Below are 63,825 nucleotides of genomic sequence, written 5' to 3' on the forward strand. Positions count from 1 at the left end.
TAGACCAAATATGTTTTTGGTCATTGAGTTTTTTCTATATACATAAAGTTGAGTATATAGATTAAAGTTTAATATTTTTAATGTTAAGTGATTCAAAATTTTATTAGTTAGAGTTTAGCCACAGCATCTCTAATTAATTGAAATTTTATTTTGGAATCACATGTGGAAACTAGACATTATTTGTGATTAGTCGTATGTAATATAATGAGATTTACCCACATGAATCTTATTGTACGTATTTGTATGACTAATTAGGATGATATATTGAATCTTGTTTCTTAATCTACCCACAGGAGTTAAGAGATGTATATGGTTTGATAGTATTGTCATAAAGTTAAATTTTTATGTATCTAATTGAGTAAAACTTTAGCCCACAGACAAGTTTCATGTCTCTAGATTCATATTTGAGCATGGTTTACATTGGTAAAACATGATTAAGTTTAAAGTCTCAACTTTGGTAATAAGCATGTTATTTATTATATTTGCAGCAATTTTACCTGGGAGTTCTACTGATGTTAAATTTGACATTCCTGAATTGAACGGTGATAACTATAAGGTCTGAAAAGAGAGAATGCTACTGCAGTTGGGATGGTTAGATATTGATTATGCTATTCGGAAAGACGAACCACCTAAAGTAACTAAAGAAAGCACTAAAGAAGCAATTGATCTTTATGAAAAGTGGGAAAAATCTAATCGTCTCTTTATTATGTTCATAAAGACCAGAATGTGTGCTAGTATTCGTGGTTCTGTCGATCAGCATACTAAAGTTAAAGATCTAATTAAGGCCATCGATGAACAGTTTGCAACTTATGATAAAGCTCTTGCTAGTACCTTAATAATGCAGTTTTCATCTTTGAGGCTCACCGAGACTAAAGGTGTGCGTGATTATATCATGCGCATGAGGGATATTGCAGCCCAACTTAAGACTTTGGAAGTTACCATGTCTGACTCTTTCCTTGTGCACTTCATTTTATGCACTCTTCCTTCAAAATATGTTCCTTTTAAGATCTCTTACAACACACATAAGGATAAATGGTCAATTAATGAACTTATGGCCATGTGTGTTCAAAAGGAGGGCAGATTGTTGATGGAGGAAGGTGAGAAGGTGAACCTTACTGTTGCTTTTTCTTCAAAGAGGCAAAAGGGTCACACTAAAGATAAGGAAAAGGGAAAGATTTCAGCTGAGCCAACCATTAAGAAGGAGTCTACATGTTTCTTCTGTAAAAAGAAGGGACACATGAAGATAGACTGCATTAAGTTTAAGGCTTGGCTAAAGAAGAAAGGTAATTTTCATGCGTTTGTTTGTTATGAATCTAATATGGTTAATGTTAATCATAATACATGGTGGATTGATTCTGGAACTACAATCCATGTTTCGAATACCTTGCAGGGTATGACAAACCTAAGGAAACCAGTGGGCAGTGAACTTTCAATCTATTCAGGAAACCAGATTAGTTCACATGTAGAGGCCATTGGGACATGCAGCTTAATATTAAGTAGTGGTTTTATTTTGCATTTGGAAAAGACATTTTATGTTCCGAATTTCTCTAGAAATTTGATTTCAGTATCAAGACTTGTACCTTTGGGTTTTACAGACTCTGGATTCAGTATTCTCAGAAATTCTGAAATTATTGGTTATGGTATTTTGTCTGATAATTTATATCGTCTTGAACTGCAAAATAATATCACTCATAATTCTATGCATGTCAATGCTGGCTTAAAACATTGTATTATGAATGAGAATTCGAATTCCTCTATTTTGTGGCACCGGAGATTGGGACATATCTCCATTGAGAGGGTAAAAATATTAGTAAAGGATGGAGTACTTGATACTTTAGACTTTACTGATTTTGACACTTGTGTTAGTTGCATTAAGGGTAAGCAAACTAACATGTCTAAGAAAGGTGCAAAGAGGAGTTCTAGCTTATTAGAAATAATACATACGGATATTTGTTGTCCGGACATGAACGCTAATGATCCAAAATATTTTATCACCTTTATTGATGATTACTCACGTTATATGTATCTTTACTTACTTTGTTCTAAGGATGAAGCTTTTGATGCCTTTAAATTGTTTAAGGCTGAAGTAGAGAACCTATGCGGTAAGCGCATTAAGATTGTGAGATCTGATAGAGGTGGTGAATACTATGGTAGATACACTGAGAACGGACAAGCACCTGGTCCATTTGCTAAATTTCTTCAAGAGCATGGGATTGTTGCCCAATACACTATGACTAGTTCTCCATATCAGAATGGTGTAGCAGAAAGAAGAAATATGACATTAATTGAGATGGTGCGTTGTATGAGAAGTAGTGTTAAACTTCCTTCATTTTTTGTGGGTTGATACTCTTAAGACGGCAGCGTATATATTAAATCGGGTTCCTTCCAAGGCTGTGTCTAAGACACCTTTTGAGTTATTTAAAGGATGGAAACCGAGTTTGAGGCATATACGCATTTGGGGATGCCCGTCGGAGGTGAGAGTGTATAATCCACAAGAAAAGAAACTTGATCCAAGGACTACTAGTAGGTATTTCATTGGATATGCCGAAAAGTCTAAGGGTTATAGATTCTATTGTTTGTCTCATAGTACAAGGATTGTGGAATCAAGAAATGCTAAATTTCGTGAGAATGACTTGATCAGTGGGAGTGACCTAATTCAGGACTCTGTCCTGGAGAGGGATCATCATGAAGTTCCACCTTCTGATTCAAGTGACAGATTGGTTGTCATTCACACTCCTCAAGTTCAATCGAGTGTTACCCAACCAGTGATAGAAATTCCACAAAATGTCGATCAAAATATGGTAGATCATAATGAGGAAGAGGTTCACCATGAGGATGAACAAGTTCCATTAAGAAGATCTATTCGTGAAAGGAGATCGGCTATTCCTGATGACTATGAAGTATATCTACAAGAATTAGATTATAATATTGGAGCTGATAATGATCCTATGTCATTTTCACAAGCCGTAAGTTCTACAGATTCTAACTTATGAATGAATGCTATGAAAGATGAGATGAATTCTATGACATCTAATGGAGTTTGGGATCTCGTTGTATTGCCTGATGGTGTAAAACCCATTGGGTGCAAGTGCGTCTATAAGACTAAAAGAGATTCACTTGACAACATCGAGAGACATAAGGCAAGACTCGTTGCTAAAGGATTCACTCAAAGGGAAGGAATTGACTACACAGAGACTTTTTCTCCTGTATCAAAGAAAGCTTCTTTTCGAATTGTCATGGCGTTAGTAGCTCATTTTGATTACGAGTTACATCAGATGGATGTGAAAACAGCATTTCTCAATGGTGATTTAGAGGAAGAGGTTTATATGAAACAACCTGAAGGATTCTTCTCTAGAAATGGTGAGCATTTGGTTTTTAAGCTAAATAAGTCCATATACGGTTTAAAACAAGCTTCCCGCCAATGGTATAAGAAATTCCATGAAGTTATTTCTTCATTCGGTTTCGAAGAAAATATAATGGATCAATGTATATATCTTAAGGTCAGTGGGAGTAAATTTTGTTTTCTAGTGTTGTATGTGGATGATATTTTATTAGCAACCAATGATAAAGGGTTGCTACATGAGGTGAAACAATTTCTTTCAAGTAATTTTGATATGAAAGATATGGGCGAGGCATCTTATGTCATTGGTATTAAGATCCATAGAGATAGATCTAGAGGCATTTTGGGGTTGTCTCAAGAGGCCTATATCAATAAAGTACTTGAAAGATTTAAGTTGAAAGATTGTTCACCAAGTGTAGTACCAATTGTGAAAGGTGACCAGTTCTGCTTGGACCAGTGCCCCAGGAATGACATTGAAAAAGAACAAATGAAGAATATTCCATATGCTTCAGCTGTTGGTAGCATTATGTATGCTCAGATCTGTACTAGACCCGACATTGCATATGCGGTTGGAGTGTTAGGAAGATATCAGAGTAACCCAGGACTTGATCACTGGAAGGCTGCAAAGAAAGTGTTGAGATACCTTCAAGGTACTAAGGATTACATGCTTATGTTTAGACGGACTGAGAATCTTGAAGTAGTAGGTTATTCCGACTATGCTGGTTGCATAGATTCACGTAAATCCACATCAGGATATGTGTTTATGCTAGCTGATGGAGTTGTGTCATGGAGGAGTGTTAAGCAACCTTGACGGCTACTTCTACTATGGAGGCTGAGTTCGTATCTTGTTTTGAGGCTACCTCACATGGTGTTTGGTTGAAAAGTTTCATATCTGGGCTTAGAGTTATTGACTCTATTTGTAGGCCGCTAAGAATGTATTGTGATAATTCAAATTCTTTGTGTTTATGGCTAAGAATAATAAAAGTGGAAGTCGAAGTAAACACATCGACATAAAGTATCTAGCCATAAAGGAGCGTGTTCAGAAAAAGAAAGTGATCATTGAACACATTAGCACAGAGTTGATGATTGCAGATCCCTTGACTAAAGGCATGCCAATTAAGACTTTCAAGGATCATGTAGTGAGAATGGGACTTGGTTCCATCATGTAGTACATTCATTAAGTTTTTGTAAGAAACTTTTATTAAGTTGGATATTTTCTCTTTTGAATTCATATGCGCATATTTATTAAAGTTATGTTGAGAAATATCATTTTGTTTGAACCTCGAGTAAACATGGGGTTTACTCATTAAGTTAAATGTGTGTGGTGTGAGTGACTTGATATATTGTGATACATGGAAGATTAATTCTTGCTCTAAGAGAATTCGTCGCCATGATCCATATGTTGTGTCTCTTGTTAAATGGACCAAGTGGGAGAATGTAAGATATTTCCATAAATCAAATAAGTATTATACTAATATTTAATTAAGTTATTTTATGGAAATTAAGTTGGTCCATTGTATGGTGGAATTTACCTAGGATTTTGTTTCCACTATTGTCTCCCATAAGTTACCACTCACAATTTAGGAAACTGTTCAGTTGACTCTTTAATGGCAAGAGTCTATATAAGGGGAACATATTTATTATGATTAAGGTTCACCAAGCCTACCTCATTAAGAAAATACACCATCTAAATTGTGAGGCTGAGGGTTTGGAAATCAAGTCAGATCTGGGGATTTATAATTTTGGGTTATTCTTTAAGACGGATCAATTATTTCAAGCAATGGCTGGAGGTAAGTAATCAATCTCTTTTATCGCTTCCGCATTCAATTTATACATGTTCATTATGAGACTAGAACATGTTAATTTAGACTATAGAAACTTACAATCTATTGATAGTCTAAACACTGGATTCTTTTTCTACCTTTATTGGTGAATAAGTGAAAATGTAGAATCCATATAAAAGTTAAATTAATATGGGAAGAAACTATATAAAAATAAAAAATGGAATATACATACGGTAAATTGCGATTATTAAGGGCAATGTATATTTTCAACCAAGTATTTGTAGTTTTAAGTTTAAGTAGCAGTTTTGTCTCTGACATAAATTAAAACAAGTCTCGTTCATTTGACATATTACATGCCTTGAGGAAGAATTGCTCTAATCGACGGTTTTAAGTATACCCGTTGCAGGGCCAACTTGTTAACAATAATTTGTTTTATCTAAACTGGACATTTAAACAGAATTCAAAATTAATTATATTTTACCTGATACAACACAACTGGTGAGGAAAATGAGAGCCACTGGACCATGTAGTCGACCTGTACGATAAATAATGCAAAATTACAATCTTATTCATAACAACAATAATAATATCTCATGGTAAATGAAATTCCGGCCAATGGTAAGGTAAGAATCGAATGTACACTACTCTAACTTTGTATTAAAGCACCAAAGGTAGCTTATGGATCATTGTTACTTTGTTGGGTAAGAAAGGTCGGCCGACACTTTAGTGAGCAATTTTTTTTATATTGTCATATTTCACATTCAAAGATTGGTGTTTCGTTATCACAAGGACAAGACCTTAAGATCAGAAACAAATTAATGGTACCGAATAGAACTTCTAAACTCACACAATGTGAACCCTCACAGCCGCACATCTCCTCCATCAAACAACAGCCACATAGAATCCACGGACACTGTAATTCCCGCCCTATTAAGGACCCGTTGACCGACCCTTGACCTCGTGAGACCTTTAGTAGGGGATAAAGAGAGAGTTAGACTGTATTAGAAGCCGTAAACTTGACCTAGTAAGGGTCACTCGGCCGAGTGTCAGTAGCACTCGACCGAGTGCAGTGTACTCGGCCGAGTATGTTCAGTACTCGACCGAGTGGTCTAGCGTCAGCGCATTATAATGTTACGTGGAAGATGCGAATCAAATCATTTTCATTTCTTCTAAAACCTAAAATCAAAAAATCTCTCTCTCTCTCTCTCTCTCTCTCTCTCTCTCTCTTTTTCCCCCTTCCCATCTTATCACCTATAAACCATCCACCTAAAAGACCATCATTGTAACATATCGCTTGCTGGATTGTGTTGGTATTGGATCTGCTAGTGAGCGGTATGGAAGTAAGATAAAGTTGGCGGCACTGGTGTTGTTGGTGTTTGATAGTATTATGGAGTTAAGTGGGCTATTCTATGATTGATGCTATGTTGTCAGCTACGTTGTTGATGTATGCGTTGTTGGGTGAGTTAGTGTCAAAGTTGGAGGATAAAAGTTGAGTGGTATTGGTTGGTGGAGTGGTATGTGTGCATGATATATAGGTATGGTGTGAATTTCGGGGACAAAGTTCATTTTAAGGGAGGGAAGACTGTAATGTTACGGTTTTCTGGTCTCATCTTACTCGGTCGAGTAAGTTGTCGAGTGCTTTTAAACAGACTACTGTTTTGGGTGCACTCGGCCGAGTTTTGAGGAACTCGGTCGAGTAGGTCGTACTCGGCCGAGTATTTCAAGTACTCGACCGAGTACCTGGTCTGACAGGTTAGTTTTCCGCGGTGTTGATTAAAATAATTGGAGAAGTATATAATAGGCGTTTTAACAGTTTCTAATAATTTCTTAATCACTTTTCTCAAACATAAACTACGTGCACTGCCTCTGTAATCATTCTAATCATCTCCAAGGCAAAGGATGTTAGATCTTGAGTTTTAACATCTTATTCCATGTCAATCGCAGTAGTAAGTGTCTTATCCTTGTTGATTTATTGTTATTTTTATAGTTAAGTAAACTCTAATTTGGGAAAATTGGGGGGAATTGGTAATTTGACATACTATATCGGTTAATTGAGGGGTAGTTTGTAATTGTATGTGATTATTACTTGTAGGTGACGGATCCATGGAGGTTTGCTATTGCTCTTACTTGTGTGTGTGTGTGTGTGTGTGTGTGTGTGTGTGTGTGTGTGTGTGTGTGTGTGTGTGTGTGTGTGTGTGTGTGTGTGTGTGTGTGTGTGTGTGTGTGTGTGTGCTTGGATTCCGAAAAGGCAGGGTTTTCCTACTCAATTGATTGCATAATTGGTTATAAGACGGCATTTGTATTGATTGATTGGTATTATTATTATTATGATTGTGGTTAATTGTGATATCTCTGGTTATTGGTTACTGTTAGTGAAGCCATTTTCGGGAGATGGTCTTCACACCCAAGTTCGCCCCTTGTGGCTCCCGTCAAAAGGGGGATGTGAACATTAATAATCTAGGTTCGCTCGTTGCGATAAACGGGGTTTAGGTGGTACGGCGGCGGTCCCAACTAGCGGTGAGGGTTACCTGGCAGGGCTACACGCTTCGTTGTGTAGTCGGTTACTGGTTACTATTGGAGTTTGGAGGATGGTTACTACAGTTTAGTTCGGATTGTGTATTGAATTATGTAGCTGTGATTTATTATTTTGGTTATGCAGTTGACTGACCCCGTTATTGTTTTCAAAACTACGGTGATCCATTCGGGGATGGTGAGCAGTTGGTTTACCGGTATTGGATGTGGATGTAGCTCGCAGGATATGGACGGGGCAGAGTCATCACATGTTCTTTAGCTAGCTTCTGTTGTGGTCTTAAACATTAGCTTTTATGTTTGTTCTTTTCGGAGCTGTAAACAGTTTTGGTTTGGTTTTCAGTTTGAGTTTGGTTAAACAGTTTGTACTTTTAATAAACGTTCTATTATGGTCCATTTGATATACTTTATCTCGGACAACCGAGATGGTGACACCTCGACATACTAAGGTGGTCCTTGGTAAGGCATCTTGGTGTGTAGGGGTGTTACAATTATGGGAGCAGGATATGCGAGTCGGGACGTGACCCAGTCGTCGGCCAATCGAGTGAGGTATATCGTCGTCACCACCTGCGGTTTTGGTTGTGTTTATAGTGGGTCGTAATAGGTATATACAGTTGTCAGTAGGTATCAGTGATGGAATCTCTTGTACGTATGTGATGATTGGTGTTGCACGATAATCTCTAAAGGTAGGGTTTCTCTACTTAGTCTTCTATATGGTTAATTGTGAGTGGTTTGGTGATTTGTGATTGACATTGATATAGTATCTTAGTTATGTTGTTGGTATCGTATTATTGTTGGTATTGTTAGGATGATTGTGAAGCCATTGTCGGGATCTGGTCTTCATCCTCATGTTCGGCCTTTGTGGCTCCCGTCCCAAGGGGGATGTGCACATTAATGATCTGGGTTCGCTCGTTGCGATGAGCGGCACTTTAGGTGGCACGACTGCGGTCTACTGCTGGCAGTGTGGATTACCTACTGTGATTGGTAACCTGGCAGAACTACTGAGTACGGGGATTAGTCGTGTCCGGTCTGCGGTTCAGATACTTGTGTTGGAGTGAAGATTGATGATTGTTACAAGATTTGTTTGTATTGGATGGATTGTTTACTATAGTGTATTACTGATGGTATAGTTGACAGACCATGTGTGTGTTTGTGTGTCTTATGTTTCTTCTTGTTGTGTGTCTGCGGTGATCCATTTGATATTGCTGGAAAATGCTGAGCATATAGTCTTATCATGTGTGTTGATAGCTGGGAGCTTCGCTGGTGCTCATGGAGGGAGAGAGTCGCCATTGTAATCACCTAGTTCTGACAGTTCACTTTAGTTCTTTTGTACCTTCCGTCATAGTAGTTAGTTATGGTTTGGACCTTGTAACGGTTTAACGAGTTTACTTTTAATAAAGCTTTAATTGTTATTTTATTTCCGATTTGATATACTTTACCTCGGGCAACCGAGATGATGACACCCTTATTTACTAGGGAATGTCTTGTTAAGGTTCCTTCGTAAGTGGGGAGTTACAAAGTGGTATCAGAGCGACTATTTTTGAACCTGAAACCAATGAATTCAATGAATGTAGGGTGTCAATTAAAATGAACCTGGTGTATGTATGTTGGGAGCCCTCTTTATGTTGATTTTGGGTGAGAAGGCGCCCTCATTCCAGAATCCCGGCCCTAACATGCTTAAGCCAGAAACTTTGTGGTGGGTAAAAGAGTCTGGAATAATATGTATGCTAGTGTGTTATAGACAGTCCATCTGTGGTAGTCATATGCGTAGATTAGTTAGTAGCCGATATGGGTATGTGGTATACGTGATACTTATCTTAGTCGTTATATGTGTGGCTTGAAACGTGGAATTGGACAAACATGAATATGTGAAAGGCATGTGAATGAGTATGTGAATACGCTTATGACTGTCGTGATTGAATGTGTACGTGAACAGTTGAGTAAAGATGTGGGCATTGTGTGTATATGGGAAGCAGGTAGGTGTGAAATTTGAGTATCAATGTTGCAAGATGTAAGTATGTGCGTTAAGATGAATTACATGGTGTGTGTACACGAGATGGTAGCATGTACTAGTTGAGTTGCATTGCGTTAGTAATGTGTGTAGTAATATGTGAATGGTTAGTAGATGAATTGTTAGTAATACTAATAGAATCTGATTTGTGACGAGTTCTAAGTGTATCTTAGACTCCGAACGACATTTCTTGTGTTGCAGGAGCAACAATGCTATTGTGAAATGATTTTCATTCAATCAATTTGGGAACTCGGCCGTGTTCAAAGGGGTACTCGACCGAGTTCATTGTACTCGACCGAGGGCCCAATAGGCAAAAGCAGGTACAATATGTCAAATGGAGCACTCGACCGAGTGCACCATAACACTCGACCGAGAAGAGGAAACTCGATCGAGTACACACGATACTCAATCGAGTGCCCTATTTTAACCTGTTTAACGAATTAATTTCCGGAAACCCTATAACTCTATTTCACTCCTTATTTTCGACACATCTTCATTGTTATTCACTCAAACACTCTTAAAAGCTTTCTCTCCCAACACACTTGGTGATTTTGTGTACATTGCCTCCTCAATTTCTCCCTTTGTTCTCCCTTGATTTCAACTCACCTCCAATTCCAAGGTAATGTGTTTTAATCCTATTAATTCATAAAAATATTGAAGGTATAATGTTTGATAAAAAAAAACTAAAATTTTGATTTTAATCCATAGATACCTATGCTAGATGTTGATAATTTGGTAGTATTTTCTTCAATGATGGTTTTGAATGTATAAAAGATGGTTTTAAGCCCCAAAATTACCTATGTATGCACCGAAAATTTCAAGGGTTTTCCCCAAAGCTTTGATTCTTATTGCCACGCAAATTCATCTTAGAATGATTATCGAAATTCAATTGATGTTGGTTCTACACTACCTATTATCCGTTTTGCGTATTTGATAAAAAAACCCACTTGTTGAGACCCAATTTGATTAGCTAGTGTTGATGATGCCTTAAGATAAATTAATCTCATTGTGTATTTAATCGTGTGTCTCTTAAGTTTTAATCTTATAGCTCAAGATCTCTAATCGTCAATGAAGATTGCACAAGGATGATCAAAAATGAAGAATGTCATAGGTTGAGTCATGGCATTGTAAGATATCATTAAACTCGGTTTATTGTCTAATTGCAAAAACAGCAGTGCAGTCCACAATGACTTATGAAGGCTCGTCTTCGAAAGAAACATTTCGAAAATGTTTAAACTCTTGTAAATGACTTTCCAAACTTTCAACAAACCTTTTGAGCTTCCGAAAATCTGGTTTAATCTTTTAAATTGAGAAGAAAGCTATTGAAGTCTAGGAAACGAAGTTGCTTGTAAAAAAAGACACTTACAAAAAATGGGTTGTTTACTTTTACATATTTGGCAAAATTTATGATTTCCATGAACACCACCAAATAAGCTCTTTCTTGAACAAAAACTTAACCCATGTTTGTTAGTGTGTGGGCAGTAAGTTTGCTTTGACTAAGTAAGCTAGATTACTTAAGCAAGAAATCCGTTTCTTGCATAAGGGTCTTGTTTTGCTTGCTCAAGAAACCGTCATTTTTCAAGTGTTGTCCAAGGTTTAATTGTTTACATAATTTCTACACTTGGACTATAATTTTGTGAGATGTTTATAATGTGTGAAGTATACACTACTTGGACATTATAAATATCTTGCTTAATTCATTTTAACAAGTGTGCAACAACGAGTTTAAAACCGAAAAAGACTTAACCTTTATTTTAATCGAGTAAATTAACTTTGCAAAATTGTTTATCACTTAAACATTATTAAGTCACATTTTGTAAGTTTGTTTTTCTTTTGAGTCTTTTTAACGAGTATGTTGTGTTGCACTTAGTCATTCAAATCTATTTCGATGATCTCGTGTTAAGAACTTAAACGTTATCTCCACGTTTATATTGTGAACAACATTGAGATTCATGTGTCTTGTAACAACCGAGTAGAACCAAAACAAAGTCTTAGGACAGAGTTATCTTAAGCAAGAAGTCTTATTACGGAGTATCTTTAAGCAAGAAGTCTTCGAAGCGGAGTAGCTTTTGAGCATGAAGTTTTTCGGCAGAGTAACCCAAAGCAAAAGTCTTATTGCGGAGTAGCTTTAAGCAAGAGTCTTGGAAGCGGAGTAGCTTTTAAGCAATAGCAACCGGAATAGGTTGGGGAGTTTTTTTATTATTCGGGGTGGTCTTAGTTTTTATGAGTTTACTTCCAAGACGTTTAATAAAATAGCGTTGGACGTAGGTCGCGAAGTAGTGACTGAACCAGTTTTAAAAATATTGTTTGTTTTTGTCTATTTACGTTTTGATTCCGCTGTACTTTAACTCTCAACATTATTTCAAAATCCACTGTGGATTACACTGTGACTTATACTTGCTGAATTGTCGTTGCATACTTCTAACTCTATAGTTCTAAGTATCAACCTATCCTTTCATCTAAGTGTAGTCTAAAGTGTTTAAGAGTTTTAAAAGAAACTTTCACTAAGCTTAAATTTTTAAATAGACACCTAATTCACCCGCCCCCCCTATAAGGTGCTCCCGCGCTTGCCTCTTCACCGCTTTAAATCTGTCTTAAACCCGTCTTTTGGAACTCGGGAAAAATTTCTAAAATTTGCTTCAATACTCCTTAAAATCCGGAAATTCTTGTTGAAACAGTATTCTTGCAGGATGTTGAGAATCCAGAAGACTACCAAAAAGAGGACCTGTGCCGCCACTGTAATACTCCACTAAACCGAAGACGTTATTTGGGTGGGATAACTCCTTGAAGAGGTCCATTGATAGGCTTAAAATCTGATTAGTGCTTAAAGGGATTGAATGTACTACTCATATCAACAAAATGCACTTTCTTTTATGGTCATCTATGCAAAAGAACTCCACGGTTAAGCCTGTTTGGCTAGGAGTAGTCTTAGGATGGGTGACATCATGGGAAAGTTCCCTGGATGCGCATGAGTGAGAACAAAATGCGCTATAAAGGATTCGTGTTGATCTATGTGCCTTGTACATAGCCTGGTGAGCTATCATAAGTAACCTCTCCCAACCCGGTTTGGGCCGAGGTGTTGCAGCCACCTTGTCCGAGCAAGGCCAGTCAAGCCAAGGACTGACCGTTTCTCAAGTGGACGAGTATCCTTCAGTGATATTCGCGGACTTTGATCAGCGTGCGGCCTTTTTTGCGTTGATGGCACACACCTTGAAACCTACCTGGTGCGTGGATGTAGGTATTTTGGAGGAGTTGGAGATTGAGGCGGATGTCCGACACATGTTTGAAGTGTTGGGTATGGAAGGTTTGTACCGACTTCGTAATAAGTCATATGCTTTTCTGACCTTAAAATTTATGAGTTCGTATAAGTATGACACTGCTGGGAAAACCTTTAGTTTTCGTCTTATGAACACCAATTTTGAGTTGACCCTGGATGAGTTGGCTGACCACTTGAACTTGAAAAAGGCTGAGGAGGGGTACTTGGAGGATGTGGAAACCAAGAGTATGGTTGCCCATTTCCTTCCTTTGTTCACGGGCCAACTTGTACCTAGTGTGAGTGATATGCTCATCAATGATGTACAACATGTGTCCCTTCGTGTCTTTCTAAGGATGATGACTTGTCTCTTGTACGGGAGGAGTAATGTGAGTAATTTGAACTCACATGAGGTGATATTGTTAGTATCCTACCTAAACCCGACCTGGGGGAGGTGTTTCTACTTCAACACTCCAGCCCTAGTATGTGTTAGTCTAGCTCACATGGCCCAATCCAGACGCTGTCATGTTAGTTATGGTGCCATAGTGACCCGTTTGGCTTAGACGCTAGCCAACGTTGATCCCGCTACCGACCTTCGGGCCTTGTTTGATGGAACCCCTACCATTAACAAGGACTGCTTGCTTCGTACCAAGTGGATGAGAAAGTTGGATGATGGGGCGCTAGCATTGAGGGTGAGGGGAACTAGATGGATGAGGTTACCTGATATGGCTAATCTTTCGGTGACCGATCACTTAGCGGAGTTTGACCCGAAAAGTGGGAATCCCGAGCTTCCACCCCAGACTTACCTCATTCCTGAGCACATCCTTGAGGACATACCCGAGCCAGTGTTGCCTGACCGCCGGAAGAGAGTGACTTGGCCTCCTCGTGAGACTAGGGGAGCTAAGGTGACTAGAGAGGTAGAGACCGAGGCACTTTGTGTTCCTCCATACCAGTACCAGTACCCGGCCTACCCGATCGTCCATGACCCTATGATGCAAGTAATCCAACTCACAGAGAGGTTGTCGAACGCCTTGGTCTTAAGGAACATGAATTAGATGACGCGCCTCCAGAATGTGGGAACTAATCTTGCTCAGGCGGTATGGTGGAGAGGAGTAGGCGATGATAGTGGGGTCTTCCATACCTATGGAGTGGATAGGGCGACGTGGGGAACTCCGACTAGTTATGAGTATGATTGCCTAGCAGGACCTTGGGGTGCTAACTATGGAAGCCAGCTTGACTAGGAGGGTAGATGGATGGATGGTGGAGCCTTCGTGGAAGAAGGTGATGGAGCAGGGACGTTTGGTGCAGATGATGAGGAGCGGATGGATGAAGACATAGGTGAAGAGCCATGAGTTGTTGCTTCATCATGTTATGTTATTTTATTTTAACTTAATGAGGATTTATTTGGTTGTTTTTAAACTTGTGTTACTTATTTGATCGGTTTGTAATAGACCATAAGGCCAAGATTTATTTAATTTTAAATAATTTAGACTTGTGTGTATTTGAGATGGTAGAACTATCTGTTTTTGATAGTAAGGTGTTAAGTAATACAGGTACACGAGAAATTCGGGCACGTAAATTGCCTTAGGTTGCATTCTGCTTGTAGAGTACTAAACCGAGTACTGCAGTTCACTCGGCCGAGAACCATGCACTCGAACGAGCATCGCTAGTACTCGACCGAGTGCCTGGAAGACAGTAGCAAATGTGTCTCTGCTAGTCGTGATACTCGACCGAGTACCGACTTTACTTGACCGAGTATTGCCATTCGGCCGAGTACTGTAATACCCGCCCTTTTAGGGACCCGTTGACCGACCTTTAGGAGCAGGTGAAGGTTCTTGGGAATGCGTGCCAGAGATGACTAGTGTCTTGTTAGGATATGAGGATGGGTGGTACTCGATAGAGTAGAGGTTACTCGATCGAGTAGCTTGGATACTCGATCGAGTAGAGGCCACTCGATCGAGTAGCGTCTTTCCAGCGAGGGTTTATAATCGTGTTTTGTTAAAACCGCAAATCATTTCCGCCTCCTTCCTTCAGACCTAGTTGTCGCCTCCCTCCTTTCCCTTCACCAAATACCTTCCATGGGAGCCTTTAAGGATGCTAGTACCTTGAGGATGGTTTTCTTGAGTCGGGTAGCGGTCGTAACGCCGTTGTGAGATGCGTAGGTATGTCATCATCGTCATCTTTGTCTTGTTATTCTTTGTATGGTGGTAGTGGTAGTAATAGGCTTGTATACTGTTTGTTTAGGGATTGCTTGCTTGGTTGATATCGTATGGTTGATCGAGGAATCGCTGCATTTGGCTAAAGGTAGGTTTGCCTACTCATTTTCTGTAGGTTGTCTAGGGTGTCGGTTGTATTGTTGTTGTGACCGTGTGGCTGATTGTGTATGGTAATCGGTTGGTGTGTGCTGTTTCATTGGTTGTTGTTGTGGTGCAGCACTCTGTGATTGTTTGTCTTTGGTTCTCGAGGTGCGTCCTCGGCTGAGTGGAGTCACTTGCGGGAGTGGCTTCACGCCCTAGTTTCGCCCTCCGTGGAACCCGCCACGGGAGGGGATGTGCACATTAATGGGACAGGGTTATCGTTCGGTATGATGAGCGGGGCTTAGGTAAGAACGGCTGCGGTCTCCCACTGGCAGGGCTGGTCCAGTGGACAGTCGGTGACGGAGATTGGTTGGAGTGGTTGTGACTGTGTATGTGTGTTTGGTTGTGTGTGTAATATGTTGGTACCGATTGTTGTGTCATGCCTCAGTTACTGACCTTGTGTGGTTTGTCTTGTTTATTTTGTTGTGTCTGCCGTGATCCCTTATGGTGAGCAGTCCGTCTTAGCAGGTGTGGTCTTGGATGGTAGCTGGAGTCCTGGCGGGGATGAGTCTTCACGAGTAATGACAGTAGTGGCATATAGCTTGACGAGTTGTATCTTTCCTTTTAGTAGTTTGGTTGTAACACTTGTAAAATAACTGTAAATGTTCTTTTATTGACCTTTGATGATTACTTTCTTCGGGCAACCGAGATGGTGATGCTCTTATATGCTAGGGAAGGTCTTGTTAAGACTCCTTGGTATATGGGGGTGTCACTACCCTTGACACTCGACCGAGTGTATTACTATGTGGCTCACGTTACCTTGTTTATAGTGGACTCTTTTTGGGACTTTTATGTCCTGATTCGGTGATTGAGATACGTTGCGCGTGTGAGCAGTCATGAGGTGTGGATGAGATAGTGATGGCACGATGGGTTGTCTTGACTTTGTTGTGCAAGCATTTGTATACGAATATAATAGATTGATATCACGTGTCACATTATACTTGCACTTGTACCCATCAATTGTGGTCTAAACCGGTGGATGTTCAATTCCAATTCGATTGACTTAATAGGTGTTGTGTTGTTAATTACTCCGTGTTCCGCTGTTACTATTGTCCCTTATTGTTAATCGACTTTTCTTTGATATTAAAGATGTCCCCTTGTTAAATTATTAGCAGACATGTGACTGGTTAGAGTGGTCAACTTGCATGGAACTTTCACTTTTAAATCATTTTAATTGTTGTCTTGCTATATTCCGTCTTAGAGGTGAAGTTCAGGGACGAAGCTTCTTTTAAAGGAGGGTAGATAACATCGCGGCAATAATTTTCTTATAAGTTGGTAATTTTGGTTAATGTGTTAATTGTTTTACTAAATGTGAATATTGTTTTGGTTAAAGTAACTAAATGTTTTATTTAGTGTTACTAATTTTTGTAGTTAGGAGATGATTGTAGGTAATGGTGCGAGGTATTTTGTGACGTAAGTGTTGTTCACATGGTGAATAAGAGGTTGGAATTGGCGTATTGTTGGAGTTATGATATGTTGGAATTGATGCATTAATCGTGTGGTAGTGTGTTATAAACTTGGTCGCGGCTTTTTGAGTCGCACTTGGTGTCGCGCGTCTTTTAGAGTTATTCTTTTCTTTTCTGTTGGACGTGTGGGGCAAACTTCGAGAACGAAATTCCATTTTAAGGGAAGAAGACATTAATACCTGTCCTATTAGGGATCCGTTGACCGACCCTTGACCTCGTAAGACCATTGGTTGGGGGTAAAGAGGGGGTTAGACTGTATTAGAGGCGGTGAACTCCACCTAGTAAGGGTCACTCGGCCGAGTGTCAGTGGCTCTCGATCGAGTGCAGCGTACTCGGTCGAGTATATTCAGTACTCGACCGAGTGGCCTAGTGTCAGCGCGTTATAATGTTACGCGGAGGATGTGAATCAAATCATTCTCATTTCTTTCTAAAACCTAAAATCAGAATCTCTCTCTCTCTCTCTCTCTCTCTCTCTCTCTCTTCCTCTCCCCACCTTATCACCTCTAAACCCTACATCTATAAGACCATCATGGGAGGAGGATATTCCAGTCGGGACGTGACCCAGTCGTCGGCCAATAAAGTCAGGTAAGTGGTCGTCACCACATGCGGTTTTGGTTGTGTTTATAGTGGGTCGTAATAGGGTTATACCGTTGTCTGTAGGTATCTGTGATGGCATCTCTTGTACGTATGTGGTGATTGGTGTTGGGCGACAATCGCTAAAGGTAATGTTTCTTTACTTGGTCTTCTATATGGTTAATTGTGAATGGTGTGGTGATTTGTGATTGACATTGATATAATATCTTAGTTATGTTGTTGGTATCGTACTATTATTGGTACTGTTAGAATAATTGTGAAGTCATTTTCAGGAGATGGTCTTCACCCTCATGTTCGCCCCTTGTGGCTCACGTCACAAGGTGGATGTGCACATTAATGATCTGGGTTCACTCGTTACGATGAGCGGCGCTTTAGGTGGCACGACTGTGGTCTACCACTGGCGTGTGGATTACCTGTTGCGATGGGTAACCTTACAGAAGTACTCACTGCGGGGACTAGTCGTGTCCGGGCTGAGGTTCAGACACTTGTGTTGGAGTGGAGATTGATGATTGTTACAGGATGTGTTTGTATTGGATGGATTGTTTACTATAGTGTATTACTGATGGTATAGTTGACTGACCATGTGTGTCTGTGTCTTGTGTTTCTTCTTGTTGTGTGTCTGCGGTGATCCATTTGATATTGCCGGTAAATGGTGAGCAGATAGTCTTATCAGGTGTGTTGATTGCTGGGAGCTTAGCTGGTATTCATGGAGGGAGCGAGTCGCCGTTGTAATCACCTAGTTCAGACAGTTCACTTTAATTCTTTTGTACTTTCCGTTGTAGTAGTTAGTTATGGTTAGGACCTTGTAACGGTTTAACGAATTTACTTTTAATAATGCTTTAATTGTTCTTTATTGACAATTTAATATACTTTACCTCGGGCAATCGAGATGGTGACGCCCTTATTTACTAGGAAAGGTCTTGTTAAGGCTCATTAATAAGTGGGGGTGTTATAGGCACACTTGACTAAACCTTTCCCTCCGGCGCTTTGGGTAAGGGTAAAAATATGTCTTTAGTTACCCTAAATGCCTTGAAATATGGAGAGATACCTTTATATGGTACGGAGTATATTGCGACCTAAAATTTCATAAATAATTGTTAAGTTAATATCTTTTTCCTATAATTAATACTGGGGATTGTTAAATGGCGCCCATAGTTTTACTCATACCGTCCCTAATAAATTACTATATTGCCCTTAATTTATTAAAACTCTTTTATACACTACGTCCTTGTTTTTTTCTCATTTTCGAATTTCGATTTCAAAATTTAATAAACCCGCTTCAAAAATTAACAAAATCAAAACCGCTTAAAAAAAATAAAAACACCACATATCACTTTTCGTTTTTTTACATATTTTAGTAACGTTAATTTTCATATATTAATAAACGATAATTAATAACCAAAAACGATTAAATTAAAAACAAAATTGACGATTAGAAAAGCACAGAATTCAAACGGCCATAACTTTATGCTCGGGTGTCCGATTTTAACGATTTTTTTTCAAATCGCATACTTTTCGAGACGAACACAATGGTAAAAAAAATTGGAAAGTGGTCCATTCGTGTGAAAAACACGAATTGGCCTGGGCCTATTCATGTGATTTACACAAATCAGCCTAGGTTAGTTCATCATTCGTGTGATTTACATGAACTGGCCTAGGCTGATTTGTCTAAATCACATGAACAGGCCCAGGCCAATTCGTGTTTTTCAGATGAATGGGCCACTTTCCATTTTTTGACCATTGTGTTCGTCTCGAGAAGTTACGCGATTTGAAAAAAAAAATTCGTCAAAATCGGACACCCGAGCATAAAGTTATGGCCGATTAAAGTTTTTCGCTCTTAATAGTCAATTTTTATCTAATTTAAATAATCATTATTTATCGTTTATGTTATCAATCATCGTCTAACATAGGCAAAAAGTTCATTAATTCGTTAGTTCAATATTATTTTTTTGTTAATTCATCGGTAATTAATACGATAATTCATATCTAATTTTGATAATGTTGTTCGGCATTCCAAAAGCGCTTCCCTTTTCCGTGTTGTTATAACATAACCGCTTCCCTCGCCTTGATCATAACTATCATACTCATTGTAATATCGTTAATGTTGTTCGGCATTCCATTCATTTTCGAATTGCTTTCCGTCGTAATTGTACGAATTTTCATTAGTATACGATTCACACATGTATCGTAAAAATGGGTTATCGTCACCCATTTTCGACTTATCAAAAAAAATGTAAAGATTATTTTTTAGAGAGAGAAGGGCAAAGTTGTCAAGTTGGAAATGAAACTAGGGACGACATGAGTAAAATAGGGGTGACATTTAGCAATTTTAATACTACATAAGGATACTCCAATATAATGTTGTTATTAATATAGTTGGTATTCTTTGTATAATGTTCTAGTTAATATCTTTTTCCTATTATTTAGCCATGTATTTCGGCTGCTACGTTACTCTAGGTTAGATTATTTATCCCATGTAATTAGTGTATAAATAAAGTCCCTTAATTCTTTGTATAATGTTCTAGTTAATATCTTTTTCCTATTATTTAGCCATGTATTTCGGCTGCTACGTTACTCTAGGTTAGATTATTTATCCCATGTAATTAGTGTATAAATAAAGTCCCTTAATATAATTTAATATTTCCCATAAATCTCTTTACACCGGCCTTATTTGGTAAATAACGGATTAATTTCAGTATAAGCATATTATAAATGGCAGATTTTATCAAAAGTTTGACTAGCATATTACAATTAGCCTAATTAATTTGAGTGTTTGGTAAATTGACAAATTACGACCTTATTTGGTAAACAGTAGATTAATTTCAACATAAGAAAATTATAAGGGCCGATTTTATCAAAAGGTTTGACTAACATATTACAATTAGCAGAATTAATTTGAGTGTTTGATAATTGGTAGATTAAGATTAGTAGATTGTTAGTTTTCTTAAGTAAACTTTCCTATTTTACAAAATGTTAACCAATATGCTTGGCAGCATATTGACCTCAAATATGTTGTTTTCCAAACACTAAAATTAGCATATTAATTGGTCAAACATGCTAAAACCCTTAAATATGCTAAAAATCGGACAATATGTCATTTACCAAACACCCCTATCTATCTAACTAAGTCGTAATTTGCTTAAGCCAATGCACCCCCTACAACGAGATTCATTGTCTTTGCTCGCTTTAGAATAACTTCCCCGGAATTTATCAAATCGTGAATTCGGATCTTAGCCGACAGATCGAAGTTTAAGGTTTACGTTGCATCACTGTCTGTCAGTCAATATTTTATCCTAATTTCAATGTCACTATGTATCTAATAGCCTAATATCTCATAAGTGTTCTAAAAAATATAGTACTCCATAATTCACATCATATTTCCTACCATGTAGAACTCAAGTTATGAATTTTTAAAGTGGGGCTTTTCAGAATGTTAGAATCCCGAATTCCTGATATAAAGGGCGGACTGAGGATTTAAAGAGGTGTACATAAGATTATACAGCCTATACTTTAAAATATGAATTATGGTTATAATATTTTTTTCAAGTTCAAATAGTTATATATATACTCCTCTGTAAGTCGTTTCGTTTGTTGTCTTTTCCATTTTTTGGGTGTCCGATCGTTTGTTGTCCTTTCTATTTTAAGAATGAACTTGATGAGTAATTTGATAATTCTCATTCAATTTGTTCCACTTGTCACTTAGTTATTGGCCTTTTTTCTCATTCCTTGGTCTTTGTACCAAAACAAAATGACAACAATTGACCGGGAGGGAGGGAGTATATCTTAATAATTTTCTACTTCAAACCATTTTAATCGTGTATTTATGTTGTCAAATTCGTAATTAGCACATTTATTAAATGTAGACATAGACTTACGCAGGAGTGAGAAGGATACAAATATAAGTACATACTTGACTTTCGGTAGAAGCACATAAAATCCGAATGATCAGACGACCCACAAGTGCCACCCCAATTCATACAATTGATACATTCTGATGAATAATCATATCTGACCTCAAACCCCTGCTTTAAGACTTCTGTAAATGAATTCAATCTTCCTTGATTATAAAGATCCAACTGATCCTTAAGAACTGGGAACTCAAATGAGCTACAAGATTCATATTCTCTTATAGCTGACATGTTATGGAGGTAATAAGCTTGATAATTATGGGTTGGAAATCCGAAGCATGGAAATGGGTTATGAAGATTACCCATGGATAAGTGTTTTGGGCAATTATAGACAAAGGTAGTGCTCTCATCATTTGAGGTGATGTTGAACAAGTCACTATACTCCTTACTGAAGTTTGAGCAGGTAATGTTATCATACCCACGGAGCTTAAGGATAATGTTCGGGTAATTAATTTTCATGCTAAGAAGATCATAGGGAGCGTATTTTTCTTGAGCGATAATTAGGTGGGCTAGGTCTCCTTTTTCACTGAGAAGGCATTGGAGCTGCAAGGACGGGTGGCCACAATATTTCGGCCTGTCACCTCCCCAAAATGGGTACCCAACATCTGAACTATTTTTTCCACATGAAAAAAATGAAGAAGAACATGTCTCATACCTTTCACCAACACTACTTGATGCAGGCAATACAAGAAAAATGATGAAGATAGCAAAGAAATTAGTAAGAGGTAACATTTGAAAAACCCAGAATATAGTATAATAATAATAATAATAAAAAAAAAAGGGGGGGGGGGGGGGTGTTTACTTCTGGAATTTCAGATGATGTTATTTTTGTATTGTTGTATTGTATAATCAGGAAGCATTCTCATGTTCTCCTCCGTATAGCATATACGGAGTATTTCTTACTTCTTAGATTGTTGAACGAGTCTTAGTTGACTCCCTTAGAATTGCTTGGAGTCTTTGGAAGACTTCATGAAAGTGACACTGCTATTCCAAAGACTTCATGAAAGTCGATTTAAACCTTATCACCTATAGTGCATAACTTGTCGGACACTCGGACCATTGATTAGATGTTGTTAAGTTTCATTGTGATCATAAATGCATACACTTGCGTGTATTAGGGAGTTAATAACAAAAAAATATCGTGTAGGAGTTTTGTCATGCCGTATCATATCGGACTATCGGAGAAAGTGTTGTATTAGCGCAATAACGCTTAACTAAACACGGTAACACAGAATTAACCCAACCAATCTGAAGCTTGTTTATCTTGGACACGATTCATTAACAATAAAGACTCGACAATGACACCGAAAACATACCTGAACCGAAAATGGTCCGACCTGAATACAAACATAACCGAAGTAGCATATGTCCTCATAAAAATGACCTTACCAATCCCAGGGACCTGATACTCTAAAGCACTTGCTTATAACAGTGCAACAGGAGAACGGATACATGAAACTTCATCCGATGATCACCGAACGTAATCTAAAACAATAACATGGAGTTCGGGGAAGGCTAATAATTATATAAAGTAAACTTGCTTGAGACAGCCGTACATACGAAATCATCCATCAACCATACAAATAAACGAGAAATACAATTATACAAAGTGCAAGAAATATCCGTAAGCTTTTGGCGCTCAAGGGTAACGCTAAGGTAAGCAGTTTTCATGTTACCAATATTGTAAGGCGCGTTTTCTTCTCGGCTGATAACCAGATTAATGCGGTCTCCTATTTCACTCTTGAGGCATTGGACCTGCAAGGATACATAGCTACAACATTGTGGCCTTCCATCTCTCGAAATGGGTACGCAATATTTGATAAATTATTTCAACAAGAAAATAATTGAGAAGATCATATCATGCACATGTCATCATTGCTGGCTGACGAAAGTAACACGGGAAAGAATGAAAGCAAACATGCAGAAAATCCAGCAAAAGGCTAATCAGTTCGTGGAAATTTCTGATTGTGGGACATGGAAAGGTGTTGAGTTTATGGATTCAAGTACCTAAGAGGGGGAGGGGGTGAATTAGGTACTATTTAAAAAATTTTAACTTCAACTTTATTAATTTAAAGTGAGTTGTAGGATGAAAAGAGACATGAGAATACTTCGAATAATATAGAGAGATTAAACGAGTATTAAAATGAATGTTTGCTGAAATATGGAGGTAACAATTGTTCTGACTGTAGCTATTTGTCTCGATTTATGGATGAAAGATGATCTGCAGATCAAATGTGAGATGTGGAATCATTATTTGAAAGTTAAGCAAAGCAAGTGCAAACGAAATAAAGAGCAGCGGAATAAAACAAAGAAAATCAAACACAAGATTTTTAAATTGGTTCGGCAAGAACTCAAGTGCCTACGTCCAATCTACTTTTTATTGATTAATTTTAGTGATCTACTCCGACTACTAAAAACCCGTACAATAAAAAGACAACAACCTACTCCGATTGTGACACAAGTTCAAGAACTACTCCGTTCTAGAACAAGTCAACTCGCAACCTACTCCGGTTGCCAAAGAGTTGAAGACTACTCCGTCCTAAACTCTACACACAAACTTAGAATGTTATAAGGATCAAGTTTCCACTAGCTTATTCTTAGAAAGAATTGAGATGGACAACTTTTACAAGATCAACAATTCATAAGTGAGAGAGTCTAGTATATTGAAGTAACAGTAGCCATGATTGTAACACTTGAAGACTTTTAAAAATTTTGCAAAGTAAAGACTCGGTTTTTTAAGCTTTGAAAACAATTTGCAAACTTGGATGAAATCTCAGAAAAAGTCTTGAGGTTTTGAGGGGATGAGGCACGCCTTTTATAGAGAGGATAAGCAAGGTGGGTTGTTAGGGTTTTAAGGGTCAAAGAACATCACATATGATGAGTCTTAACAACTTCCCAAACTTGCACAAAAGAGGGTTCTAATTCAAAAGGCATAGGAGAGAAAGAGTGTTTGAAATTATCCAAAAGAGATCATAAGTTTTCAGAAAACAAAGGATGGAAAACAAGTCACATGATGACAAGCTTTCACAAAAATGGCAAAAAGCAATCCTTATTTTATGAAAGACCAAAGAGTCAAATTTGCACAAAGGGGAAACAATTTGAAATGATAATTATTCAAACCACTTTCTCTAGAAGGCCAAATCCTTGCAAAAATCTGAAGGTTATCTTTCAAAATATAAGACACGTAAATGACCTTTGAAAGATAAAAAGAAGTTCAAGTGTTACGAATTGAGGCAACGGTCCATGTCTCACATTACTTGTGAAAGTAATGATGGTCTTGATTTATTTCTATTACTTTAAAATACTTTACTTTCTAACTTGTACATTAGATAACGCCTAGGACTCAATACAATTGGGTGATCAACAATTCAACACTTCTTAATCCAAGCTTGATTTAGCCAAAAATCCTGAAAAGGTAAACTAAGATAGCACACATTAAATGGGCATGTTATCATCAATCAAAGGAACCCAACAAATTCCCCCTTTGATGATAACAAGCCCTAAAACGAATGTAAGCAATGTAAACAACTTATTTCAAGATTTAATCAAGCAAGATCATATGAGAGAAGGAACTATATTACTTTATGGAGTAAGAACTTAAATCAAACTTACCATGACAAATTTACATTGCCCCAAAGTAAGAGTAAAAGTTGTGAAGGTTAGGCCTAGTTATGAGTTAACCAATATGCAAAGAGATTAAGAGCATGAGTTTACCTTTTCCCCCTCTTGACATCATCAAAAAGGGCAGGGATGTCAAAAGCATTCAAGAGCAAGCACGCATAAGAAAACACAAAAAGACACACATAAATGTGACAAGATAACAAGGTCAACACAAACATACGGTTGAAACAAAGTCTAACCATAGTTCACCACGGCTAAAAGTAGTTTAACATACACCACCAAGCAAAATATTACGAGTGAAAAAAGTTTTGAAAAGGGCGCAACAAGGTGGGACAAAAGCAAGGTAAGGATAATAGGCAAGAGTGTGAAACGGATAAGAGAGGTCAAGGAGAGGAGGCTTGGTCACCATCTGACTCTTCACCCAAGGGGTCTTCATCCAACGGGTCATCTACATCATCATCACCGTGCTCCTTGGTTGAGACAAGAGTGGAGATGATATCCACTTCTCCACGGATCATATCCACGGTGGAGGCAAGAGCCGAGATAGCCGCATCCTTTTGAAGCGCATCTTGCTTCACCCAAGCACTCAAATCCGCAATAGCTTGACACACTTCACTCAAACTACCCATCCCAACTTGACTAGAAGACCCAACCTCCGGATCCGTCTTGATTTTCACAGAAATTAATGCATCATTTTCCACCTTAATCAACATTTTTCCCATTTGCCCGTCACTCATTGTGTCACACATATCCAAAGACCCCATGCTAGAGCTCACTAACACCCCGTGTGCCTTAAGCACGATTGACAACCACATTCCATAGGGGAGATGAAGCACACTAGAGGAGGGTTTGCGGAGTTTGGTCGAGATAAGATCAAAACGCTTAAACATTAACCCAATCAAATTAACCTTTTTATGAGTGGCAATATTATATATGAGGTATTGTTGGGCTATGGGCAATTTTCCCCGGTCACTCAAAGGGTAAAGTGAACGACAAAGCATGTTAAAGACTAACCGGAGATGAGGGGGTATGGAAGTATTGCTGACAGGACCACAAGTTACGGCTTTTGGACAAACAACTTTGGCAACGGCTAGGGGTGAGGCATAAGGTAAGGCAACCCAAGTTTCAGCAGGGAGATTATAGTAACCTCCGGTTGGGACATTAAGAGCAGTAGCGAAATCAGATTGAAATAGTTTCAGCGGCTTACCATTAACTTTAGCCGTGAGGAAATCACCCGATTTATCCACTCGGGCCGTTGCAAAGAACTGAACCACTTCACTGACAAACACGGGTTCACGAAGCTCTAATAGATTTTCCCACCCTTAAGCCATAATCATATCCCGTACATTGTGAAAAGCGGGAGACTCAAACCAGGACTGTTTATAGACCCTAGGAGAGTGAATAGCTTTGGGTGACATCAATCGTTCACAATTTTTGTAGATAGAGGTGGGAAGATCGAAGCTTTCAAGTTGTTCCCAAACACGAGCCATATCCCATTTGGAGGTGAGGGACACGGAATCTGATGGTGAAAGGTATATCAATTTTTTCTTTGAAGGTTTAGATTTTTTGGAACGGGGTTCAACAGATGGTTCAACAGGAGGGTCAATTGTTCCGGTTTCAATTTCACTTTGTTCGACACTTTCAGAAATAGGAGGTAAGGATGATGAAGCAGCTGTTTCTTTTCTTTTGTTAGCTTTCTTTGCCGGAATCGGAACGGAATCGGCAGACTTAGTCGGATCCACACTTATATCACACGGAGTTTCTTCATTTTCATCAATATCCACAGTGACGGTCTCGGTGGAGGAGCTTGAGACAGTAGTACCCTTCTTACGACCACCTCGAGTTCGACGCCCAACCATGGTGGAGATTGGAACGTCGTCAGATGGGACCGAGGTTGGAGGAATAGTGGCGAGAGGGGTTGGGTGAGGGTTTACAGGTTCTGGGTTAGGGGTTGGTGATGGATTTGTGGATGAGTTTTGATGGCGAGGAAAGACATAGGAGTCCTTTTGAGATGGCATTGTTTGTGAGGTGGGTGGTTGGTCTGATGTGATGGATAGGGTAGTCATTTTTACGGTTTTGATGGGTATAGTGGTATTAAAGGAAGTTTTGATCATGGTGGGTAAAGGAGGGTTTAACGGGTAGGTGAGATGGAGGTAGTTTGGAAGGTGAAAGGATATGTGGGTTGTGGGAATTTTGGACGGGGTTAAAGGAATAAGTGGCCCAAAACAATAAATGAGGCAAGTGGAGGTAGTTGGCCCAAATTAATTTGATCACTCGAAATTAGAAGCAAAATAGCATAATATAAACGTAAATTTAGATATGAGGTTGAGTGATTATCGACTCACGAGTATGGTGTCAATTTTTGGTCTAAAAATGATATGGATGCACTTAGAACACTTAATAACATATGTCCATTTTAGTTTATCAATTAGAGAAATTAGCAAGACTCACACTAGAAATCACAAGCAATTTATTAACCCAGTTTCTAGTCTAAATTTCTCAAAATGTTCTCTGGCAAGTGGCTTAGTAAAAATGTCGGCAATTTGATTTTCGGTTTTGCAAAAAATAAGTCTAACATGTCCTTTCTCCACATGATCACGAATGAAATGATGACGAATATCGATATGTTTGGTTTTAGAGTGTTGAATAGGATTTTTGGAAATATTTATTGCACTCGTATTATCACACATTATGGGAACGGAGTCAAAAATAATACCAAAATCCAAGAGTTGTTGTCTTACCCAAAGGAGTTGAGAACAACAATGTGCGGCACTAACATACTCACTTTCGGCCGTTGAAAGAGCTACCGTGTTTTGTTTCTTTGAGCCCCATGAAATCAAGCAAGGACCCAAGAATGTTGCAATTCCGGAAGTGCTCTTTCTATCTACCGTGCACCCCGCATAGTCCGCATCCGAAAAGCCTATGAGATCAAAAGGACAATGTAAGGGATACCATAGGTAGAGATCTTGTGTTCCAATCAAATACCGAAGAATTCGTTTAACGGCTTTAAAATGGGATTCTTTCGGATTTGCTTGGAACCTAGCACATAAACAAACACTAAAGAGAATGTCGGGACGACTTGCGGTCAAGTAGAGAAGTGAGCCTATCATACCTCTATATACCTTTTCACTAATATTCTTACCGAGTTCATCTTTGTCCATTTTGGACCCGGCTACCATAGGTGTATCATGAGACTTACCATTAGTCATCCCAAATTTCTTAAGCATTTCCTTAATGTACTTTTGTTGATGGATCATGATTCCATCCTTTGATTGCTTGATTTGGAGCCCAAGGAAAAATCCTAGCTCACCCATCATGCTCATTTCAAACTCCGATTTCATTAGTTCCGAAAAATACAAGTAAAGGAGTTTATTTGTTGCACCAAATATAATGTCATCAACATATACTTGTACAACCAACAGTTCAGCTGACTGTGACTTTAAGAACAATGTTTTGTCAACGGAGCCTCTTTTAAAACCATTTTCAATAAGAAATTTAGACAATCTATCATACCAACACCTAGGTTCTTGTTTTAGACCATAAAGAGCTTTGTCTAATTTGAAAACATGGTTAGGCAAATCATTGTTCTCAAAACCCGGTGGTTGCTCTACAAAGACATCTTCTTCCAAATATCCATTTAAGAAAGCGGTTTTAACGTCCATTTGGAAGAGTTTAATGCCTTTGTGAGCCGCAAAAGCTATAAGTAATCGTATGGCTTCAAGTCTAGCTACCGGTGCATAGGTCTCATCGTAGTCAATACCTTCTTGTTGATTATAACCTTGCACCACTAGCCACAGTGACTGTTTCCATTTGCTTAGAGTGATCTTCATCGGCACTGTTTTGAGTTGATTCAATTCTGGAGGTGGAGGCAACAGTCGTTGGGTCTGTTGCATCCATAGAGGAAACAGCAGCAGGTGTACCACGTGTTCCACCTGAGTTGCAGATTTCCTTTGGAGGTAACAGTCCCTGTGGCTGTTGCAAGTCAGCGTTGGGAGCCTCTATTTCCTCGAACACGAAATCCTTTCGAACGAGACCAATCTCGAACTCATCATCATCATCATCATCTTCTTCAAAGTTTTGTACCTGTCCAAGCACACTAGATTCATAAAAAATGACATGGATGCTTTCTTCAATCAACATGGTTCGTTTATTATAGACTTTATAGGCCTTGCTATGATCGGAGTAGCCAATAAATACTCCTTCATCACTACGTGGATCGAACTTACCCAAGTTGTTTTTACCATTGTTATGAACAAAACATTTGCTTCCAAAGCATCTAAAATATGAAATATTTGGCTTTCTTCCATGTAGTAATTCATAGGGGGTTTTATTCAAGATACTCCTTATCATGACACGATTATGAATGTAGCAAGCGGTATTTACCGCTTCGGCCCAAAAGTTCTTAGGCAACTTACTACATAATAACATTGTTCTAGCCATATCTTTAAGGGTTCTATTCATCCTTTCAACCACACCATTTTGTTGGGGGGTTCTAGGAGCCGAGAAGTTATGGTCTACACCATTCTCATCACAATAAGCATCAAATGATGAGTTTTTGAATTCGGTTCCATGACCGGTTCTTATTTAAACAAGTTTTAAGTCAAGTTTATTTTGAATCTTTCTCAACCAAATTAGAAACTCATCAAATGCCTCATTCTTAGAGCTTAAGAAGAGTGCCCAAACAAAACTAGAGTAATCATCAACAATGACACATACATAACGACTACCACCTCTACTTCTAGTTCTCATTGGTCCACACAAGTCGATATATAGAAGTTGTAAAGGTTGAGATGTACTCACAATTCTTTTGTATTTAGAGGAGCTTCTAACATGTTTGCCTCTAGCACATTCATCACACACTTTATCAAATTCAAACTTCATATTGGGAATGCCTTCAACTAAGTCGAGTCTTTTAAGGGTATTAAGAGTTTTAGTACTAACATGACCAAACCTTTTATGCCATAACCAAGGATCATTGTTCATTACACTCATGCAAGACATGGTATGACCGGATAGAGTGTTCAAATTGGTTAAGTACACGTCTTTGACACGTCTTCCTTTGAGTATTAGTTCATTAGTAGTGGCATCAATTATTCGACACACATTAGCACTAAATTCTACAATATTACCCTTATCACAAAGTTGAGAAATGCTAAGGAGATTATGCTTCAAACCTTTGACAAGCCGCACGTTGTCGACACAAAGTAATGGTGACTTACTGTAGACACCTCGTTTCTGAACCTCCCGCAAACCACCCGGTGATGATTGGGCCGCATGTTTGATACGCGGAACGATTTGTGACAGTTCGTAAGTTTATCGTCAAGTGATTGCTCAAACATTAATGTCTACCTCATGGTCATCATCTAGGCGTCATTACGGTCGTTTTGGCAGTAATTAGAGTTCATTTGGAGTCCGGGTCAAAAACCGTCTTCATTTTCCAAAACCGTCAAATCCCGAGTCAAAGCAATGTGCTTGTCTACCCATGGTTAGGATGTCATAAAATGTTGGGATTATATCTCATTTTGAGTCTCATGTCACTTCATTAGGCTAAACTTAAAGTTTACATTACAAATGTGCATTTCATTTAGTTAAAATGACAACCCGACCTTTAGGCCCGTTTTACGAGGTCATAACGACTTTTTTGGGTCGGGCCTATTTGACAGAAAGTTCTAGATCTTTCTTTTAGCTTTCCAACGCCACCGAAATCACCTTAATCCGAGTCTTGTAGAGAAAGTTATGCCTAAAAAACGACAGGCTGTCAAACGCGCTTTCTCGCGCAGAGAAACCTACCCGGGAAAGGACGCAGCAAGTGTTGCGCCTCTTCCAAGGGACGCAGCACCTGCTGCGCCTTTTCCCAAGGCTTTCTTTTTGTCCAAGTTTCCGCGTTTAACCTAAGTCGGTTGTTTCCAGATCTTTCCTTCCGTATCCAACTCTTACCATAATTCCTTCGTGTGATTAGTATAAATAGGAGCCTTCGTTCCTCATATTTCTCACGCGAGTGTCCGCCCTTCTCTTCTCCCTTTGCATTCTAGACTTTGTTCTTACTAATTGGCGCCTACGTGCTTGGACTTCCGACCACGTAAGCTCGGATCTTTCCGGGTACCAGCCTCTCCGTTGCATGACCGACCAATTTGACCAACTACACTCAATCAACTTAAATTAATTAATCGTTTTCCTCTTACGAGGGCACTCTCTTTGCATTCGCGTCGAGCATTCACTAATCGATATCTTAGTCCTTCTCGTTTCGTCAACATGTAAGTCTGAGGGTGTACAATTCCTCTTTTATTTATTGTATTTTACTTTTCGTATCATCAATTGTAAGGTTTACGTCGAAAATACCGTTAAAATCGATTTCTAAAAACCCTTTGTTAAAACCTGTTTTTGCGGATTTCCAGTAGATAACTGTCGAGAAAGGACGCAGCAACTGCTGCGCCTCTTCGAAGGAGCGCAGTTCCTGCTTCCTTTCTTCTTCGTTTGTCCTCTGTAATTCGTATTCGAAATCTTTCTTTTGCTTGTTCGTCTGTTAATTCTTCATCATAGTATCATAATAATTCCACATGTATTATAATCATCATCATGTTCATGTTTAATTTGTCATAAATCCGACTTAAATCCCTAATAATCCAATATTTGCGGGTTTTCGTCATTAAGTTCAATCCGGGTTGTAGGGATTCAATTTTTTCATATTGAGTTCCTGGAATTCGTCTTTGATATAATTTTCATCTGTTCATTCACATGTTCGTCACTGATTTGTCATTAATTCATCATGTTTAGTTTGTTTCGTTCACCGATGTCACTAATTAATTATTCCATCTTGTAATTAATTCGTTTAAATCCGTCTTATTCATGTTTTACTGTTTTAATGACCCATTTACATGTTAAATAACATGCTAATCACTTCTATCCGAGTAAATCATCAATTGATCTTTTAAATCACTAATCAACATTAACGGCTTGCAAATACGGCTTCACAGCCAGAACTGAGCCAAGGAACAGACGCGAAGAATCGCTGCGCGCCTATTCAAGGGGGACGCTCTCTGCTGCTACTGTTCTGGCCGAGTTCGTCTCGAACTCCGTTTCGCCTTGACCTAGTTTAATTAGTTTACGTATTAACTAACTATTATCCGTAATATCACGCTAATTCCTGTTCGTTAGTTGATTTATTTCATTCTTTTATTCTTTCTCTCAAATTATCCGTTTTAAAGGTATTTTCGACATAAATCGCCTATCCCAATGTAATTAATGTAATTTTCATTATTGTAATTTATGTTTATTGTATTTCTTTCATTGCTTGTATGTTTTTCACATGTAAATGAGCATTAAATCCTACTTCGACATTAATTGTATGCTTAATTAATTGTTTCATCGACTTAGTTAAATTCTCACATGCTAGGATCAAAACTTGGATGTTGCATTGCATGCATATAACCGACGATATATCAAGTACGAATAACTTCCCTAATCATTAGTAGAGGCCGCTATCGAGGCGGGCGGGATTAGGTGTTCGATCAAAAGAGCTTCCTAATACGTACCCTCACCCCTTACTACCCGGATCTCCGTGAGCACCCGTGTTCATTGGCATCCACGAGAGTCATTCTAGACATAGAATGCTAAGGGTAACGATTGCTTAGTGTTCATGTCACTACTTTGTGTCTTGACATGGCACGAGGTATTCGAACGGTTCCAATTTCCCATAAAAATTGGTGGCGACTCCTTACAAAATGCAAACGCTTGTTTTTCCGACCTTCACCAAGCGCCCCCGTGGGCGGCCCGCTGTCCACAGTTTGGCGACTCCGCTGGGGATAATACACTTACGTGTAGCCAAAAGGGTGAAACTTGAACAAGGTTAGGGAATAGTTTGTACAAGACAATTGTCGGTTTTCATAACTCGGTCTTCCTAGACCGTTTTATTCGGCCTTCCTAGGCCCAACCCAACCCATTCGACCAATCGTCCCGTCTAAACGGTCCTAATTCTTATTTGGGCCTAAGGATGGATAGCGATTGACGTCATCCATACCATGATGCTTACTCTTGTTTGTATCAAGGGCCTTCACTACTTGAGGAAATGGACTAGGAATCGGCCTTACTCTTGTTTGGTACGAGCCTCTCCACAGACTTCGGGTTTGATGGTTCGGTATGGCAACCCACCCTTTAAACCAAAACCCTTTTAAATGCACTCAGCATCCCGTTATAATGCTTGTATGAATGTTTGTACCTTACGTGATCACCATTTTCTAAACAAAACCTTTTTGTAAAATAAAATCCTTTTCAAAATGTAAACATTTTCAAAATAGCGCAAAATGAGTCAAAACTCTGTCCATATATCGAGTCAAACTTCGGGCCTCAAACCCATTTCAAAACTAAATACAAAAACAAAAAAACGAAAGCGAAAAAAAGTCCAACAAAAAAAACGAAAAATAAAAAGTCCGAAAAATAAAAAAAAAATATTTTCAAAACATGTAAATGTAAGTATGTAAATTCAATTGGGCTAAGTTAGAGTCGAAGTTCAAACTGACTATGTCCTAGTCGGATCTCTCTCGAGTCATAAACCCGTCTCTCTTTACATTTTGGGTCTTTTCAAATTCAAGTCAAGTCCTAAGGCGTCGCGCCGTCATTTTGGACCCCCTACCCCAATTCAGTTAGGATCTAAACACTCGAGTCACACGTTCCGAGGCTCAACACACGAGTCTCAATGGGCCTCATATTTGAGTCTAAACTACAACAATCTTCTTAAATAAGCAAACCTCGAGTCTAGAATCAACACGTGTCATCAATCCCGTCAATAGGGTCAATCATATAAGGGTCACTCCGTCAAAGTCAACACTCGAGTCTAAAATTAAAGTCAAGCACCGTGAATTCAAACACGAGAAGTCGCTCACGACGTTTCACGAATTCACAAATCAAGTCTAGATTTGTCATCTTGTCCCTTCTTTTGTTTATTGCCTTAGTATGCGTGATCCCATGTCGAATCGAGTTATAATGCGCGTCATTTTCGTCGAGTAGGAATCCGGAAAGTTCCGTTAGTCGGCAAGGTCACGAAGCGGATCAAGCGACAATCACCATGTCTCTTCAAGACGTTTATGCCATGGTCCTACGAGTTCAAGCTACAGTGGAAAATTTGAGCATTCACGTCCTCACCCTTGAAAATGGAATGGTGGAAAAGAACATACCACCTAGGGAAACCTCTAGTCTAGGTCATCCAAAGCTTACCTCTTGTAATAACAATCGTTCTAGAAAGCCGAAAAGCAGTGAAAGGAAACCGGGAGGCATCAAAGGGTGCTTACCGATTTAGGCATGTCTTATGCCAATGCTTTGAAGAGACTTTCTGCCCAAGGCAAGCTACATCCAATAGGACCGACTCCGGATCCACCTTTAGAGAAACAGGTGAACCTCTGGAAGGGCAACAAATATTGCTTATATCACCAAGGTAGAGGCCATGATATTGAAGAGTGTTTTCTCTTGAAACACGTTATCCAAGATATGATCGAAGAGGGCAAGCTTCCTAAGCCACCTTCTGTCGGGAAATCCAAGAAGATCGACCCTCTTGGGTCTAATATTATTAAACATGACGAAGAATCATTCCTAGACTGTTCTCACCTCCTCGATCCTCGTGACGACGGAGAGATCAACGTGCTTGAAGACGACAATATCCAAAATGGAACGCTCATGCTTTCCATTGCCTTCAACAACAAATTTTCCAATATAGAGGGAGCTATTGATAGTCTAAACTCTCGGCTTTCCAACATAGAGAACCAGTTTGCTGAAATGGGTAAGAAGCTTGATGCCCAACCTCTCAAGATGAAAAGTGTCTAGACAAACCCTCAATTTGACAGTCTTAAGGAGAAAGTAACTAGTGAATGATCTATTCCTAACAACTCTCCAAGGTCATTTACAAAGGCTTCCGAAAATAAGGGCACACCTCCTAGGAAATTTACCAACATTGGTATTACATACACCGATGCCCTTTAGAGACTCATGGAGCGACGAATGTTAAAGCCTATAGGACCTACTCCCGAACCCGAAAGGAAGTCCAAGTTCTGGGATGAGAATGCCTACTGCAAATACCATAGAGGCAAAGGGCATGATACAGAGAAATGTTACAAATTAAAACATCTCATTCAGGATATGATTGAAAGTGGGAGGTTGTCCCTCTCAACCTTTGACCCACAACGTAGCTTAGGCAATCCTCATGGATATACCAAATATCAAGAAGCTCTTCTTGACTATTATCCTTCCAATGTTCCCAGTGATGAGGATGAGGTGCTCAAATGGGTGAATGCTCAAAGCTAGATGTCGAAGCCAGTTGCTAGAAGATTAAACGTTCAAGCATGGGCCAATGATTACGAGTCTGGATCTAAGATCGCGTCAAAGTCTGAGTCCGAGTCTGAGTCTTAGGCTTTCTATCCCATAATATTTGTTCTAGTATCTTTCTTCGTGTCCATTTCCATTTCTAGTGACAACCTGGGGGCTGTCCCACGAGTCACCTGTCTTCTCAAGTCTATGCTAAATACATTTATCATTCATTTCAATAAAAATACAATTTTTAATCCGCATATTCAATCATATCTCTTCCTCTACCCATTTCCTGTGACAACAAGAATTGATTTGAGACATTTTTTAAAATGAGCAACCACATATGCCAAGTCGATGTGAGTGCACTTATATGATGTTCCGTTCAAAGTTGTAGAGGACCTGAAACTCCGTGTTCATTTTTCTTTACCTATTCCATGTCTGGCAATAGAAACCACAATATAACCCTAGTATAGGACGAGCCTATCTCAAGAGATTCTAGGACGAATCCAGACCGTCTCCCTTGTTAACGATCCATGACGGAAGGCAAGCCCATTCCCCACAATAAACAACCCGTGTTACTAAAAGACCAACCCGTTTCACATCAAAAGGTGCTAGTTTGACCCAAATCCATGGTAGCAAGAAAATCCAAGACGATACGAGCCATGATCAAAGACAAAGGCTCAATCAAGAGAAATGACCAAGATCAATATCCAACACAAAAGAGTCAAAAGAACAAGGCTCAATCAAATCAGCCTATGTCAATACCCAAGGTCAAAATCATCCTAAAAAAAAACCTGAATCAAAAATCTGAGCAAAAGCCGAAATATATCCTAGACCGAGAATCTGAGTCTGAATCAAGAACAACCCTAAAATCAAATACGGAATACTGCTGAATTCTATATAGAATCAAGACATCAATGAAGATGGTCGGCTAGCACCCTCACTTAGCCTTTCACACATCACACACCCTAAGTCCTTCTCGAGACCGTTACCAGGGAGATAGTTAGGAATTTTGAGAATCCTCTCAAGCTCGTCAAATATACCCATCCTTTAGGGCCAAGACATGGAAGCTTGAACCCACGTCATTTCAACCTACCCTTTATGTGCTCAGGCTACATCAAGCCAAGAGACTCCATTTCCAAGCCACATTACAAGCCGTAACCCCATCAAGCCTTAACTCCACAAAATCAAGCTCCAGAGATTTGTTCATCAAAGCCTCTTATTACCGAGCTCCACATTCCAAATATCCAATCCAGTTTCACCTTGGCCCATACACGGAGTCTTCAAATACTTTGCTACCCAGAACGGGACATACCCATATTCATCCTTAGGGTCCACTTCTAGTGTGCTCACATGACAAGGAAATTTTTACAAAATTAGTTATACCTCTTTGGTCTATGATCAGAGGGAGTTATCTCAAATCGATTCTTCGAGTCACCAAAGGAATATTATCCTTGCGACCTCTGCACTTTAAGGCCCTAACAACTTAGCTTAGGCACACACTTGAACTACGATCTGGTTTGATTTCACTTCACGTGAATACGTAGGCAGTCCTCAAGGACACAACCATCCCCACTTCCAACTTTCAATCTCAACCATCAACTTCCAACCTCAATTATCAACCATCCCAATTTTCAAATTAACATCCCTTCTATAATCAACACCTCTATACTGGGGGCTCCTTATTGTCGCCCAGCCTTTTTTTACCAAAGTCCAGAGTCATCTTCTCATCCTGGGGGCTTCTCTTCCAAGATGCCACCCTTCCTTTATTCCTCTAAGTCTAGCTAGTACTCGGTCCGGACAATGACAAAGGTCTTGGATCGATTCTCCAAGTCATCGTGCCTCAAGAGGGGTCTCTTTTACAGCAAGTGGCGGCAGAAAACATCCAAGTAGACAGCTGATCCATGGCTCATGCCTTGCCTTTATATGACGTCATCATTCTCTCAATTATTCTACCTTTGGAACTGATACGCATTGTCACCCACACTTGGATAGGGGTTGCGCATGCTTAAGCAAAGTCTGTCAAGGTCATCCCCTGTGTCGCGTCAAATCTAAATTAGTGTCGCGTCAAACCTAAGTCTACATTTCGCGTCACGTCCATATGAGGTTTGTGTCATGTCAAGTCCTATGTCAAAAGCCCATTTGAATATGCATAACGCATTACGAACGACAAACTTCTTTGAACAAGTTTTAAACAACTTTTATAAAGAAACGACTTTTGCAAAACCTATGTGTTTCCTCATTCGAGGTCCATGTGATAATTGCTTACGTGCATATGTGTTTATGTTCTATTTGCATATTAGATTGCATTCTTGTGTGGCTAATATCCATGCAGGTAAGTATCGAAGTTGCTCGTGCTCGCTCCGACTGGGGCTTCACCCAAGTCTTCATTCTCCCCAGCGCAGCAGTATTTTGCAGTATTGCTCACTCAAGATTTCTTCCATGACGATCAAGATTTTCCTAGTCGTTAAAATATTTTGTCCCCGGCGCAGCAGTATTTTGCAGTATTGCTCACTCAAGATTTCTTCCATGACGATCAAGATGTTCCTAGTCGTCAAAATATTTGTCCCCAGCGCAGCAGTATTTTGCAGTATTGCTCACTCAAGATTTCTTCCATGACGATCAAGATGTTCCTAGTCGTCAAAATATTTGTCCCCAGCGCAGCAGTATTTTGCAGTATTGCTCACTCAAGATTTTTTCCATGGCGATCAAGATGTTCCTAATCGTCAATATATTCCCCAACAAGAGTTCGCTTGAGACCGACGCAAGCAGATTCAACCTCAAGTTTTTGCCAGAGTTCGCTTGAGACCGACGGAAGCAGATTCCCCAGCAGTTTTTACCGACGTCCTGCTACCCTCAATATTATTTTTTCCTCAGAGTTCGGCAAAGGTGTCGTTCTCCAGAAGTTCCCAAACCAGAACCTCCTTCCTTAGGTTCGTAAGCCCAAAGTTAGGATTCTTACCCCTAGATTCTTAGATCCCAAAATGACCTCCTTTAGGTTCATAAACCTTTAAGCTCCCACACCAACATCCTTAGGTTCATAAACCCATAAATCCTTTTGGAGTTCCCATACCATAGAAAGCTTGGATGCATGTATCCAAAACAAGAATTAATATCCCAGTAGTTTCTAAACCTAACCTTAGGATCTCAATTCCTCTTAGGTTCACAAGCCTTTAAGTTTTCATACCAGCCGTCCTTTTAGGTTCACACACCTAGCTCTTTAGGTTCCCAAAGTCCCTAGAATTCATACACTTATGCCCTTAGGATCATATTCCTTTAGGATCATATTCCTTTAGGATCACCTTTTCCTTTTTAGGATCATATTCCTTTAGGATCACCTTTCCTTAGAGTTCCTACACCCAAAACTTGGTTACCCCTTTAGGTTGAACTTATATTTGGCCTCCTTCCCGTCGATGCTTTCCTTTAGGGCCCCACACCCTAGCACAATCCTTATATATCTTTTAGGTCTTAACCTTAGCTCCCATGCTCAACCTTAGCTCCCATGCTCAACCTTAGCTCCTACGCTTAACCTTAGCTCCTATGCACCTCCGGAAGCATCTCGAGAAGAAGTCTCAGGTATGGTCTCTTCTTATGGCTGGCGAGCTTCCTTACGTAGTCTAATGGACTTTAAACGACCCTCCCCGGAAGTCGACAGACTCTAAAATGTTCCCGACGACAGGTCCTTGGTTCAGACCCCTTGAGCCGCCTAGCGTCGCCATAGTCGTCAGGTTGTAATCTCCGATTGACCTGATGGCTATACTTTGACTTTCGCCTTGTCCAAGCCTCAGTCAAAGTGGGGGCTCTGTAGACACCTCGTTTCTGCACCTCCCGCAAACCACCCGGTGATGATTGGACCGCATGTTTGATACGCGGAACGATTTGTGACAGTTCGTAAGTTTATCGTAAAGTGATTGCTCAAACATTAATGTCTACCTCATGGTCATCATCTAGGCGTCATTACGGTCGTTTTGGCAGTAATTAGAGTTCATTTGGAGTCCGGGTCAAAAACCGTCTTCATTTTCTAAAACCGTCAAATCCCGAGTCAAAGCAATGTGCTTGTCTACCTATGGTTAGGATGTCATAAAATGTTGGGATTATATCTCATTTTGAGTCTCATGTCACTTCATTAGGCTAAACTTAAAGTTTACATTACAAATGTGCATTTCATTTAGTTAAAATGACAACCCGACCTTTAGGCCCGTTTTACGAGGTCATAACGACATTTTTGGGTCGGGCCTATTTGACAGAAAGTTCTAGATCTTTCTTTTAGCTTTCCAACGCCACCGAAATCACCTTAATCCGAGTCTTGTAGAGAAAGTTATGCCTAAAAAACGACAGGCTGTCAAACGCGCTTTCTCGCGCAGAGGAACCTACCCGGGAAAGGACGCAGCAAGTGCTGCGCCTCTTCCAAGGGACGCAGCACCTGCTGCGCCTTTTCCCAGGGCTTTCTTTTTGTCCAAGTTTCCGCGTTTAACCTAAGTCGGTTGTTTCCGGATCTTTCCTTCCGTATCCAACTCTTACCATAATTCCTTCGTGTGATTAGTATAAATAGGAGCCTTCGTTCCTCATATTTCTCACGCGAGTGTCCGCCCTTCTCTTCTCCCTTTGCATTCTAGACTTTGTTCTTACTAATTGGCGCCTACGTGCTTGGGCTTCCGACCACGTAAGCTCGGATCTTTCCGGGTACCAGCCTCTCCGTTGCATGATCGACCAATTTGACCAACTACACTCAATCAACTTAAATTAATTAATCGTTTTCCTCTTACGAGGGCACTCTCTTTGCATTCGCGTCGAGCATTCACTAATCGATATCTTAGTCCTTCTCGTTTCGTCAACATGTAAGTCTGAGGGTGTACAATTCCTCTTTTATTTATTGTATTTTACTTTTCGTATCATCAATTGTAAGGTTTACGTCAAAAATACCGTTAAAATCGATTTCTAAAAACCCTTTGTTAAAACCTGTTTTTGCGGATTTCCAGTAGATAACTGTCGAGAAAGGACGCAGCAACTGTTGCGCCTCTTCGAAGGAGCGCAGTTCCTGCTGCGCCTCTTCGTGAGGCTGCCGCAGTTCCTGCTTCCTTTCTTCTTCGTTTGTCCTCTGTAATTCGTATTCGAAATCTTTCTTTTTCTTGTTCGTCTGTTAATTCTTCATCATAGTATCATAATAATTCCACATGTATTATAATCATCATCATGTTCATGTTTAATTTGTCATAAATCCGACTTAAATCCCTAATAATCCAATATTTGCGGGTTTTCGTCATTAAGTTCAATCCGGGTTGTAGGGATTCAATTTGTTCATATTGAGTTCCTGAAATTCGTCTTTGATATAGTTTTCATCTGTTCATTCACATGTTCGTCACTGATTTGTCATTAATTCATCATGTTTAGTTTGTTTCGTTCACCGATGTCACTAATTAATTATTCCATCTTGTAATTAATTCGTTTAAATCCGTCTTATTCATGTTTTACTGTTTTAATGACCCATTTACATGTTAAATAACATGCTAATCACTTCTATCCGAGTAAATCATCAATTGATCCTTTAAATCACTAATCAACATTAACGGCTTGCAAATACGGCTTCACAGCCAGAACTGAGCCAAGGAACAGACGCAGCAACTGCTGCGCCTATTCCAAGGGACGCAGCTCTCTGCGCTTTGTTTCGGCCGAGTGAGTTCGTCTCGAACTCCGTTTCTGCCTTGACCTAGTTTAATTAGTTTACGTATTAACTAACTATTATCCGTAATATCACGCTAATTCCTGTTCGTTAGTTGATTTATTTCATTCTTTTATTCTTTCTCTCAAATTATCCGTTTTAAAGGTATTTTCGACATAAATCGCCTATCCCAATGTAATTAATGTAATTTTCATTATTGTAATTTATGTTTATTGTATTTCTTTCATTGCTTGTATGTTTTTCACATGTAAATGAGCATTAAATCCTACTTCGACATTAATTGTATGCTTAATTAATTGTTTCACCGACTTAGTTAAATTCTCACATGCTAGGATCAAAACTTGGATGTTGCATTGCATGCATATAACCGACGATATATCAAGTACGAATAACTTCCCTAATCATTAGTAGAGGCCGCTATCGAGGCGGGCGGGATTAGGTGTTCGATCAAAAGAGCTTCCTAATACGTACCCTCACCCCTTACTCCAGATCTCCGTGAGCACCCGTGTTCATTGGCATCCACGAGAGTCATTCTAGACATAGAATGCTAAGGGTAACGATTGCTTAGTGTTCATGTCACTACTTTGTGTCTTGACATGGGCACGAGGTATTGAACGGTTCCAATTTCCCATAAAAATTGGTGGCGACTCCTTACAAAATGCAAACGCTTGTTTTTCCGACCTTCACCAAGCGCCCCCGTGGGCGGCCCGCTGTCCACAGTTTGGCGACTCCGCTGGGGATAATACACTTACGTGTAGCCAAAAGGGTGAAACTTGAACAAGGTTAGGGAATAGTATGTACAAGACAATTGTCGGTTTTCATAACTCGGTCTTCCTAGACCGTTTTATTCGGCCTTCCTAGGCCCAACCCAACCCATTCGACCAATTGTCCCGTCTAAACGGTCCTAATTCTTATTTGGGCCTAAGGATGGATAGCGATTGACGTCATCCATACCATGATGCTTACTCTTGTTTGTATCAAGGGCCTTCACTACTTGAGGAAATGGACTAGGAATCGGCCTTACTCTTGTTTGGTACGAGCCTCTCCACAGACTTCGGGTTTGATGGTTCGGTATGGCAACCCACCCTTTAAACCAAAACCCTTTTAAATGCACTCAGCATCCCGTTATAATGCTTGTATGAATGTTTGTACCTTACGTGATCACCATTTTCTAAACAAAACCTTTTTGTAAAATAAAATCCTTTTCAAAATGTAAACATTTTCAAAATAGCGCAAAATGAGTCAAAACTCTGTCCATATATCGAGTCAAACTTCGGGCCTCAAACCCATTTCAAAACTAAATACAAAAACAAAAAAAACAAAAGCGAAAAAAAGTCCAACAAAAAAAACGAAAAATAAAAAGTCCGAAAAATAAAAAAAAAATATTTTCAAAACATGTAAATGTAAGTATGTAAATTCAATTGGGCTAAGTTAGAGTCGAAGTTCAAACTGACTATGTCCTAGTCGGAACTCTCTCGAGTCATAAACCCGTCTCTCTTTACATTTTGGGTCTTTTCAAATTCAAGTCAAGTCCTAAGGCGTCGCGCCGTCATTTTGGACCTCCTACCCCAATTCAGTTAGGATCTAAACACTCGAGTCACACGTTCCGAGGTTCAACACACGAGTCTCAATGGGCCTCATATTTGAGTCTAAACTACAACAGTCTTCTTAAATAAGCAAACCTCGAGTCTAGAATCAACACGTGTCATCAATCCCGTCAATAGGGTCAATCATATAAGGGTCACTCCGTCAAAGTCAACACTCGAGTCTAAAATTAAAGTCAAGCACCGTGAATTCAAACACGAGAAGTCGCTCACGACGTTTCACGAATTCACAAATCAAGTCTAGATTTGTCATCTTGTCCCTTCTTTTGTTTATTGCCTTAGTATGCGTGATCCCATGTCGAATCGAGTTATAATGCGCGTCATTTCTGTCGAGTAGGAATCCGGCAAGTTCCGTTAGTCAGCAAGGTCACGAAGCAGATCAAGCGACAATCACCATGTCTCTTCAAGACGTTTATGCCATGGTCCTACGAGTTCAAGCTACAGTGGAAAATTTGAGCATTCACGTCCTCACCCTTGAAAATGGAATGGTGGAAAAGAACATACCACCTAGGGAAACCTCTAGTCTAGGTCATCCAAAGCTTACCTCTTGTAATAACAATCGTTCTAGAAAGCAAAAAACACGGTGAAAGGAAACCGGGAGGCATCAAAGGGTGCTTACCGATTTAGGCATGTCTTATGCCGATGCTTTGAAGAGACTTTCTGCCCAAGGCAAGCTACATCCAATAGGACCGACTCCGGATCCACCTTTAGAGAAACAGGTGAACCTCTGGAAGGGCAACAAATATTGCTTATATCACCAAGGTAGAGGCCATGATATTGAAGAGTGTTTTCTCTTGAAACACGTTATCCAAGATATGATCGAAGAGGGCAAGCTTCCTAAGCCACCTTCTGTCGGGAAATCCAAGAAGATCGACCCTCTTGGGTCTAATATTATTAAACATGACGAAGAATCATTCCTAGACTGTTCTCACCTCCTCGATCCTCGTGACGACGGAGAGATCAACGTGCTTGAAGACGACAATATCCAAAATGGAATGCTCATGCTTTCCATTGCCTTCAACAACAAATTTTCCAATATAGAGGGAGCTATTGATAGTCTAAACTCTCGGCTTTCCAACATAGAGAACCAGTTTGCTGAAATGGGTAAGAAGCTTGATGCCCAACCTCTCAAGATGAAAAGTGTCTAGACAAACCCTCAATTTTACAGTCTTAAGGAGAAAGTAACTAGTGAACGATCTATTCCTAACAACTCTCCAAGGTCATTTACAAAGGCTTCCGAAAATAAGGGCACACCTCCTAGGAAATTTACCAACATTGGTATTACATACACCGATGCCCTTCAGAGACTCATGGAGCGACGAATGTTAAAGCCTATAGGACCTACTCCCGAACCCGAAAGGAAGTCCAAGTTCTGGGATGAGAATGCCTACTGCAAATACCATAGAGGCAAAGGGCATGATACAGAGAAATGTTACAAATTAAAACATCTCATTCAGGATATGATTGAAAGTGGGAGGTTGTCCCTCTCAACCTTTGACCCACAACGTAGCTTAGGCAATCCTCATGGATATACCAAATATCAAGAAACTCTTCTTGACTATTATCCTTCCAATGTTCCCAGTGATGAGGATGAGGTGCTCAAATGGGTGAATGCTCAAAGCCAGATGTCGAAGCCAGTTGCTAGAAGATTAAACGTTCAAGCATGGGCCAATGATTACGAGTCTGGATCTAAGATCGCGTCAAAGTCTGAGTCCGAGTCTGAGTCTTAGGCTTTCTATCCCATAATATTTGTTCTAGTATCTTTCTTCGTGTCCATTTCCATTTCTAGTGACAACCTGGGGGCTGTCCCACGAGTCACCTGTCTTCTCAAGTCTATGCTAAATACATTTATCATTCATTTCAATAAAAATACAATTTTTAATCCGCATATTCAATCATATCTCTTCCTCTACCCATTTCCTGTGACAACAAGAATTGATTTGAGACATTTTTTAAAATGAGCAACCACATATGCCAAGTCGATGTGAGTGCACTTATATGATGTTCCGTTCAAAGTTGTAGAGGACCTGAAACTCCGTGTTCATTTTTCTTTACCTATTCCATGTCTGGCAATAGAAACCACAATATAACCCTAGTATAGGACGAGCCTATCTCAAGAGATTCTAGGACGAATCCAGACCGTCTCCCTTGTTAACGATCCATGACGGAAGGCAAGCCCATTCCCCACAATAAACAACCCGTGTTACTAAAAGACCAACCCGTTTCACATCAAAAGGTGCTAGTTTGACCCAAATCCATGGTAGCAAGAAAATCCAAGACGATACGAGCCATGATCAAAGACAAAGGCTCAATCAAGAGAAATGACCAAGATCAATATCCAACACAAAAGAGTCAAAAGAACAAGGCTCAATCAAATCAGCCTATGTCAATACCCAAGGTCAAAATCATCCTAAAAAAAACCTGAATCAAAAATCTGAGCAAAAGCCGAAATATATCCTAGACCGAGAATCGAGTCCGAATCAAGAACAACCCTAAAATCAAATACGGAATACTGCTGAATTCTATATAGAATCAAGACATCAATGAAGATGGTCGGCTAGCACCCTCACTTAGCCTTTCACACATCACACACCCTAAGTCCTTCTCGAGACCGTTACCAGGGAGATAGTTAGGAATTTTGAGAATCCTCTCAAGCTCGTCAAATATACCCATCCTTTAGGGCCAAGACATGGAAGCTTGAACCCACGTCATTTCAACCTACCCTTTATGTGCTCAGGCTACATCAAGCCAAGAGACTCCATTTCCAAGCCACATTACAAGCCGTAACCCCATCAAGCCTTAACTCCACAAAATCAAGCTCCAGAGATTTGTTCATCAAAGCCTCTTATTACCGAGCTCCACATTCCAAATATCCAATCCAGTTTCACCTTGGCCCATACACGGAGTCTTCAAATACTTTGCTACCCAGAACGGGACATACCCATATTCATCCTTAGGGTCCACTTCTAGTGTGCTCACATGACAAGGAAATTTTTACAAAATTAGTTATACCTCTTTGGTCTATGATCAGAGGGAGTTATCTCAAATCGATTCTTCGAGTCACCAAAGGAATATTATCCTTGCGACCCCTGCACTTTAAGGCCCTAACAACTTAGCTTAGGCACACACTTGAACTACGATCTGGTTTGATTTCACTTCACGTGAATACGTAGGCAGTCCTCAAGGACACAACCATCCCCACTTCCAACTTTCAATCTCAACCATCAACTTCCAACCTCAATTATCAACCATCCCAATTTTCAAATTAACATCCCTTCTATAATCAACACCTCTATACTGGGGGCTCCTTATTGTCGCCCAGCCTTTTTTTACCAAAGTCCAGAGTCATCTTCTCATCCTAAGGGCTTCTCTTCCAAGATGCCACCCTTTCTTTATTCCTCTAAGTCTAGCTAGTACTCGGTCCGGACAATGACAAAGGTCTTGGATCGATTCTCCAAGTCATCGTGCCTCAAGAGGGGTCTCTTTTACAGCAAGTGGCGGCAGAAAACATCCAAGTAGACAGCTGATCCATGGCTCATGCCTTGCCTTTATATGACGTCATCATTCTCTCAATTATTCTACCTTTGGAACTGATACGCATTGTCACCCACACTTGGATAGGGGTTGCGCATGCTTAAGCAAAGTTTGTCAAGGTCATCCCCTGTGTCGCGTCAAATCTAAATTAGTGTCGCTTCAAACCTAAGTCTACATTTCGCGTCACGTCCATATGAGGTTTGTGTCATGTAAAGTCCTATGTCTAAAGCCCATTTGAATATGCATAACGCATTACGAACGACAAACTTCTTTGAACAAGTTTTAAACAACTTTTATAAAGAAACGACTTTTGCAAAACCTATGTGTTTCCTCATTCGAGGTCCATGTGATAATTGCTTACGTGCATATGTGTTTATGTTCTATTTGCATATTAGATTGCATTCTTGTGTGGCTAATATCCATGCAGGTAAGTATCAGAAGCAGTGCTCGCTCCGACTTGGGGCTTCACCCAAGTCTTCATTCTCCCAGTAGCAAAGATATTTTTGAGTATTGCTCACTCAAGATTTCTTCCATGACGATCAAGATGTTCCTAGTCGTCAAAATATTTTGTCCCCGGCGCAGCAGTATTTTGCAGTATTGCTCACTCAAGATTTCTTCCATGACGATCAAGATGTTCCTAGTCGTCAAAATATTTGTCCCCAGCGCAGCAGTATTTTGCAGTATTGCTCACTCAAGATTTCTTCCATGACGATCAAGATGTTCCTAGTCGTCAAAATATTTGTCCCCCGCGCAGCAGTATTTTGCAGTATTGCTCACTCAAGATTTCTTCCATGACGATCAAGATGTTCCTAGTCGTCAAAATATTTGTCCCCCGCGCAGCAGTATTTTGCAGTATTGCTCACTCAAGATTTTTTCCATGGCGATCAAGATGTTCCTAATCGTCAATATATTCCCCAACAAGAGTTCGCTTGAGACCGACGCAAGCAGATTCAACCTCAAGTTTTTGCCAGAGTTCGCTTGAGACCGACGGAAGCAGATTCCCCAGCAGTTTTTACCGACGTCCTGCTACCCTCAATATTATTGTTTCCTCGGAGTTCGGCAAAGGTGTCGTTCTCCAGAAGTTCCCAAACCAGAACCTCCTTCCTTAGGTTCGTAAACCCAAAGTTAGGATTCTTACCCCTAGATTCTTAGATCCCAAAATGACCTCCTTTAGGTTCATAAACCTTTAAGCTCCCACACCAACATCCTTAGGTTCATAAACCCATAAATCCTTTTGGAGTTCCCATACCATAGAAAGCTTGGATGCATGTATCCAAAACAAGAATTAATATCCCAGTAGTTCCTAAACTTAACCTTAGGATCCCAATTCCTCTTAGGTTCACAAGCCTTTAAGTTTTCATACCAGCCGTCCTTTTAGGTTCACACACCTAGCTCTTTAGGTTCCCAAACTCCCTAGAATTCATACACTTATGCCCTTAGGATCATATTCCTTTAGGATCACCTTTTCCTTTTTAGGATCATATTCCTTTAGGATCACCTTTCCTTAGAGTTCCTAAACCCAAAACTTGGTTACCCCTTTAGGTTGAACTTATATTTGGCCTCCTTCCCGTCGATGCTTTCCTTTAGGGCCCCACACCCTAGCACAATCCTTATATATCTTTTAGGTCTTAACCTTAGCTCCCATGCTCAACCTTAGCTCCCATGCTCAACCTTAGCTCCTACGCTTAACCTTAGCTCCTATGCACTTCCGGAAACATCTCGAGAAGAAGTCTCAGGTATGGTCTCTTCTTATGGCTGGCGAGTTTCCTTACGTAGTCTAATGGACTTTAAACGACCCTCCCCGGAAGTCGACAGACTCTAAAATGTTCCCGACGACAGGTCCTTGGTTCAGACCCCTTGAGCCGCCTAGCGTCGCCATAGTCGTCAGGTTATAATCTCCGATTGACCTGATGGCTATACTTTGACTTTCGCCTTGTCCAAGCCTCAGTCAAAGTGGGGGCTCTGTAGACACCTCGTTTCTGCACCTCCCGCAAACCACCCGGTGATGATTGGGCCGCATGTTTGATACGCGGAACGATTTGTAATAGTTCGTAAGTTTATCGTCAAGTGATTGCTCAAACACTAATGTCTACCTCATGGTCATCATCTAGGCGTCATTACGGTCGTTTTGGCAGTAATTAGAGTTCATTTGGAGTCCGGGTCAAAAACCGTCTTCATTTCTAAAACCGTCAAATCCCGAGTCAAAGCAATGTGCTTGTCTACCTATGGTTAGGATGTCATAAAATGTTGGGATTATATCTCATTTTGAGTCTCATGTCACTTCATTAGGCTAAACTTAAAGTTTACATTACAAATGTGCATTTCATTTAGTTAAAATGACAACCCGACCTTTAGGCCCGTTTTACGAGGTCATAACGACATTTTTGGGTCGGGCCTATTTGACAGAAAGTTCTAGATCTTTCTTTTAGCTTTCCAACGCCACCAAAATCACCTTAATCCGAGTCTTGTAGAGAAAGTTATGCCTAAAAAACGACAGGCTGTGAAACGCGCTTTCTCGCGCAGAGGAACCTACCCGGGAAAGGACGCAGCAAGTGCTGCGCCTCTTCCAAGGGACGCAGCACCTGCTGCGCCTTTTCCCAGGGCTTTCTTTTTGTCCAAGTTTCCGCGTTTAACCTAAGTCGGTTGTTTCCGGATCTTTCCTTCCGTATCCAACTCTTACCATAATTCCTTCGTGTGATTAGTATAAATAGGAGCCTTGGTTCCTCATATTTCTCACGCGAGTGTCCGCCCTTCTCTTCTCCCTTTGCATTCTAGACTTTGTTCTTACTAATTGGCGCCTACGTGCTTGGACTTTCGACCATGTAAGCTCGGATCTTTCCGGGTACCAGCCTCTCCGTTGCATGACCGACCAATTTGACCAACTACACTCAATCAACTTAAATTAATTAATCGTTTTCCTCTTACGAGGGCACTCTCTTTGCATTCGCGTCGAGCATTCACTGATCGATATCTTAGTCTTTCTCGTTTCGTCAACATGTAAGTCTGAGGGTGTACAATTCCTCTTTTATTTATTGTATTTTACTTTTCGTATCATCAATTGTAAGGTTTACGTCGAAAATACCGTTAAAATCAATTTCTAAAAACCCTTTGTTAAAACCTGTTTTTGCGGATTTCCAGTAGATAACTGTCGAGAAAGGACGCAGCAACTGCTGCGCCTCTTCGAAGGAGCGCAGTTCCTGCTGCGCCTCTTCGTGAGGCTGCCGCAGTTCCTGCTTCCTTTCTTCTTCGTTTGTCCTCTGTAATTCGTATTCGAAATCTTTCTTTTGCTTGTTCGTCTGTTAATTCTTCATCATAGTATCATAATAATTCCACATGTATTATAATCATCATCATGTTCATGTTTAATTTGTCATAAATCCGACTTAAATCCGTAATAATCCAATATTTGCGGGTTTTCGTCATTAAGTTCAATCCGGGTTGTAGGGATTCAATTTGTTCATATTGAGTTCCTGGAATTCGTCTTTGATATAGTTTTCATCTGTTCATTCACATGTTCGTCACTGATTTGTCATTAATTCATCATGTTTAGTTTGTTTCGTTCACCGATGTCACTAATTAATTATTCCATCTTGTAATTAATTCGTTTAAATCCGTCGTATTCATGTTTTACTGTTTTAATGACCCATTTACATGTTAAATAACATGCTAATCACTTCTATCCGAGTAAATCATCAATTGATCCTTTAAATCACTAATCAACATTAACGGCTTGCAAATACGGCACACGGGGGGACCGAGCCAAAGGAACAGACGCGAAAGAATCGGCCGCGCTATTCAAGGGGACGGACTCTGCTGCGCTTTGTTTCTGGCTTAGTTCTCGTCTCTCGAACTCCGTTTCGCCTTGACCTAGTTTAATTAGTTTACGTATTAACTAACTATTATCCGTAATATCACGCTAATTCCTGTTCGTTAGTTGATTTATTTCATTCTTTTATTCTTTCTCTCAAATTATCCGTTTTAAAGGTATTTTCGACATAAATCGCCTATCCCAATGTAATTAATGTAATTTTCATTATTGTAATTTATGTTTATTGTATTTCTTTCATTGCTTGTATGTTTTTCACATGTAAATGAGCATTAAATCCTACTTCGACATTAATTGTATGCTTAATTAATTGTTTCACCGACTTAGTTAAATTCTCACATGCTAGGATCAAAACTTGGATGTTGCATTGCATGCATATAACCGACGATATATCAAGTACGAATAACTTCCCTAATCATTAGTAGAGGCCGCTATCGAGGCGGGCGGGATTAGGTGTTCGATCAAAAGAGCTTCCTAATACGTACCCTCACCCCTTACTCCAGATCTCCGTGAGCACCCGTGTTCATTGGCATCCACGAGAGTCATTCTAGACATAGAATGCTAAGGGTAACGATTGCTTAGTGTTCATGTCACTACTTTGTGTCTTGACATGGCACGAGGTATTCGAACGGTTCCAATTTCCCATAAAAATTGGTGGCGACTCCTTACAAAATGCAAACGCTTGTTTTTCCGACCTTCACCAAGCGCCCCCGTGGGCGGCCCGCTGTCCACACTTACCAACCTTTCCAATGCCAATTACTTCACCCTTTTTGTTGTCACCAAACCTTACCGTGCCACCATTGTTTGCTTTAAGTGAGAGGAATTGGCTTCTATCACCCGTCATGTGACGAGAGCATCCACTATCCAAGTACCAATTGCGGCCGCCTCTCACCAAGCCCTACACAAGATTAGATTTTGAGTTTAGGAACCCAAACAAACTTGGGTCCCCTTTTGTGATCAACATATCTTACAGTGTCTTTCCTAATCCATATTTGCTTTATTATTTTGATGTTCTTGTTAATGTCATTAAATCTTTTTCTACAAGCATTGAAGATATGACCATTCTTACCAGAATAGTTGAAAATAATGTACTCGGGAAGACCAACGTATTTCCTTCTTCTAAAATCAGTTTTAGGCTTCTGGATGCAACAGTCAGTCTGACTGTTCCATTTGAAGCCTAAACCAGCAACTTTGTTACATCTCTCGGTTTGACTTGTGAGAAAGTTTAACACGGTTTAACTTCCTTCCCATTTTTCAGTGATGTTTTTAGCACTTATAAGTTCATTGGTCAAGTCATTGACTCTGGAGAGGAGATGCAAATTCTTTTCTTTTTCCCTCTTGAGTTCATCATTGTTAACACTTTTAATGGACAACCTTTTCTCAACTATGAAGTCATGGGTGTGGTTATTGAGTTTAGACACGAGATATCCGATTTTTTCTTTAGACTCTTCATATTTAGATGTCATCTCATCAAGACGTTTGTTTAGATCAACGAATTCATCGGATCTATGATGAGGAGTAGATCTAGAAGTGCTACACTTGGGCATACCCTTTTGAAGAAAAGTAAGCCTCTCATGAAGAACCTCTATTTATTTCTTGAGACTAACTACTTCACCTTTTAGACACTTGTTTTCATTGACCAAACCTTCAATTTTCTCATTGGACTTGTCTAAATATTTGTCAGAAGCAACAGTCCCAGACACTGTTTCTCTTAGGTCTACAATTTCAACTACAAGGTCATAGACTTCATTTTCGAGAGCATCTTTGTCCTTCAAAAGATCATCACGTTCCTTGGTTAGTGAGGAAACTTGCATCACCAAGGTAGTGTTGACATTTTCAAGGTCAGAGACGTCCGTGGGGGTCATCCTAAGACGCTCTAGTTCTTTAGTCAAATGTTTGTTCAACTTGTTGACTCTTTTAACTTCATCATAAGCCTCAGAGGTGACAGTGACGCTGTCTTTTGCTTTTAGTTTATTTTTAAGGTTAAAGTTCTCTTGAGCAATTTCCTCAATCTCATTTTGCATCACCTCAAGCTTATCATTTTGAAACCGACACTTATCAAAAAGTTGGTCAAGAAGCTTACATACTTTCTCTTTGGAGTAAGTTCTAGCCTTGGCCTTTAGATGATTTACCTCATTGTCGGAATCAGATTCAGAGTCATCGGGATTAGCCATGAGGCATCTTAGGTGTTCAATTTTTGAGGTTTTTTTAGACTTTGTCCTTAAGATGACTTGTAAGACACATTTTAGCCTCTAGTTCCTCCTCGATGAGTTCCTCATCTTCCTCGGAGTCGGACATTCCCCAAATAGCACTCATGACTCTATGTTTATAGTCCTTTTTAACTTTTTCTCTTCTTTCCCTTGATTTGATGTCATCCCACTTGGGACATTCTTTAATTTGGTGAGTTTTATCACCACATTTAAAGCATCCCACGGTGGAACTAGATCGTTTCTTAGGAAAGCGTTTTTTCGAGTAATTATTAGTGAACCTTTTGTTTCCTTGACCATTGACTAACCCGGCTAGATTCCTTGAGAACATAGTAAACTCGTCTTCCTCCTCATCTTCTCCATCACTTGGAGAGGATGTGAGGGCGAGACTCTTTCCCTTTGAGGACTCACTAGAATGCTTGTCGAGATTAAACTCATGAGCCATTAGTGATCCCATTAGTTCATGAAGAGATAGGGTTCACAAGTCTTTAGCTTCCTCTATGGCGGTGACCTTGGGTTGCCACTTAGAGGTTAGACTACGAAGGATTTTTCGAATGATGTCCTCGGACTCGAAATTCCTTCCTAGACTCTTTAGCTCATTAATAATACAAGAAAAAAGTGAAGAAAAACTATTTATGGACTCGTCCTTTGACATTCTAAACATCTCATATTGTTGCATGAGAAGGTCAACACGGTGTTTTCTCACTTGGGATGTCCCTTCATAAGCAAGTACAAGAGAATCCCAAATAGATTTTGTCGTAGGACATCCAGAGATTCGACTAACTTCCCCCTCACCAACACAACGTTGAAGAATCGACATTGCTTTGGAGTTCTTTTCGGCAAGTTTGAAGTCATTTTCATTGTAATCTTTTTCCTCTTTTGTTTTGGTGAAACCGTTTAAGATATCGGTTTCCTCAATAACAAGAGGTCCATTTTGGATGATGTTCCAACATTGATAATCTATGCTTGATTTAACCTTTGAAAGATAAAAAGAACTTCAAGTGTTACGAATTGAGGCAACGGTCCAGGCTGCTGTTACTTGTGAAAGTAACAGTGGTCTTAACTGTTTCTATTACTTTAAAATACTCTACTTTCTAACTTGTACATTAGATGACGCCTAGGACTCAATACAATTGGGTGATCAACAATTCAACACTTCTTAATCCAAGCTTGATTTAACCAAAAATCCTGAAAAGGTAAACTAAGATAGCACACATTAAATGGGCATGTTATCATCAATCAAAGGAACCCAACAAAAGGCTAAAAATGAGATCATGTTATTTGGTTTTTAGAATACAACTTTCATTATCTTACATCATCCAATGGTTACGCCGAGGTTCAATCGTCAAGGTTACAGATTTATCTGTCAAAATCTCAGTAGATGACTAAAGATATGTACTTTTCTTAGAAGGAGTTGCAGGATTAGGATACTCACCGATTATTCTTCCTCTAAGCCCTAAATAAGATAATTCGACGTAGTTGTAGAATTTGGGTGCTCGTCAATTATTCTTCTTCTGGACTCTAGGGAATAGGGGTGCTCCATTATTTTGTCAGTAAAAGAAGTTTAGACAATAGATGGTACTACCCAAATAAACCTGCAAAAAGAAATATCTATATCCAGTAATTTCAACCATTTGCTACTTAGGAGGACGGCGATTCAAATAAAAAGAGAGAAGAGAGCAAATGAACCTGAACTTTCTAGAAGAACCTGAATTCTCGTCTTCATCGGCTCCAATGCCTGATGTTACCTTTGGATTGGAAATATCAGATTGGAGGGAGTACTATTCAGTATTCACCAGTCACCACATGTAAAAGACAATCAATCAGTACAACCCATTAAATAATACTCTCCCAAGAATCAAAATATTCAAACTTTCACAGAACAATACTAGTAAACTAACAATCATTCAGCCAAGGTTTATTAATTCTGCATATAATGTCATTTTTCTTAGAAGATATTGCAGGATTATGCCTGCTCTAAAGAAGATAGTTTGACGTATTTGATGGAATTGCGATCCGGGACGTACCTTACAAGTTTCACATACAATAATAATTTGGAATCATACTGAGTATATGTCAGTGTGTAGACTGTAGAGGGAGAACCTAAGAAAAAAAACAATTAAGAGACGAAGCAAAATGAAAATTTCGATACTGCAAGGCTTGAAGTTAAAATCCAAGCTCAAGTCTAACCACAAACAGATTTTCCAAATAATTCATACTATACAATTTCATAAATGGGACAATTGACATTCTAGTAAAACATGCAAATACCAATAAGAAACATATCAAGTTTCGCTCGCTCTCAAGTCTCAGTCACTAGTTTCCTCTTGGGAGGCTCTATGGACTCGAGACACCCTTGTAGCATATCCACCACCTGGCTCATTGATGGTCGATCTGATGGATAAGTCTGAATGCACCATAAGCTCACTAAAATCATCTTTCTTTGTACCGCCTTTTCTTCATCATTTGAAGTACCTTCAAATGGAGATTCATTCTCATGTTCAAGTCGGTCGTATATCCACACACATGTGACACATCACTGCTTCTTTGCTGATTAGCTGACAAGTTTTTCCGACCGCAAACAATATCTAAAACCATCATCCCGAAGCTATAGACATCTGATTTGTGAGAAACTCCACCAATAGTCCTACAAATGACTTCAGGAGCTATATAACCTATAGTCCCTCTTGCTTCCATCATTGATATGGTTTTGTCTTGTATCGGACATAACCTAGCTAGCCCAAAATCCGATATCTTAGGGCATAACTCTTCATCTAGTAAAATGTTGTGAGGCTTGATGTCTAAGTGCAAAATCCGAGCATTACAACCTCGGTGCAAGTAGTCCAACCCTCTTGCAATGCCCATTGCGATATTAAGAAGTGTTTCCCATGGTAAAGATTGATTGCTAGGAAGGCTAGCACCATGAATTGTGAACATTTCAAGAGACCCGTTTGGTAAATATTCATATATCAACGCTCGTTTCTTACCCTCAAAGCAAAACCCTAAAAGAGCGACAATATTGACATGGTTAGTTCGATTAATGCTTGCTACCTCATTAAGGAAATCCTCCCCGTCTCCCTTGGATTGTTTCAACAGCTTTACCGCCACAAGGCGGCCACTCAATAGTTTGCCTTTGTACACAATATCATGTCCACCTTCACCAAGTTTGTCTTTGAATCCATTGGTCATTTTCTATATATCCAAGTATGAATGCCTTGGCAAAGTCAAAGAACCATAAATTTGTAAGAAAGCATCTACATTTGGGCATTTTGCTGCCTTCGACTTCCAGAAAATGCTAAATTTCTTGGTTGATCTCCATTTTTTGAGACAGCAGAGCATAATTATCCCCACTGTTAAAGAGGCTGCGCAAAATAAATTTGTATTAAAATGGTTCGGTAAATCTATTGAAGAATTAGTGGAGGAAATGAATCTTGAAAATAACTCTACTTCACCTGATCCAACAACAATGGCGGATACTATATCACGAATTGTTGCTGCAGATTAAAATAGAAAAATAACTATTAGAACCAGAAAAGAAAAACAAAAATACAACTTTGTCGAAGTACTGTCAAGGTTCCCCGCCTTTAGCTAGGTAGGTAAGGGTCGAATGTAGGTAGACAGAATATGGAGCATCAGCTGTAATGGCAAAAAGTATCTACATCATAAGTAATAAATATTTAAGTTAGGAATGCTCATGGGCCATGGCGAATAACATCATCAAATGTAAAAACAAAGACTCAACAGTAGTTTACTAGCGATACTAAGTTCCGGTTTTCTATTCCTATATTTTGGAAGTTACGAGTAAAACTCACGTCTTTTACAAGAACCTGCAATATCACCAATTCTCCATATGCAAAAATCCTACAGGGTGAGACGCATATACCTGACTTATGGTTAACATGTCCATAAGTTTTGTCCTTGTAGTAGCACACAAACTCTTGTTAGAGAATAATTAGCATAATTATTCACGTAGATATTTTTGTTATTAGTTTTCTTCTAGTCAAATATTGTACCTTATTCTTTTCCTATTTACTAGCTTAATCGGTTAATCCTAGGAAACTAACTCTCTAATTCTAGGCAACTAGATATCTTGTTATCAGTATATAATGTTGTACTCCTCTCAATGTAATTCACAATTCAATTTATACAACTTTACATTCTTTACATGGTATCACGAGAAAGGTTCGATCTTCGTCTCCATTTTTAATTTTCTTCAAAAACGTGTTCCTCGACAAACTTCTTCATGTCGACACACACAATACCCAATGCTGACGAGCCCTCCAAACCAATCGTGCTCGTCAATATCCACGTCGTCACCAAGTTTGATGGATCCAACTACCGGCAATGGCGCACTCAGTTTGAAGCGCTGTTGCAGGGTTATGCTCTATCATCCTTTATTAACGGCACCCCTCCTCCACCCAAAATCCTTGAAGAAAAGGATAAACAACCCATACCCAATCCGGCGTACCAAACTTGGTTCAGGCAAGACCGACTCTTATTCGGTGATGTGGCAAGTACCCTCGCCTCCCCTATCAGCCCTATTCTAAACTGTTTAACCACCACCAAGGAAGCATGGGATGCTCTTGCATCATCCTATGCTCGTCCCTCTCGTGGCCATATTAAACAAATCCGTCACAAACTTAAACATATTACCAAAGGCACTTCCTCCATTACTGAGTATATGAACAAGATTAAGGAAACCGTTGATGACCTAGCCCTACTCGGTACTGTTCTTTCGCAGGAAGACATTACGGATCACATCATAGACGGGTTGCCCTCTTCATATCAATCCGTCATTGATGCCGTCAATGCTCGCGATACCCCGATTAGTTTCTTTGAATTTCATGAGAAACTAATCAGTAAGGAACTTTTGATCCAGCAATCTGAAGCCTCCCAAACCACCACTTTCCAGCCCATGGCCCATGCCACCCACACCCGTACTTCCGCTGCCTCTCACTCCTACAACCAACGTACCCCTACTATCGACACCGTCCCTAACCAAAACCCCAAAAATCCGTTTAAAGGGAAGTGTCAATGGTGCCATGTTCAAGGTCATACCTTGTCCTATTGTCCCATATTCAAAGCCCTCTATCCGGATATTCGTGTTCCACCCTACACCCGTACTCCAACCACTCAACCCACCTCTGCCCAAGCCCACCCCACAACCCTTAACCCGCAATCTGTCCCATCCCCATCGCTCCTTGATAGTGGTGCCTCGCATCATGTCACTGCTGATCTTGCTAATCTCTCGCTCCACTACCCCTATGATGGCACAGACGAGATATTTATTGGTGATGGTTCGGGTCTCCCAATCTCGAACGCTGGTTCCGTCTCTCTTCCTTACTCCCCTAATTCTTCTTTTCATTTAAACAATGTCCTTCATGTTCCCCAAATGCATAAAAACATTATTTCCGTTTCTCAATTTTGCAATGATAATAATGTTTTTTATTAACTTTACCTCTACATCTGTAACACCCCCTCATACCAAGGTGCCTTACCAGGACCACCCTACCATGAAAGTGTGTTACCATCTCATTTGCCCGAGGTTAGTACATATCAAAAGCGTCTGAACTGAGCACATTTATTAAAGTACTGTAAAGTATAAAGTTTACAACATCCAAACCCAAATATTGTTTTAACAAAATACAACTTCCAAGTCTAACAATAAAAGAAAATCCAACTAAGACTCAGACGGTGATGCTATGACTCGTGATGGCAATTCTCCCAAGACAGTCCCCAAGCTCACACTAGCAATACCTGTCAAGCCTGCTCACCATCCCCGAATGGATCACCGCAGATTCCACAAACAACAACGGGGTCAGTATTACTCAAATATTAAGACAACCAAACGGAGAAATCAATTGATCATCACCAATTCCTAATCATCCAATCTCACACAGTAACCGACTACACACCGAAGTGTGTAGCCCTGCCAGATTACCCATCGCAACAGGTAATCCTCGCCGCCAGTGGGTGACCGCAGCCGATCCCACCTAGTCCAGCTCCTCAACGAGCGACAACAATCCCTGTCCCTTAATGTGCACATTCCCTCCCGTGACGGGTTCCATGGAGGGCGAACTAGGGTGTGAAGCCACTCCCGCAAGTGACTCCACCACAATCACAATCACATGACATCATAGCCATCTCAATCCCCTCACACCAACATCGTCACAACAATCTCCATACTCCGATGATCAACAGATAACAATAATCACAACAAACATGTCTTACAAAGAACAGTAAACTGAGTAGGGAAACCCTACCTTAGCAATCAACAGTGGAATGAACTCGAACAATCAGAAAGGCTCCTCTACGAAGTCTTCTCCTATACCATAATCATATCACACCATTACACTTTGCACAACCCCCATATTCCCAATTCCGTAAATGTACAGTAACCCCAACGAATACGAATAACATATAATTAGAACTTACCAACAGTAGGATGAGGAATTATACGCAAGGACTCCGAAGATTTCACAAACAACAAGGCTATGGGATGATTAGGGGGAGATTAGGGTTAACGTATAAATGATGAAGTTGAAATGATGTTTTGAAAACTGACGCGGGATATAAAATAATCTTAAACACTCCCTAATCAAACCGTCAAAATAATACTTCGCCAGACCGAATACTCGGTCGAGTAAAGTTATACTCGACCGAGTATCCTCTACTCGGTCGAGTATTCACTATACTCGGCCGAGTATTTATCGGCAGAACCAAAACAACTCACAACAACAGCACTACTCGGCCGAGTAGGCTCTACTCGGTCGAGTAGTCACCAAAGAAAATCCGTAGTGTTACAATCTTCCCCCCCTAAAAAGAACTTCGTCCCGAAGTTCACACTCTACTATAAAATAAAGCACAACACTACGCCACAAGACTATACTAACCACATATAATAACACCAAGGAACTATACAAGTCACCACAAAAATCATTACCCCGACTCAAAGCAAAACAACAAACAAAACAAAACACGACCGCGACCATCTCCTACCCCTCTAAAAAGACAACGGTTACGTCCCCGTAACCAAACATACCTGATAAAAAAGGTTAGGAAAAGATTCTCGCATAGCTTCCTCGGGTTCCCATGTGGCTTCTTCCACATTATGATTAGACCAAAGGACCTTGAGTAAGAACGTCTCACCATTCCGGGTCTTACGAACCTTGCGATCAAGAATCTCCTTAGGAATTTCGGCGTAGGACAAGGATTCATCAAGCTCGATGTTCTCCACTTCAAGGATATACGACGGATCGCTCACATACTTCCAAAGTTGGGATACATAAAAAACATTGTGCACCTTATCCAAAGCTGGTGGTAACGCTAACCTGTAGGCTACCTCGCCAACACGGTCCAAAATCTCATAAGGAGCTATAAACTTTTGGCCTAGCTTACCCTTTTTCCCAAACCTCATTACACCTCGCATAGGTGACACTTTTAAAAGAACCTTGTCACCTACCGTAAACTCAATGTCCTTGCGGTGTAAGTCGGCGTAGCTCTTTTGACGATCTTGAGCTCCTCTCATCTTTTGCCGAATTAACTGGATTTGCTCAACCATATCTTGAACCAGCTGTGGCCCTAAAACCACCGTCTCGGAACTATCATCCCAACAAACTGGACTTCGGCATTTCCGGCCATACAAAGCTTCAAAAGGTGCCATCCCAATGCTCGTATGATAACTGTTATTGTATGAAAACTCGATCAGATCAAGCTTGTCTTCCCAACTGCCCCCAAAGTCCATAACACATACCCTCAGCATGTCCTCTAAGGTCTTGATGGTCCGTTCTGTCTGACCATCGGTTGCCGGATGAAAGGCTGTACTCATCTTTAAAGTTGTACCCATCAACTCTTGCAGCACTTGCCAGAACTTGGATATGAACCTCGCATCACGATCAGAAACGATATCTTTAGGTATACCATGTAACCGAACCACATGCCTCCTGTAACCCAATGCCAGCTGCATCTTAGACCAAGTATCTTTCATGGGAACGAAAATGGGCTGACTTGGTTAACCGATCAACAATCACCCAAATCATGTTGTTACCTTGTTGTGACCTAGGTAACCCCACAATGAAGTCCATGGAGATCGACTCCAACTTCCACTCGGGTACTTCCAAATACTGAATCTTACCTTGTGGTCTCCTTTGTTCACCCTTGACCTTTTGACAGGTCAAACATCTGGCCACAAACTCAGCTACATCTCTCTTTATGTTTGGCCACCAAAAAGTCTTCTTAAGGTCTTTATAAAGCTTGTCACCACCCGGGTGAATTGAATAGGGAGTGCAATGAGCCTCCGTCAAGATCACTCTCTGCAACTCTGCATCCTCAGGAACACACCATCTCCCATCAAAACGAACACTCCCATCTGGATGGATAGAAAACCTGGAAACCGTTCCACTCTCTACCTTTGACTTCTACTCCTGAATTTTAGGATCAAGCTCTTGCTTACTTTTGATGTTCTCATACAACTCTGGCTCGATCGTCAAATCCCCGATGGTATCCCCCTCTCGAATCATAAAGATCCCCAAACTAGACATCTCATCCCTCAACTTCAGCAAGGACATAGTTGTACATAGCGAATGAACGCTCTTCCTACTCAGTGCATCTGCAACAACATTAGCCTTACCCTCGTGATAAATGATCTCCATATCATAATCTCCAATCATCTCCATCCACCGTCTCTGTCGCATGTTAAGCTCCTTCTGAGTGTAGATATACTTTTAGACTCTTATGATCAGAGAACACCTTAAAAGTTGCTCCATAAAGGTAGTGTCTCCAAATCTTAAAAGCGAACACAACTGCACCCAGCTCCACATCATGAGTAGGGTAGTTCTCCTCATATTGCTTCAGCTGCCTCGAAGCATACGCTATGACTTTCCCTCCCTGCATCAAAACACAACCAAGACCATTCTTTGAAGCGTCGGTATATACATCAAAGTTCTCACAACCCTCTAGCAAGGCTAGGATAGGAGTTGTGGTCAAGCGTTCCTTTAAGGTCTGAAACGCCATCTCACAACTCTCATCCCAAACAAATCTGACTTCCTTCCTCATCAAGGATGTCATAGGCCGCGCTATGGTAGAGAAATCTTTCACAAATCTCCTGTAGTAGCCGGCAAGGCCTAAGAAACTCCGAATCTCAGCAACATTCTTCGGCGATTCCCACTTGGTAACGGCCTCAATCTTACTAGGATCCACAGATACCCCCTTCTTAGATATTACATGTCCCAGAAAAGCCACTTCCTCTAACCAGAACTCGCACTTGGATAGCTTGGCATAAAGCTGATTTTCTCTCAAAGTCTGCAACACTATCCTCAAGTGCTCCTCATGCTCTTCCTAAATCTTAGAATAAACTAATATATCGTCGATGAAAACAACCACAAACCTATCCAAAAACGGTGTAAAGATCCGATTCATCAAATCCATAAAAGCTGCTGGCGCATTGGTCAAGCCAAAAGGCATCACCACGTACTCGTAATGACCATATCGAGATCGGAACGCTGTTTTAGGAATATCCTCATCTGCTATCCTCAGCTGGTGATACCCCGACCTCAGATCAATCTTGGAAAACACACCTGCTCCACTTAGCTGATCAAACAAGTCATCAATCCTCGGCAACGGATACTTGTTCTTCACTGTGACCCGATTGAGCTCTCTGTAATCAATACACAGTCTCATACTCCCATCTTTCTTCTTTACAAAAAGAACTGGAGCTCCCCACGGTGATACACTAGGCCTGATGTAACCCTTGCCTAGCAACTCATATATCTGCTTTTTCAACTCTGCCAACTCTTTAGGTGCCATACGGTAAGGTGCTTTAGATATAGGACTCGTTCCCGGCTTAAGCTCCACGCTGAAATCAACATCCCTCTTGGGAGGCAAACTCGGTATCTCCTCAGGAAAAACATCTTCGAACTCTCTCACCACGGATATCTCGGAAGGTCGTCGGTGGCTCTACTCATGATCTCTCATGACAAAGAATCAAGGGACACTTCTTCCTCAAACATGACTTTAAAGTCATCACAGCTATGAACCTACACTTAGGCTTTACCACAAACCCTCTATAGGACACCCTAACACCCTTGGGATCCTTTAAGGACACCCTCTTTTGCCGACAATCTATCCTGGCATCATACTTACCCAGCCAATCCATCCCGACAATCACCTCGAACCCATCCATAGGAAACTCTAACAGGTCTACTGGTAAATCTATCCCTCCAACTACCATGGATACTCCCTTATACAGCTTGAGACACGACACAGACTCCCCTGAAGGTATGAATACATCATCTTTTACAAGCTCAAACTTCCCCAAACCCATAGACACAGCATGACTCTTAGACACAAAAGAATGTGTAGCCCCGGAATCAAACAAAACAAAGGACGGTACATTATGAACAAGAAAGGTACCGGTAACTACATGAGCATCATCCGTGCTTTCTCGCTTGTCCATCATGAAAAGCTTTCCCTTTTTTTTGTCCTCCGCCCTGAATCGAAGCATTGGAGGTACTTGGCTTGCCGCCGAATCGAGTGGTGGTCTTTGTTGTTGCGCGCGATAAGATCCACCACCACCACGGTTGTAACCGCCCTGGTTGCCCTGTCCACCTTTGTTGCCCCATGAACCTCCCGGTCGGTTACTAGCAAAACTCTGAGTCGGCCCCTGAGAAAAATTCCCTGACCGAGCTCCTGAACCAGTGTCGGGCTTGTAGCTCGTGCATTCCCGTCTTTTGTGGCCTATCCCACCACAGTTGAAGCATGTAAGGTTAGAGTTGTCACTCACAATCCGACCTCCATTCTTTCCCCAGCCACGAGATCCTCCCGAAAAACCAGCTCCTCCAGAAAAAGCCTTAGCATGGCTAAAGTTCCCTTTCTTGTTGGCCGACTGACTGTTGTTTCCACCATCAGCCTTCCTCTTTTCAGCAGCAGTCCTCTCATCGATCTCTCTTGAGAGATTTACCATTCTCTCAGCTTGACCCGCTCTCAGGTACACTTCGTTGAGGTCAGTAGCAACCCCAGCTGGCATACGACTCACTATCTTAGCAGATAAACCCCTCTCAAAACGGAGAGCCAAACCTCTCTGTCCTAGCTGCATGTCTTCAACATAACGAGATAGCTCCAGAAACCGATGATAGTAGTCAGTGACCGTCATCTCCTCAGTCATGGTGAAGGAATCAAAGTCGGATCTCATCTTGTGTCGGATATGCTCCGGCACAAACTGCTCTCTCATAGCACTCTTCAACCTGGACAAGGGATAGCTCCTTCTTTGGTAAAAAGCTCTAGCATCTTCCTTGATATTTTGCCACCAAACTGCAGCCTCACCTCTTAGGTAGTACACTACCTGCTCAACAATCATGTCCTCGGGGCACTTAACCATTTCCATGAGAGCTTCAATCTCACGGTGCCACTTCTCGAGTAGCTTTGGTTCACCTACCCCGTCATATGTGGGAGGGTTGAAGCGAGCAATGATGATGCTGAGCTGAGTTGCATCCATCGACTTCTCGTTCCCCTTTCCCACATTTTTGAGAGCTTCAAGGAGAGCCTCTTGTTGCTCAATCATGCGAGCAACCTCATCAAGAGTCATCTCCGAAGCTTGGATCTGCGCGGGAGTTCTTTTGGGCGCATCGAGCCGACAAGAAACACGTAAACGTAAACACAAAAGCCTACAACTCAAAACGTAATAACCTTCCGCTAAAGAACACTCGGCCGAGTATACAACCATACTCGGTCGAGTAACGACTACTCGGTCGAGTATCTTAGATACTCGGTCGAGTATTCGACTCCAGAAGCGAACGTCAGAAACCCAAAAATAACACTCGGT

At 40.2% G+C, this 63,825-nt stretch overlaps 1 protein-coding gene and 1 pseudogene across 1 annotated transcript in view; both read right to left on the minus strand.

Moving 5' to 3' along the window:
- Window positions 1-22,013, minus strand: part of LOC141599683 (LEAF RUST 10 DISEASE-RESISTANCE LOCUS RECEPTOR-LIKE PROTEIN KINASE-like 2.4) — a 24,594-nt gene extending 2,581 nt beyond the window's left edge. Inside the window, exons 1-2 of the mRNA XM_074419775.1 lie at window positions 21,245-22,013; window positions 5,606-5,659 (exon numbers count right to left, since the gene is read on the minus strand). Of these exons, the coding sequence (XP_074275876.1) occupies window positions 5,606-5,659; window positions 21,245-21,974 (784 nt within the window). The 5' untranslated portion in view covers window positions 21,975-22,013. The remainder of the gene's footprint in view (window positions 1-5,605; window positions 5,660-21,244) is intronic.
- A 6,621-nt stretch (window positions 22,014-28,634) lies between these two features.
- Window positions 28,635-55,196, minus strand: LOC141600964 (LEAF RUST 10 DISEASE-RESISTANCE LOCUS RECEPTOR-LIKE PROTEIN KINASE-like 2.5; annotated as a pseudogene).
- Window positions 55,197-63,825: the final 8,629 nt, after the last annotated feature.

Source organism: Silene latifolia, chromosome 9 (genome assembly GCF_048544455.1).
Source record: "Silene latifolia isolate original U9 population chromosome 9, ASM4854445v1, whole genome shotgun sequence".
Lineage (NCBI taxonomy): Eukaryota > Viridiplantae > Streptophyta > Magnoliopsida > Caryophyllales > Caryophyllaceae > Silene > Silene latifolia.